The sequence below is a fragment of the Phalaenopsis equestris genome, unplaced genomic scaffold, assembly GCF_001263595.1.
Source record: "Phalaenopsis equestris unplaced genomic scaffold, ASM126359v1 Scaffold000002, whole genome shotgun sequence".
Taxonomy (NCBI): Eukaryota; Viridiplantae; Streptophyta; class Magnoliopsida; order Asparagales; family Orchidaceae; genus Phalaenopsis; species Phalaenopsis equestris.
This window is the reverse complement of record NW_018164444.1, coordinates 62,502,959-62,560,233: the sequence shown is the minus strand read 5'-3', so window position 1 is coordinate 62,560,233 and position 57,275 is coordinate 62,502,959. Positions and strand designations below refer to the sequence as shown.

Here is a 57,275-nt window from a genome sequence, read left to right as displayed (position 1 = left end):
AAGCAAGAAGAGGAATTAGATCAATATAAAGATTTTTATAAGGAAGATTTAAACTATGTTTGAGAAAGTTTTGAAGTTTTGGACACGACAAAAAATGATACATCTTTCTGTCCATCAATTGAAAAACATCCTGAGCTTGATTTGAAGTTGCTTCCTAAAAATTTGAAGTATGCCTTTTTAAGTAATTCCTCAGCATTTCCTATTATAATTTTCTCAAAATTAACTACTGAAGAAGAAATGAGTTTAATGAAAACTTTGAAGAGTTATAAGAAAGCCTTTGGATGGAAAATTGCTGATATAAAGAGAATCAGTCCTTCAATTTGTATGCATAAAATTCATATGGAAGAGAACTAGAAACCCAGGGCTGATCCTCAGAGGAAATTGAATCCTGTTATGAAGGAAGTTATTAAGAAAGAAATTTTAAAGTGTTTAGATGCTGGCATTATCTACCCTATTTCAGATAGTGCATGGGTTAGTCCAATTCTTTGTGTTCCTAAGAAAGGAGGATTCACTATGTTCCTAAGAAAGGAGGAAAGCATAATGAGTTAAATAAGCATAATGAGTTAAGACCACAAGACAAGTCATAGGATGGTGAATATGCATTGATTATACAAAATTAAATCTCGCCACAAGGAAAGATCATTTTTCATTATCCTTTCTAGATCAAATGATGGATAGACTAGCTGGGCATAAATACTTTTATTTTCCGGATGGATATACTGGTTATCACCAAATTTAAATAACTCTTAAGGATCAAGAAAACAATTTTTACCAGTCCTTATGGTACATTTGCTTTTAGAAGAATGCCCTTTAGTTTATGTAATGTTTGCTAAATTTCAAAGATGTATGATAGCTATTTTTTTGTGATTTAATTGAAAAAGGGTTTGAATTTTTTATGGATGATTTTTTAGTATTTGGAACTTCATTTGAGTCATGTTTAGAACATTTATCAAAATTTCTTAAGAACTATGAAGAAAGAAATTTGTTCGTTAACTAGGAAAATGCCAATTTTATGGTAGTAGGAAAAATTGATTTGGGACATCAAATTTTAGAAAATGATATGGAAGTAGACCCTGCAAAATTCAAGTGATTGTTAATTTACCTTACCCAACAAGTGTTAAGGAAATTAGGGATTTTTTAGGATATGTTGGATTCTACAGGCGGTATATTAAAGACTTTTCAAAAATTGCTAAGCCTCTATGTCATTTACTTGAAAAAGATTAATTTGTAATTTGATAAAAAGTGCCTAAAAGCTTTTGAATTATTAAATGAAAAATTAGTCACTGCACCAATTATTATTTCACTAGATTGGGAAAATCCTTTTGAATTAATTCCTTTTGAATTAATATGTGATGCAAGTGATTATGTATTGGAGTTATTTTAGGACAAAAGCATGATAAGATTTTAAAAGTTATTTACTATGCTAGCAAAACTCTTACAAAAAGTTTGTTAGCAAATAAGAAAATGAATGTCACCATATTAAGACATTAAATTAACAGCAGTATATGTTTTTGATAAATTTAGATCATACTTAATTGGAACTAAATGTATTGTGCATATTGATCATTCTGCTATTAAGTATTTAATGAAAAAGACGGATGCAAAACCAAGACTTATAAGATAAATTCTTCTTTTATAAGAATTTGACTTTATGATAGTAGATAGAAAGGGAGCTGAGAATCAAATTGTTGATTATATGTGCAGGCTTGAATTAGAAAAACCATTCTATTTTGAAAAAGAGATTAAAGAACATTTTCTAGATGTGGAATTGTTCAATATTAATGAGTGGCGTGCTCTATGGTATGCTAACATTGTGAATTTCATTGTTAGTGATATTATATCCTATGGAATGACATACGAACAGAAGAGGAAATTTATATCTGAAGTTAAGACTTATTTTTGGGATAACCCATTTTTATATAAACAAGGAAAGGATCTTATTATCCAAAAATGTCATAATTGTGATTTTGGGAAATAATTTAGTGTTGATAAAACTACATAAAAATTTTGTAATTTGGATTTTATTGGCTTACAATCTTTAGAGATGTTAATGTTTATATCAAAACTTGTGATTGATGTCAATGAGTAGGCAATATTTCTAGAAGAAATGCACCTCAATTATATATTAGAAGTTGAGATATTTGATTTTTGGTGATTAAATTTCATGGGACCAATTATACCATCTTTCAGAAATTTATATATATTGTTAGCAGTATATTATATATCCAAATGGATAGAAGTTGTTGCTTTAGCTAGATGTGATGCCCAAAATGTTGCAAAGTTTTTAAAAATAAATATATTTTGTATATTTAGGATGCTGAGAGCAATCATAACTGACAGGAAATATCATTTCAGAAATGCAATGATGGAGAAATTATTACAGAAATATCATATTAACCTTCAAATTGCTTCTGCTTATCATCCTCAAACAAGTGATTTGGTTGAATTATCCAATCGTGATATTAAAAGAATATTAAGAAAATCTGTGAATCTAACCAAAATGGATTGATCATTTAAACTTGACTATGCTTTGTGGGCTTATAGGACTGTATATAGAACTCCTATAGGAATGTCCCCATGCAGGCTAATTTTTGGGAAACTTGTCATTTACCAGGTGAACTTGAGCATAAAGCATATTGGGCTAATTAAGAATTTAATTACAATTTAAAGGATGTTGGTGAGAAAAGATTATTGCAATTAAATGAGCTTGAAGAGATAAGAAATGAATCTTATGAAAGTGCTTAGATTTACAAAGAAAATATGAAGATGTGGCATGATAGGAGGATTCTCACTAAAACTTTTGAGCCAGGACAACAAGTTTTGATTTATAATGCAAGGTTAAGATTATTTTCAAGCAAACTTAAGTCCAGGTGGATGGGCCTATTTCTTATGATGAAATTTGTTATGATGAAATTTTATCCTTATGGAGCTGTGGGTATCAAAGATCCTAACACTGATAAAATATTTAAAGTGAATGGTCACAAGCTGAAACCCTACTTTTTAGGTGACCAACTTAAATTGAATTATCTTAAGTTGTTGGGTCAACCAGAATAAACACTGGTTACATCGGGCTGACAACATAAAACCAAATGCTTTGTGGGAGGCAACCTATAGTTATCTTTGTGTTTGTTTTAAATATTATGTTGTTATGTTTTATTTAGAAAATTTTGGTAGTATTTTGAATATATAATTATTTAGTGATTTTTATAAGACCTTAAAAGATGACTTAGACATGTTAGAACGAGTATTTGGGCATTAAGTTGACCTCTGTTAAATTGAGCACTAGCGCTTAAGTGCCAACATCTGGCGCTTAAGCACGGTAGTTAAAAGCATGTGTGAATTTTGACTTTTAGAATTTTTAACTGTGATTTAGTTAGCTTTAACTTGGGATAATGGTTTTGAGATGTGCCCAGGAGTTATAGGGGACTAATGATAGGTCAGGATTCATTCCACCAAAAGGAGAGTGGAATTAGGTTCATTGTTAGTGTTTTTGTGTTTTGTGTTTGTTTGTTATTATTAAGTGTGTTTAATGTATTTTTACTGTTAAGATTGTCTAATGCTTGTGTTAGGTATTTTCTCATCCAAGATTATTTGGATTGAGAATCTATGTATTGAAAATCTATGTATTGAAAATATTATGTATTGAAAATATTTGTAATTGTTTGTGAATGAATATATGTGTTCATTTGTGTAAAATTTTTTGTTATTTAACATAAACCAGTTCATGAACTATTTAAAGTGTCAAATCAGTCCAAAAATCTCCATTTTTGCACCTTGACTTTTTCTCCTAATTCTAGATTTCATGATTTTTAGTTTAGGACACACCCTATTTTGAAGATTTCTTGGTGATTTGTAGAAAGAATTGCTAGATTTGATATCCTTGAGGTACGGTCTTCACTTCTATGTAAAAATTTTTTATTTTCACCATGTATTTTGAGTGCATTATAGATCTACCCGAAAATCACTATTCCTGGTGAAAATTTGAGAAAAATCTATGAAAAATACATAGATTTGGTAGTTTAAGCTTTTAGGAGTTAAGTTTTATGATTTATAGTTGAAGAGGAAATTTATTATAAATTTTATGTGATTTTTATATATGGCACCAAGGATGAAGTGGAGAAAGGGAAAAGCTCAATTTGATTCAAGCAAGTTTGTTAGTGCTAGAGCTCATGATCCATATATTAATGCACTATAATCAAAAAATTTAATTCCAGAACATTGTTTTAAGAGTCCGGGAGGAGCTGTAGAGGATTTGATTATTCGCCGCCAGTGGGAGCGATTTTGTTGACTGGAGAAAGAGGATTATGGAAAATTTTCAATGAAAGGAGAGTTAACTTTCCCACTTCAAAGTTAGAAGCCACTGCAAAAACATGGCACTATTTTATTTTTGCTCGTTTGCTGCCTACCAATCATCTTAGTGAAGTAACCCATGATCGTGCAACTTTGAACTATTGTAGTCAGTAGTTCAAGCCCATCAACATTGGAGCTTTGATTCATAGTGTTATTACCAGTTCTGTCGTTGATGCTACCACTATAGTTTTAGGATTTGCATCCTTGACCTTTTCATTATGTTAGCAGGCTGGAGTTAGATTTGATAACTGGGATGAGAAATTGCAGCCACTCAAGCCTATTGCTAGTGTGAATGTGAAGTCTTATTCACATAATTTGATTTTTGGCTGGAGAGGTGGATGTTCTAGTAGTTCAGCTGATTTGACATCTCGAGCTTCCACTTCACGTGCTTTTACATCATAAGGTCATACTTTTGGATCTGATTCTCAATCACAACTATTGCAGAGGATTTTGAACAATGTCATTTGCACCACTGAAAAGGTATTAAATTTAGAAAATTTTGTTGAGCATATAGATGGATATATGAGAAGACGTAGTGATTATGAGGAAGAATACAACTCATTTATGGAAAGCATCATGAGAGGTAACCAGGTGTAGTCTTCCCTCAATTTCCGAGATATCCATCATATGAGCCTACAACTACTTGGCATAGTGATGAGAGTGATGCTGAGGAAGATTATGATTAGACTGGTTCTATAGTTTAGTTTAGTTTAGTTTTTTTTATGAATTATTGTGAACTGATTGTGGTACAGTTATATGGTGCAGTTATATTTTACTTTTGTTATGTTTTGAGTTGTATTTGTTAAGACTGTTAGTTTTGTTTGTGTTTTGTTTTCCTAGACATCGTTGTGATGTATTTTTGTTTTAGTGGTAGTAATTTAGTTCTGATAATATCTCAACATTTTGAATTAGTGACAGTAATTTTGTTTTACTTTATGTGAATTTCCTAGTTAATATATCATTTTAAATTTAAATGTTCCCTATGGGATCGATATTTGTGGCTTAAATAGAAAGTTCTTTATTACTTAATAACGTCTATACTTGCGTAGAATCCCAACATAAGTTGCTTAAATTTCTTATTCATAAACTATCACATCAAGCTTTTGGCACCATTGCATAGCGGAGTCAACTTTATATATTTTGCACAACTATATTCTCGAGATCAAGCGCCCGTTCAATTTTTATAAGAAAAGAGTTAGATTTTCCAAGAGAGGGGGCCAGCCATCCACAAAACTTCTCAGTCCATTACCGCCACCACCGCCGTCGCCGCTCATCGCTATTGCCGCCCATCACCGATGCCACCGGCCACCGTTATTTTATTTTATTTATTTTATTTTGAGTGTTAGTTTGTATTGTGAGAGAATGAAGAGAATTCAAATGAACTTCAAGACATTTGATGGAAGAGAAAATTTAAGATAAGTGTTTATCTTCGTATCTACACTTGGTTTTAATTTAGATTTCTTGTTTATGTGATTATTTATACTTTTAAACTCATGTGTGGTTATGTTTTCTCCATATATTTTGAATAGTTTTCTTTATCTTTTTCCTTAAAATGATAAGTGATTAAATATTTAAAGGAAATGTGTGATATATTAGACTTCAATGTTGGAAGAAGTTGTGATGATTTGAAATCTTGCACTTCATTTACTTCTTGATTTGGTCAATTAAGGTGTTAATACCTGTTATGAGAACATGTAATATCTGAGATGGTATTGTCTTAGTCAACAAATGGTTGGAATCACATATTGATAATATGAATGAGAATGTAGTTCATGAGGTTAAGTGCAAATAAATAGGGAAATAAACTTTTCAAGGGTGTAGGGGAAATAAACTTTTCGCAAATAAATAGGGAAATAAACTTTTCAAGGGTGTAGAATTAGAGGACTTTAAAGTAACGGGCTAAATCCCCCAATTTGATTTATAGTTTTAGGTTTTGATATGAGTTGTTAGCCCCTAGGTAGAGGGAGAAGAGAGAACTCTAGAGTAAGAGCTAGTACCTTCCCTGCCTAGCCGGTCTTCAAGACTGTTCAAACTATAGATTAACCAATGTTCTTTATAGCATCTCTAGTAAGGGTAAAGAATATTATTGATCATATTTAGCATAACACATTTAGCATACTTCCACAACCACAACAAAATTTTTATATTTATCACTGCTTCATGATAAGAAAAAAGATAATTTATTTATATTCTCTTCATCTTGCAAGTATTTTAGTTAAGTTAATTAGTTTCTTACTTTATTTTAAAATTTTCAAAAATTATAAAAAGAATTGAACTTTTATTCCTAATTTAGCATCTTAAGTTTATGTAAGAATATATTGGTAAGTAAAATTTTGTTATCTAAATCTAGTTCTCCCTGTGGTTCGATATTCGGAACTTAATCAGAAAGTTTTATATTACTTGATAACGATATGTATACTTGCATAATATCTCATATTTAAAATTGTAACTGCATTCTTATTTGCTTCATAGTGAAAGAATTACCTTGCTTTTGCTTGAAACCAAGTTTTTGGCACCGTTGTAAATTAAGAATATCTATTGAGGAAATTAATCACATACATCGCTTTTTACATCTATCTATATAGAAAATCGGGATCAAGTTTTTGGCACCGTTGCCGATGATGGGTGGGAAAAATAAAATAGTAAATTGCAAAAATATTTTCAAAAGAAATTTTTAGAAAATAAAATTTTTAGTAAGTTTTATTTAAAATTTAAGATTTATTTTAGGAATATTGTAGTGACATTTCTATATAAAGTTTTTGTTTGTGTGTTTTTATTTTTCGTTTTATTTTATTTTATTTTATGTGTTTGATAGTAGTGTATGCATAGTTCAGGTTCCGCAGGACTTGTCCCTTACGATTCTGAATTTGAAAGAACTATTAGAAAATTTTAAAATTAAAAATTACTAAAAATTTTTAAGAAATGTCAGATCAAACTAATCAAAATATTGAAGAGTTTAGACATTTAAAAGATTATGCAAACCCTACGGTGGATGAACTCCATTGTAGTATTATGTAGTATTCAAAAACCCGCCGTAGTGGCTAATTAACTTGAGCTTAAACCTTTTATTATCCAAATGGTATCAAATAATCTGTTTGGGGTGCACCAACTAAAGATCCAAATTTACTTCTTGCCAATTTTATAGAGTTGTGTGCTACATTAAAACATGATGGTGTATCAGATGATGCTATAAGACTTAGATTATTTCCTTTCTCACTGAGGGATAAAGCTAAGATATGGTCACATTCGTTATCACCTAAATTTATCAGAGCTTGGAGTGACTTAGCGCAGCCCTTGTTAAATATTTTCCACCATAAAAAACTGCAAAACTTAAAAATGATATTACACCTTTTTGTTAGTTTCAAGGGGAATCTATTTATGAAGCATGTGAATGATTTAAAGAACTCTTAAGAAAGTGTCCAAAGTGTCCACACCATGCTATACCAGATTGGTTAATAATTCAAACCGTTTACAATGTATTAGCTAGATCACTTAGATCTATTATCAATATCGTTGTTGGTGGTTCATTGATGTTAAAACCATTTCAAGACGCTTATGCTTTAATTGAAGAGATGGCTACAAATAATTTTCAATGGCCTTCTAAAAGTGTAAATCTTAAGGAAGTAGCCAATATTCATGAAACTGATGCTTTTGTCATGCTAACAAATCAAGTTGATGCAATTTCAAGGAAGTTAGACCAATTTGGAATGAATTTTTCTCAACCAATTCCTATGATTGAAGAGAATTCATTAGGCCAAATGGTAGATTCTCAAGTATCATTAGAACTTTAAATGCCATAAATAATAAGAAGAATAACCCATATTTAAATTTTTATAACCCAGGTTAGAAGAACCATCCCAACTTTAACTGGAACAATACTTTGGGTGGTAATAATCAAGAATGGGGGAACAACCAAGTAAACCAATTGGGAAACTGGAACAATCAAGGGAATAATAATTATAGACCTACTTATCCTCCAGGTTTTAACAGTAATCCAAAATTTAAGGAGAAGAATTTGTCTATAGAAGAAGTGGTGTTATAAATGGAAAAACAGTTACAAAGTCAAGGAGCGAAAATTAAAAATATTGAGAATTCATTGGGAAAAATAGCAAATTCATTAAGTAATAAATCTCTAGGAACACTTCCTAGTAATACAGAAGTATATCCAAAAAATTAGAATAAAGAGCAAGTAAAAGCCGTTCCACTCAGAAGTTGAAGAGAATTGGAAGGGAGTTGAAAAAGAGACTGAAGTAGAGAGAGAAAGATTGAAGAACCAAAAGAGGGTGCCGGAAAGGTTTAGAAAGACATATATCTCCACTTAAAGTTGATTTAGAAAAACCACCACCTTTATTTCCTCAGAGGCTTCGACAAAAAAAATTGGATAAGCAATTTTTAAAATTTTAGGAAATTTTTAAGAAGCTTACAATTAATATTCCATTTGTTAAAGCTCTAGAATAAATGCCAAGCTATGTAAAGTTTATGAAGGATATTCTTAACAGGAAAAGGAAGTTTGAAGATAATGAGACAATTGCACTTAGTGAGGAGTGCGGTGCTATAATTCAGAAAAAGCTTCTTGAAAAGCTTAAAGATTCTTGTAGCTTTACAATTACATGTGCAATAGGAAACATATTTTATGGGAAAGTTTTATGTGATTTAGGAGAAAGCATCAACCTTATGCATATATCAATATTTAAAAGATTAGGATTAGGAGAAATAACCCTTATTACTGTAACTCTACAGTTAGTAGATCGTTCAATAACATATCCTAAAGGAGTTATAGACGATGTCCTAGTAAAAGTGTATCAATTTATTTTTCCTGTTGATTTTATTGTGCTGGATATGGAGGAAGATAAAGAGATACCTATCATTTTGGGGAGACCTTTCCTAGCCACAGGAAGAGCAATGTTAGATGTGCAAAAAGGAGAATTAACTATGTCCGTCAATGATTAAACTGTTACATTTAATATTTCCAAATCAATGAAATACCCTGTAAAAGGTAAAGATGATGAATGTTATAGAATGGATGTTATAAGATATTTAAGTGAATGTCATTTCAAAGTAACTTACGAAAAGAAATCTGAGATGAAAGAGTTGGAACACAAGCAAGAAGAGGAATTAAATCAATATGAAGATTTATATAAGAAAGACTCAAACTATGTTCGAGAAATTTTTGAAGTTTTGGACATAACAGAAAAAGATACATCTTTTTCTCCATCAATTGAAAAACCTCCTGAGCTTGAGTTGTAGCTACTTCCTGAACATTTGACATATGCCTTTTTAGGTGATTCCTCTACATTACCTGTCATAATTTCCTCAAAATTAACTATATAAGAGGAAGAAAGTTTGGTGAAAACTTTAAAGAGTTATAAGAAAGCTTTTAGATGGACAATTGCTGATATAAAAGGAATCAGTCCTTCAATTTGTATGTGTAGAATTCATATGGAAGAGAACTGCAAACCCATGGCTGATCCTCAAAGTAGATTGAATCCCATTATGAAAGAAGTTGTTAAGAAAGAAAATTTAAAGTGGTTAGATGCTGAAATTATATACCATATTTCAGATAGTGCATGGGTTGGTCCAATTCACAGCTTTCCTAATAAAGGAGGAGCGACTGTGACTATGAATGAACATAAAGAGTTAATACCAACAAGACAAGTCACGGGGTGGAAAATATGCAACAAATATGCATTGATAATAGAAATCTAAATCTCGCCATAAGGAAAGATCATTTTTCACTACCTTTTCTAGATCAAATGATGAATAGACTAGTTGGGAATAAATACTTTTGTTTTCTTGATGGATTTATTGGTTATCACCAAATACAAATAGCTCCTGAGGATCAAGAGAAAATAACTTTTACCAGTCCTTATGGTACATTTGCTTTTAGAAGAATTCCCTTTGGTTTATGTAATGCTCCTGCTACATGCTACATTTCAACACCTGCTACGTTTCAGCGGTGTAGGATGTCTATTTTTAGCAACCTAAATGTAAAAGGGATTTAAGTTTCTATGGATGATTTTTCAGTGTTTGGAACTTCATTTGAATCATGTTTAGAACATCTATAAAAAGTTATTAAAAACTGTGAAAAAACAAATTTAGTTCTTAATTGGGAAAAATGTCAATTTATAGTAGCAGGAGCAATAGTTTTGGGACATCAAATTTCAGAAAATGGTATGGAAGTAGACCATGCAAATAATCAAGTGATCACTAATTTACCTCTCCCAACAAGTGTGAAGGAAATTAAGAGTTATTTCGGACATGCTGAATTCTACAGGTGTTATATTAAAGACTTTTAAAAAATTACTAAGCCTCTATGCTATTTACTTAAAAAAGATGTAATTTTTATTTTTGATGAAGAGTGCCTAAAAGCTTTTGAATCATTAAAAGAAAAATTAGTCACTACACTAATTATTGTTTCACCAAATTGGGAAAAACCTTTTGAATTAATGTGCGATGCTAGTAATTATGTTATTGGAGCTGTTTTAGGACAGAAGCATGATAAGATTTTCAAGGTTATCTACTATGCTAGTAGAACTCTTAATGAAACTTAAATTAATTATACCACAACTGAAAAAGAGTTATTAGCAATAGTATATGCCTTTGATAAATTTAGATCATATTATATTACTTAATTGGAACTAAATGTATAGTGCATACAGATCATTCTGCTATTACGTATTTAATGAAAAAGAATGATGCTAAACCAAGATTGATAAGATATGTTCTTCTTTTGCAAGAATTTGACTTTGAAATAGTAGATAGAAAAGGAGTTGAGTATCAAATTGATGATCATTTCTCCATGCTTGAATTAGAAAAACCACTCTGTTTTGAGAAAGAAATTAATGAACATTTTCCAAATGAAGAATTGTTCAATGTTAATGAGTGGTGTGTTCCATAATATGCCGACATTGTGAACATCATTGTTAGTGATATTATATCATATTAAATGATATACCAACAGAAGAGGAAATTTGTATATGAAGCTAAGACTTATTTTTGGGATGACCCATTTTTTTATAAACAAGGAAATGATATTCTTATTCAAAGATGTGTGCCTTTAAAAGAAACTTATGAAATTATCAAAAAATGTCATAATTTTGATTTTAGGGGACACTTTGGTGTTAATAAAACAACATACAAAATTTTACAATCTGGATTTTTTTGGCATACAATCTTTAGAGATGTTAACACTTATATCAAAACATGTGATTGATGTCAACGAGTAGGCAATATTTCTAGGATGAATGAGATGCCCCTCAATTATGTGTTAGAAGCTGAGATATTTTTCAAAAATTTATATATATATTGTTAGTAGTAGACTATGTATCCAAATGGATAGAAGTTGTTGTTCTTCCTCGATGTGATGCTCAAAGTGTTGCACAATTTTTAAGAATGAATATATTTTATAGATTTGGGATGCAACTTCTATAAGATTCATTTAATGGAGACACATTTTTGAAGAGACACCAAGGAGCCCCTTGGATTTTTATAAGAAAAGACTTAGGGTCTGTTTGGGGCAGCTGCAGCTTATCCAGCTTCTGCTGATAAGCATCTTATCTTGATAATCTACTGATGGGCAGCTGATCCGGATAATCTGTCTGGTTGTTTGGTTAGTGTGTTTTGAGAACAACTGATTCTGGAGAAATGACCAATCTGCCCCTATTTTGGATAAGCTATTAAGCTGTTTGGTTTGTGTGTTTTGTAAACAGCTTATTTACAATTTTTTATTTTAATTAATATGTGTAGCAGAATAAGTTGTTTTATCAACAAAATTAAAGAACAAATTTTAAGACACGATAACACAAATAAGTAGAGCTACATTTATATAACTCAAACATATCTGAACACAAATAAGTAGGAATGGAAGCACTCAAACTAGATGTGGTGTTTTGAAATTTTGATATCGACGAACTTTGAACAACAGTGTCCAGTTCGGATATCATAGAAATATACTCTTTGTCGGCCCACCTGAAGAATTTGCAGTCCTCCTATCGTTACAAAGGTTGAGATGTGTCTTTCAAGTGATGTGCCAATTGATGTATTTTAATATGATTAATATTACTGTTTGAAAAAATCAATCTGTTCTCTGATTTTTTCTTTTAAATTATAGTGACTTCTACCAAAAAATAATTTCTTAATTTTAAATTGATTGACTTGTAAAACCAATTGGAACAACATAGCTTGCAGTGACCAAGCACCTTTCTTGCAGAAATAACATGGTTCAATAAATCTTAACCGCCACAGTTCCAAAAAATAACATAGTTCAATAAATTACACCACCAAAAAAAAATTAATTAATTTTATGTAAACTCAAAGGTATCAATACCATCACAGTTCCAATTTAAGTATGTAAAAAAGGAATTTTTGGTAAGAAAAATGATGGGGTAGCTGGATGGTCTCCTAAATATTAAAACATAATAGAACTAGGTCGAAAATGAAATTGAGACAGACTTGTGTTTTTCATATGTTATGCTCATAACATTACCCCTATGCATAAGAAATCAAGCGTCTGCAACTAAAATACCCAATTTTTTTTCACAAATGATACGTACATCAAACATAAATAACAACAAAAATCACCAGATCACAAAGTTGATATATTCAAGGAATATGGTCGACAAATTAGAAATAACCAATTTCTATCAACATTTAGAAACAAGCATTATCCCCAAAAATGAGAGAGAGAGCTCCCTGATTGTGGTCAGATATATTTCAGAACCTATAAATGAAATGGTCTTTAGATTTGTTCACCAGTTAAAGTATTGCTCAAATGAAAGATCAATCTCAAATGAAACCACAAAACAAGCATCGATGGAAAACATACAACAAATTCCTAATCAAAAGCAAACTAATTGAATAGAAATGCAAACCCTATACCTTTTCTTATGATTTACGCAAAGTTAAAATATACAGCAAAAATAAGAACAACAAAATGGCAATCAAATTTCAGTAATGAAAAGGCTTCTTCAACCTTACAAAGCTCCGACACATCTTGTCTACGAAACGAGGGCAGATGAAAGATACATAGAGATTGTAGTCAAAGTGAACATCAACATGTAAGAAAGGATAAATCAAATAGAAAAGGATCATCCTGGTCGTCCTTTAGGATTTCCTTCGCCAATTTATAATCCTAAACTCCATGTGATGGTGAGAGGCGAGGGCAAGAGGCGTCGAGCCAGGGAGGAGACGGGGGCACGGGAGGAAAAAACTTAAGAACGCTACTTCAATACGCGGGGCGCCGGGGGGATGACCCGGCGTATCCCGCGGCCGCGTCTATTAAAGAAATGAAAACTAAGTTTTTCATTAATTTATCCAAACACAATAAAAAAACGGACTGACGGCCTTTTCAAAACGCCGCCCGCAGTTATAAGCTGCCCCAAATGGGCCCTTAGATTTTCTAGGAGAGGGGGCCAGCCATCCATAAAAATTCACAGTTCATTGCCACCGTTGCCACCGACCACCTTTACTTTATTTTATTTTATTTTGAGCGTTAGTTTGTATTGTGAGAGAAGGAAGAGAATTCAAAGGAACTTCAATGCATTTGGTGGAGAGAATTTGAGATAAGTGTTTATCTTTGTGTATACACTTGGTTTTAATTTAGATTTCTTGTTTGTGTACATGATTTCTACTTTTAAACTCATGTGTAGTTGTGTTTCTCCATAATTATTTAAAGTTGTGTGAAGTATTAAACTTTAATGTTGGAAGAAGTTTTGATGATTCGAAACCTAGCACTTCATTTACTTTTTGATTTGGCCAATTAAGATGTTAATACCTGTTGTGAGAACATGTAAGATCTGAGATTGTATTGTCTCAGTTAACAAATGGTTGGAATCACATATTGATTTCATGAATGAGAATGTAGTTCATGGGGCTGAGTGCAAATAAATAGGGAAATAAACTTTTCAAGGGTGTAGAATTAGAGGACTTTAGAGTGACAGACTAAAGCCTCTTTGGTTTATATTTTCAGGATTTAAAACGAGATGTGAGCTCCCAGGTGGAAGGAGAAGAGGGAAATCTAGAGTGAGAGCTAGTATCTTCCTTGCCTAGTAGTTCTCAAGACTATTCAAACTATATATTAGTCAATGTTCTTTATAGCATCTCTAATAAGGGTAAATAATATTATAGCTCATATTTGTCACAACAAATTTTAACATACTTACACAACAAAATTTTTATATTTATCACTGATTCATGATAAAGAAAAAGATATTTTATTTATATTGCTTTCATCTTGTTTCATCTTGTATATTGCTTTCATCTTGCAAGTATTTTAGTTAAGTTAATTAGTTGCTTACTTTATTTTCAAATAATTAAAAATTATAAAAAGAAACAAACTTTCATTCCTAATTTAACATCTTAAGTTTAGCATGATTAAGGATATTTTAGATAGAAGTTGTGGAGGTTTGTTCCTATTTAAAATCTAGTTCTCCCTGTGGGTTTGATATTTAGGACTTAATCCGAAAGTCTTATATTACTTGATAACGATATATATACTTGCATAGTATCTCATATTTAAAATTAAAGCTACATTCTTATTTGCTTCATAGTGAAAGATTTACCTAGATTTTGCTTGGGATCAAGTTTTTGGCATCGTTGCAAATTAAGAATATCTATTAAGAAAATTAATCACATACATCGCATTTTACATCTATCTATATAGAAAATCGGGATCATCCGTGAGGGGAGGTGCTTAAGTAGCCATGGCCATGGTGGCCAGGAGAGCAATCAGAGGGTGGAAAGAGTTGTTGAAGTGGAGGGCTAAGCGGTGCAGTTCACCAATGGAGAAGTGTCACAATGGAGAGGTTTAAATTTGGGTCCAAAGGTTGGGGGGTCTTAGTTTGAAGCTTTCCAACAACTAGGCCGGCCATTTGCTGGTGGCTAGTTGGGTTAGGGGAGCCAGAAAAACTTAAAGGTGATGGCTTGGGGGCTTGGGAAGGCTGATGGAAAAAATTTCCTTTGGTTTAGCAATTTTTATGAAGAAATCCCCCAATTTGGGGGACCCTTGTCCATCGCTCACCTAGGGTGGGCTAAGATTATTTATTTAGCATCCTAGGAGGTTAACTAAGGCAGGAAAGGATTATGCATGGGCTAATTACAATGGGTTGAGCTAATTTGGGTCTTGGGCTCAAAATTAGGGTTTTGGCTTAGACTTGGGTTTTGTTTTGGCTAGAGTTTGGATTTGGGTCAATTGAAAGTTCAATTTGGTGTAGAATATTGATATGAGGAATTTGGGAATCAATTGAGTGAAAATTGAGAGGCTATGGGGTTTAATTTGGTGAGATTTGAAATTTTGGGCAAAGTTGGTGATTTTGGTTTGGGTTGGATTTGGGCTAGGCTTGAGCTTGGGTCTAGTACAATTGAAGGTTCAAATTAGTCTAGGGGAATGTCATGAAGAGTTTAGGATTCAAATTTGGAGAAATTGAATGGGTTAGGGAGTTCAATTTGGTGGAATTTTGAAACTAGGCCGATTTGGGGCATTTGAATTAGGCATAGGATTTGGAGTTGAAATTGGGTTAAATTGGGCTAGATTTTGGTTTCAATTGGCTTTAGACATGATGAAATTGGATTTGGATTTGAAATTGGAGAAGTTTGAAACAATTTGGTGGAAATTGGGGGTGATTTGGAGACTTTAGGCATTTAGGGGTAAAATTTGGATTTTGGTCAAAATTGGTCAATTTAGTCAAATTGGGCCCAATAGATGGGTAAGATTGGTTTTGAGGATGTTTGGAATAATTTGGGAGGTTTCGAGAATTTTTGGGCCATGAGGAGAAGTTTGGTAATTTTGGTGACATTAGGGGTATTTTGGGAATTTTGAAAATTTTAAGGTGTTTTGGGCAATTTGGGTGATTTTAAATGGTTTCGTATGACTTTTGGACAAAATTTGAGGATTTTGGAAACTTTTGAAAATTTAGGGTTTCATGGGCAATTTAGTAATTTTAGGAAAGTTTGTGGGAAAATAGCCAAAATTAGGAATTTGGGTAGAATAGGTTCAATTGAGAATACTAATCATAAAATTACCCTTATGGTGCCATAAGACCAAGGGAGATCCCATTTTGGATCCTCCATGTGTTGTTCTTAGCCAAACCCTAGCCTAGGGCTAAGGGTTTGGGGGACCATCCACATGAGTTTCTAAAAGAGTGGGGAACCAGGTTAAGCATGATTGGTTAAGGGTTATAGGTTGTGAGTGAAAGTTAGGCGTTCAAGTGTGTGTGTGTGTAAGACTGACCAAAACTACACCACTCAAGGCTAACCCAAAGGCCAGAAAGTCCTATGGGGACTCCTCTTGAGCTCCCCCATGCTTGGCTCCATCCTACTAAGTGCTAGAGGTTAGAACCAAACACGTAGAACTCCAAGAAAAGCAATGAGGTATTTAAAATTTCTAATGGGGTAGGGTTTCATTACTAGTCCTCTAAGATTGTTAAAAGGAAAGTCCTATGACTAGATCCTAGGCTTCTAAGGAAGGAAGACTAGACCTCAACAAAAAGTGAGGTCAACAACATTTAGTTTTAGATTTACTACAATAAAGCCTTTTAGACTCTAAAGTAGACCTCATAATTCAAGTTTTTCATGAACTCTTTCTCTAGTTTCATCTACAAAAAGGATATCATTAGCCAAAAGCATACACCAAGGTACATCCTTTTGTAAATGTCCAAGAAGAGCATCCATAACTAAAGTAAAAGGATATGGCCTTAAAATCGATCCTTGATGTTATCCAAATAAGATAGTAAAATATTTGGTCAACCCCTCTTTTATTCAAACACAATTAACAACTGTAATATAATTTTTTTTTTAATGACTTTCATATAAGTTATATCAACCTCAATCTTATTTAGAACTCTTCAAAGAACTTCTCTTGGAACCCTATCGTAAGTTTTTCTAAATCAATAAAAGTCACATGCAAATTCTCCTTACTCTATCCATACATCTCCATTAAGCCCGTCAATAAAATTATTGTTTCCATAATTGACTTGATCGACAAGAATCCAAACTATTTACGAGTGATCTTTGTATTATGTCTTAGCACACGTTCGATTACTCTCACCCATAATTTTAATGTATGACACATTAATTTTATTTCTTTATAATCTGCATACACTTATGCAACCCCTTTATTCTTAGCAATAAGTACAAAACTACTCTTCCTCCACTATTCGACATCTTATTAATTTTTAAAATAATATTAAAATTTTTAGTAAGCCAAATAATTTTCAAATCTCTTAAATATTTCAACACTTCTTTTGGGATACCATCAGGTTTTACTGATTTTCAACGATTGATTTTCTCTAAAGCCTTCTGAACTTCCTTTTTACCGAAGCAATGGTAAAAATAAAAAAATAATTATTATTATTAATAATATTAAAATCACCAAACTTCATTGAAAAATTTATCAAAATATCTGACCCACCTATGAAGAATATATAATAAAAATACTTTTTAATTTTCAACTTCAATACACTTTATTTAAATTTAATCTTATTTTCTCTCTTTGTTTTGTCAGTTTATACATATGTCTTTTACCAATTTTAGTATATAATATATTATAAAGATAATACAAATAAAGTTCTTAGCTCCACAAATAATTCTCTTAGAATCCCGACGGGTCACGTTATATTTTTCTCAATTATTTAAACTTTTACTTTTAAACCAATTTTTATAACAGCACTTCTTATATTTTATCTTTTCTTGCACATTATTATTACAACATCAACTATTTTTATTTATAATAACTTCTCTTTTGATTCTTCAAGTACATCTTTTGGTACTTGTTTAATAATCTCACATAAAATTAGCTTTTTTATGAACATTCCAAATATTTAAATCTTGAAGTTTGCTCCTAAAAATATTTTTATTTGTGTCGTTTAAGTGACTCATCTAATATGACAAAATTTCATTTTATTTTTTTTATCTTTTATCACTTCATCTTAAAATCCAAAACTAATAACCAATGTGAATATCTAAATTTTCACTTGAAATAACCTTATAATCTTTACATCCTCGACAACTTTTTCTCTCTTAAGAAAAGGATCAATTATTATTTTATTAGATCAAATCTTATAAGTAATAATATGAACATCCATTTTCTTAACTAAATTATTAACAATAACAAATCATAAGTCAAAGCAAAATCTAATATGACTTTGTTTCCTTTTTAATCACTCTAAAATCGTATTCACCATGAATATTTATAAAATATTATACCAACATGATATTTAAATCTCCTCCAATAATTTCTTGTAAAGATGTATCATTTGATTTAGTTCCTCCCGAACATTTCAAAATTTTTTTTTAACATATATATAAATCTATTTGAAAAGCATAAGCTCTTATAACATTAATAATCTTAATGTCAATATAATATTTAGGGCTATAACACTAATTCAATTACATTAGCTTTCAAATGCTTATTTATAATTACAATTACATCATTTCTAGTCGGACTTTCACCTAAATATCAAAGTTTAAAATCAAAAATATTAATATCTTTAATATTTTCTCTTGAATGCTTAAGATATATTTTTTTTAATAATAATATCTACTAATTATATTAGTTTACTTATGCGAATAAAACTTTTTATAAGTTACAATAATTTATTTTTCTAGATCAACCAAATGCGAAAGGCTTGAGTTTTTTTTTTTTTTGATTTACGCCTCAATTGAAAGTGTATTAAAACCATGTTCATGGCAACTCGCCCACATCAAACCTGCATTGCTGCAAGTCACCGTAACGAACATTGTCAACCCTACAGGCGAAATGTAACGGCGTTTGTTGGCCGGCTACATATGACATTTAAGAGAGGGAAATAACAGAGGGAGGCCATAAAAACGAAGACACTGTATTGTTTTTTATTCCAAAAGATACGGTCTCGAACCTCAACATCTGCACCTCTTTCTCTCCGACGATCTCCGCTTTTCTGGGGAGTTTTTCTGCCCTCGTAATGGCATCCGAAATCCTTACCGACAAGAACTCTGTCTTTAAGCAGCTCAGATCCAAGTCAGAAAACAAGGTAAATCTTTTGCTGTCGCATGTCCGATTTAATTTCCTTTCTCTCGATATCGATTAGGGCTCAAATGTGGCGGTTCTTCCTATCTTATTAATTCTGACCGCAATTTTCTGGTGTTTCTTTTCTTTTCAGATGTGCTTTGACTGCAACGCGAAGAATCCCACCTGGGCTTCCGTGACGTATGGGATCTTTCTCTGCATCGACTGCTCATCTGTCCATCGCAGCCTCGGCGTTCATGTTAGCTTCGTTAGGTTTGGATCTTGCGAATCCTTACAATTCTTTTTCCTTAAATTTGTAGGGCTTTATCTTGGTCGATTTTGCAGTTTTTGGTTTTTTCTAAGATTTTCCTTTTTTATTTCAACTTATTTAGTTCAATTTTGTATATCGGGTTGTTCAGTTCAACAAAAGCTAGCTGAAGTGGATTATTTGTGCGCATTTCTACATAGCTTATTGAACGAAAATCATTATTATCTAGAATTCTTGTATATATCATCTACTTAAGATCAGTTAAATTTTCTTGTAAAGACATGATTGCCGAAGCACCCCCACATTCTTATGCTTCTTGCTATCAACAAGGTTAGATTTAGAGTTGAACCGGAAAAATTCATATGTTAGCCCAATTATATGTTTAAACGTAAGTTGGAAGAGGAATTGTGGATTTCTACTTCAATATGGGTATATGATATGTTAATGAAAATGTAAGATAATTACTTGTTATAATAGGTTAGTAAGAGGAGTTAATCAGTTAAAAGTTAGTGGTAATGAATTAAAATTTCTTATATTCAATAAATATTTTTATCGAGAAGCAATTAGGAATGAATGAAAAATTGTGGTATGCCTTAAATCTATATTCACTTCTTTTTATCTTATCCACTCAATTTCTAAAATTTCCAGCGAACTCAAATCTGCTATTTATCAATAAATAATTGCTAGTATCCTTGAATTATAGTTTATCATAATCTTGTTATTCGGATTGTAACATTGGTGCTCTTGTTGCATGTCTCCTTGCAACTGTCTCTAATCCACAAGGTCCAATCACCATCACATCCAAGATCCTCTATATATGATTGCAAACTCTTATGCCAAATTCGTAATCCATGATTTTGTTTCTAAAGACATCACCTACATCATTCATAATTTAATATCTAATTCAAAATTGGTTTTTTTTTTCTTACGCATCTTCATGCGTGCAAATAATTGATCTCAGCAAGATCGTGCCTTTGTCCATATTCTTGCAATCTCCATCACGACCTAAATCTTTCCCAACCTTATCTATTTGCGAATTCAACGTCATTAGATATTGCCATCTCACCTTTCCAGAAACATCTTAAAATTGATGTAATGGCCAGCAATATCTTTCCCAAATCAGCCTGCCACCATCTTATACAACAATTTGAGTTCCAACTTCAATCTTTGGTTGTCCAATTCAAGGTTGTTCATCTCACAAATCACCATCTTGTCGCTCTTGACATCCCATCTTGACCTAGCCACCTCCATGAATGGCAGATATCTCTAACTTCACTCTCAGACCAATTACAGGTCACAATTTTTGTGGAGCTTTGTTTCTTGCTTTTTACTTATTGGCGACCATTCCAACTCATTATTCATTGATTTTACCATTCAACATTTCCTTTAATGCCTTCATTATTTTGCTTGATCCGCATTGTCAGCATAGCTGCATCTTTCAACTGACCATTCCAACTCATTATTCATTGATTTTACGATTCAACATTTCCTTTAATGCCTTCATTATTTTGTTTGATCCGCATTGTCAGCATAGCTGCATCTTTCAACAAACTCATATTGTTGATTTTGTTTGCATCCTTTGATGAAGATCATGCAAGATCTCCGATATCTGTCTCGGACTACTTCATCGACTGAAGAAACTCTTTTATGTCATTTCCCTTTAGACACCTCTCCAGGTTGTGCTTATTTTTCATAGTTCCTGTGTCACATAGAGATGCCATTGCCTTGAGCAGATACATTACTGGAAAATGTAAACTCATCATTCTTCCATATGTATCTTTCCAACCACTGCTTTATCATCGGCATCATAAATCTTTGTGAACCAGCCGCATCTATCTACATCCTTTTGATGCTAAATCCATTAACCTCAATCATTTCATAACCTCTCAAAGATTGCATAAATCACGCCCTTCACCTAATTGAAGACATTTCTAGATGAGGAATTATTACTTTTACATGGAAAATAAGAATTCATCGCATTCCAAGAAGCATCTATGAAAAACCCATGACCATCAACAACGCTTCCTCCGGTTCTGAGTATTGCATATTCTCCTCTGTCCACAATTCTCTTCAGGACTTGCTTGACCTCGAGGCAGGTTTTTTGAATGGATATGTAATGATTGTCATGAGATTATGAAATGATTAATTCTTATTTTTGGTTAATAAAAGTAGTTAATTTGTTAAAAGTTATTGGTTATTAATTAGCAATTGTTGGATTCTATTAATACTTTTATGAAGGAGGAGTTAGTTATGAATAAACTAATGAGGTCTGTCTCTCAAAATCTTTGTTCCCTTTTGTTTATCTCACCTGCAAAGGACTGGACACTAAAAGTTGGGGAGTTATTTTCTTCTTGAGTTTGAGCAATTCTTATTTTTTCCTTTGTTTAAAACAATTTGGTGTCCAGCATGCATTTGTTGGACGTGTGTGTATTCTTAGTTTGCGTTGTTGATAACCTGCCTAAATGCATGCTTTTTCTTGCTTGTTGAGGGTAAACATAGTCTTTGCTTGCGACCATTTGCTTGCGACCAAGATAGCCAACCCTTGGTTGAGCCAAAGACTTTAGCGGGTTGCAGCCCTCTTGCTCTCTTTGCTGCTATAAGATGAGCACTTATGAAGAAAATGACATGTTTGATGCAAAGAAGTGTTCATACTAAGATTTTTTTGTGACAATGTTAACATATCTTTGTTGAGGCTAATTGTGATGTTGTTACGTTATAAAACGAGCTGAGAATTATAATCTTAGAGATATAATATTTATATTCCTCGGAGGATCTCATTGAACTAAATTTTTATCACAATGTTGATAAAAAGTTCAAGTCATTAGGATGTACATTTAAAACATATCGTTAAAAAGATGCTTTGTGACCAGGATTATGAGCTAGAAAATTTAGACCATTGAATGACTAAAAGCAATAGTGTGGGCTCTATAGCAATTCATGGCATTTAGAAATTGTGAACCCTTCAGCATTCACGGGTATTATTGCAAATCATGGTTACTATAACAAAGGACAAAATGTTAGATATTTTAAATTTCCTATAGCAAGAAAATTCCAATTAATCCTCTTATTATTGTATCATTATCATATAGAAAAGATTGGGTTAGATCACCCCTATTCTAAGAACTTTTCTATTGGCTGTAAAAGTCTTTCGCACATCCAATGTGCAATCATAATTTGGTATTAAATCATTAGTTTCAACTTTTTAGAAAAAAAATGTTTTTATGGTTAAATTTGGTAATTTAAGATTATACTCATGGCGTTTCAATAAGCCTGAAGACTACAACTTTAAAAAGAAATTATAGAAAATTGAAGATTTTCTCAACCTGAAAGAGAAGTGGGTGGTTCGGTGGCCATGATGAAAAAAGAAGTGGCCACAATGATGGTTGCCTTTAAAGTTTTGGTTGCAATGGTAGCAACTCTACTACCATGTATCTCCAAATAGGAGAGCCAAATAATACAAGGCATCCTTTCAAAGAGAATCACTCACTAGAGAGTTGTTGCAAAAAATACAAAAAAATGTAAAGTTTTTTCTTCAAGGTAAAATCACAAATTTGGAGTTATCTACTAAAATAAAACAACTAAGTTTAGATAATGGATAAGTGTTTTGAGCTTCTTGACATATGTCATGATTTATAATTATCATAATGGAAAGAAAATCTTATTTGCCCGTTGAAAGTTGTCCTTATACGCTTTAGTTCTAGGGCATTCACAATAAAAAAATTATGATTTATCAGCTTTTTTTGACATGGTCAAGATTTGAAAGATAATTTAAAACTCATTTCTGTCCCAATTGACCCAGAAGAAATTTGATGGTAGAATTTAAGCAAAATAATGGTTAAAATGTATAAGCGCCTGATGGACTATAGAAAAAGTACTTATAAGTCATCAATAGAAAAAAGTACTTATAAGTTTTGTTGAATGAAAAATATGGTATTCATGATGTAGTAGGTATTTATGAAAACTTTGCTTAAAATTAAAGTTTATTCTAGTTGTTAGTGTCTTTGAAGCTAGCTGAGAAGTTATAGCACTTGAGAAAAAAAAAAACAATGAATTTCTATTGGATAAGAATCTCATATTGCAACTCTTAAGAAAGAGAAGATTGAAAGTTTAGCAATTGACAACTAATATAGTGGAACACTAAGTAGCTACTACAAAAAGTTAGGGCATAAGCATAAGAATTGTTTAAATTTAAATCTAAAAAAGAGGCCAAAATGGGAATGCAAGAAGGAAAAGATGAAACTATTACTTTCTACTTCAAAGTAAGAGAGACGGGGATTGATAAAGGTAGATATTGTATTTTCTTTGATATTGCATCCATATGCCAGCTAGGAAATTAAGAAAGAACAATTGCACATTAACTTTACGCAAAACTGACCATTTTCGATGCTATTTTAGATTGCAGTAGTCTAAAGAACCTCATGTTTGTAGCTTTGGTTGGTAGAATGGAGCTAGTCACTACTCAAAATTAAAATTCTTTGAGTTGGTTTCAAAAATGATTTATTTGTCGAGTCACTTGACTCTTACATTATTTTTTTGAAAAGCTTTTATTAAGGTTGTAAAAATCGGACTGAACATCGAATCGAAAGAAGTAAATGTTCAAGGTCAATGGTTCAACCGGAGTTGGACCGGATAACGTAATAAATATTTAAAGTATTTTAATTTAATTTGAATAATAGAATAATGATATATTAATATCATTTTTATGGATTCCACAAATAATATATTAATTTAAGAAAACACTTATAAATATTTTAAACAATATTAGAAATAAAAAATTTAAGACATGATATTCTCTTTTTTAATTTAAATATCTTATTTTTGGTCATCCGATCAAAATCAAGAGGCTAAAATTGAATAATATTTAAACCGACCGGTTCTTTAAAAACTGGACCGATTTAGCCCCTGTTCTGACTGGATCAATCTCGATTCTATGCAGAAACAATTTTGAGTTTGAAACAAACCAGTTGAATAACTGATTTACGGTTGAACTGGCCGGTCCTATCTGGTTTTTAAAACCATTGCTTTTATTGGTGACATGGCCTATGAAATTATAGTATTGGATGCATGACATGTAATTTTGGGTCTTCTACATTTGTGAGATAGTGTTGTTATCCTCTATAGAGCATGACAAGAATTTGTACCCATTAAGGAAGAAAGATGTATAAACTTTGTCGGCTATTGTTTCAACTTCATGGATGGAGAAGAGGAAAAAAAATGGTGAGTTATGAGCAGGACAAGAGCTTTCCTCTTGATAAAAGGCTTAATTAATTGTTATTATACAATTTTTCTAAAAGGATGAAACCTTACAACAAAATAAAGAACTCAATACTATAAAGCCAAGGAACTAGTCCAAGAGGCGAAAAGGAGTTTTTATTTATAGGAGTAAATGAATTGAACTGGGCAGCCATGGTGTAGGAGATCTTGCTGAAATAATTTTTTTGCATTACAATTATGGATTGGAAAGCTGAGTTTTCAGGTTCTTTCAGGACATCATCAATCAAATTCCTAATGACCAATATTGCAAGGTAAGAATTCTAGATGGTTGGATAGCACGAAGGACAACCAGATTTGGATAACTTTTGAATTTTGAACTTGTTTTGGTTAAGTTTGTAATTTGAGTTTGAACTTAATTTTTTTTTTTTTAATTTTGAGAAGTTAGTTTATGATGGATTCTGAATAGAAAAGTTTGGGATAAAGTTGATTCTTATTTTGTGGACTTAGTTTAAGCGAAAATAATGTTGAAATTACCTAAATCAATAACTATGAGCTGCTAAATATGGAACCTAGTGTACCATAAATTCATATGCAAAAAAGGAAAGCAATGAACCATAGATTCATAAGCTAAGATAAGAAGGATGAAGACGATTTGCTGCCAGCTGGAGGAATTGAATGGCTATAAGAGGCCACAAATTTGTATGTTGGACAAGTGAAAAAGAGCGCTGATGATAAATTCTTACAAGAAAAAAGTGCAAGTTGGGAAATGTAGATTGCTAGTATGCCTGTATTGTTTTTAAAATTTAAATTGTTATAATTGCTTCTTAAAAACATATAATTTTCAATTATTTTTTAGGCAATTATGTCCACAAATACCTCTTGAATGAATAAACAATTAAGTTTCCAAACTAATTCTTTTCTTACATGAGATTTGAGCGGGATTAGAACTCTATTTTCGACCTTTGGTTTTTCCTTCTATTCTCATTCTCTCTTTTTGATTTTCTTTTAATTTTTCTATTAAGATCTTATTATTATGCATGATGAATAGCAAATTATTTCTATCGAAGGAGAATTCTAGGGGTTACAAGTCCTTTATTGTTTCAGTGGAGTAAATTATCTAAAATAATACTAAATTATGAAGTCTTTTCTGAAAAAAAGTTGAAAACTCAGTCAATCATCCTCTAAATCCGAAAGACCCACTTTTGCACTTTGTGATGAATGAGATTCTATGATCATGTCATGATTATGGTTTATTATGATGCTAGAGATCAATGGCCTATTTTTTTTTTAATCGCAAAAGATGTTTGGGAAGCTATTGAATAGACATATACTTAAAGGCCAAAGATGTTGTAATCTATGAGATCATGAAGAAGCTCTCAACAACCAAATACGTTAATTTTTATATCATTAAATATTTCATTGGAATCAAGATTTATTGGTTAGAATGATATTATTATCAAAAAAGGCAAAGTGTCCAAATAGTCTCCTACTATTTAGATGGGGCTTTTTTAGTCCCATAGCTTATAGAAGTGTCAAATTAATCCCAGGCTTTTTAAATTGGGTTAAAACAACCACTATGAAGGACTGTTAGAGTCCCAATTTAATAAGTCTGGGGACCAATTTCACACTTTTATAAACTTTGGGGACTAATGTGGCTCTTTTATATAGTTAAGGGACAATTTTAGCACTTTGCTCTTACCAAAAATCTCAAGTTGATGTTGTTCTAAAATAACATGGAGAAAGAGAAAGATTTTCTGAGTTTTTTTTTTTTGTAGAATTCAGTAGAATTCAAAGCTGAATTTGAAAAGCTGAATTTGACTAAATTTGTGTTCAAAATGTAGACAAAGAAAACATAACATTCTTAAATGCGATTTTTTTCATGTATGAGTTGAATAAAGAAGGATGGTATTGGACACAAATAACTTTGAAGTGTTAGCCATGGCAACCCGTTAAATTTAGTGTAAATAATTTATTGGCATTGCATCTTCTCAAAATGAAGGACATAAATGTCACTCCAAGGGTGATTTATGATGCAACTACTCCAAGAAAATGGTGATATCACAGAAGAATACTGGAAATTCCATGGAATGTCCCAAGGTCATGGTGGTTACAGAGAAAGCGAATCAAATTACAAAGCTTATCTCATTGAGCTAGGAGGGCTTAATGCAAAGGAAATCATCATTTTAAAGAAATTTCTCTAAGTTAAAAAAAAACCTTACAGGTCATTCTTTTTAGCTGAAAATGATAAAATTTTCTTTTAGGGGAAATTACATAGAGACCACCTTAAACTTGCTATTTACAAATCAAGCACCCTCTTTTATTCATTTTTCAAATTCTCACTCAAATATCAAAATTCATGGTAGAACCCCACCCAATCCATGTTTTTCACTTTTATAAAACTCTGAATATTTTTTATCGTGGCACAAGTAAATACATTGGTTCGACGGTTCGACAAATTCACCTGGGCGGTTAATTTGTAAATATCAATGTTTAGGGTGGTTTGTATGTAATTATCCCTTTTTTTTAATGCTTCAAATGGATTTCCAACAATTTGAATAATAGTTCAACAGTCAACGATCATATGACAAATTATGTCAACACTTTCTACACTTGATGGATACTTAATCACTAGTGGGTGATGGATACTTAATCACTAGTGGGTCACTAGTGGGTGATGGATACATACTTAACCACTATCGCAAGATAAGGAAATATTCTTATTTCTTCTAAATTCACCGTAAATATGCTATATGCTCCTAACTTTTTAGTAACTTTTTACCCAATTATAAAATCATCAAATGTCGTAATTGCAATGCGACATTTTTACTGATTATTATGTATTTTAGGACCTAACTATGAGAAAGATGATTGGGTAAGCTGGACAAAGTTATAATTTAACTACTCAAAGAAAAGAATCATTTATCCCACTTCCTTACATCTATTTTAAATGAAAAATAAATTCATTTGTGATCATCATTATAGGCTTGGAAATATATCTTTTAAAATACTTAAATATAGATTTTATTCTTTAGTTATAGATGTTAACATTTGAAAACTTTCTTCATGAGACTTATGAGATTGCTAAACATCATAGAATTTCTTGTTCTAAAAATGAATAATGACCAATTAACCGCTTTTAAATAAATCTAACTTAATGTTTGGAGACCTTAAAGAATTCGTCAAATCTGGATTTATAGGATTTATAATATTTATTGATGATTTTAAAGGGCATAAGTTTATATTATGTAACAAGAATATGATGTCATTTATATTTTTTCATGTTGTATTTCTATGATAAAAAAAATCAAATTGGAGATACATAAAAAATTAAGATATTTCAATTTTAAAATTATGTTTAAGGAGAAGCTATCCCAACCTCTTCATATTTAATTAATAGAATACTCTTTGGCTTTAAAAATCTGCCGTCTTATCAAATTTTTTCCTACAAATATTTATTTTTTTAAAAATTCCTCCATAAATATTTTGTTGTTTTATAATTACATACTTAAACAACAAAGGTTAACTTTGTTTCTAGAGTGCTTAAGTGTATTTTTACAAGGTATTCACCTATGAAAAAGGATAAATACCATCATCCGAACACCAAAATATTCTTCACTTCAAAAGATGCTATAATGAAAAATGGATTTTCTTTATTTTTATAAGAATTTTTTTTATAAGGGGGAAATAATCAAAGAGAAGAAAATTTTGATGAATTTAATATCTTCTCCCTTTACCTCCCTTTTATAATAACATAAGAACAAACAATTTGATCTTGTCACTTCATCAATTGAGGTCTATACAAAAAAATGTCCCATCCAAAATATCTAATAGGCTTAAAGTCTCAAAACCTTCATCATTCAACTCCCATAATCATAAGCAACCGATTTTCACACATCCTCCTCTACACCCCCAACTCATTACGCATCATTTCAAAAATTTTCTCTTATGCATAATGGCTTTTTTTACAAATATTAGCTTTGACACTATTAATAATTGGCAAACATTGTTTTTTTGTTTTTGAAATTAGAAAACAAGAATTAGGAATATGCCATGAGAAAGACATGAATGCCTAGGAAGAAAATCATGCTTAGGTGATATTTGAGTTGCTAAAAAGAAAATTATTTGTATGATACAAATGGGCGCTTTCTCATTAAAGTATAAAGCTGATGGAAGCTTGAAAAAATATAAGCATGGCCAGTAGCAAAGAATATACTTTAATCATAACAACTAGAATAACAATAAATTTTTTCTTTTATTGCCACCAAAATGAATACTATTTGTATCTTAATCTCTCATCATGCTAACTTTAGATTATCCATGTATCACAGGATGTCAAATATCGTTTTTTATTTGGAGATGCAAATGAAGTCCATATGGATCTTCCATTAAAATTCAACTGCTTTTTCACATGAAACTAGTGCAAATTAAAAAAACGGCACTGTACTTAAAAAATCCTTAAGATCATGGTTTGGCAAGATTTATAAAAGCTATTTATGGAATGGAGATTGAAATAAAGTCAACAAAATCACACTCTTATGAAGTATTTCACTAAAGGATTAATGCCAATTTTTATTGTATATATTGATGATATTACTGTTACAGGTGATAATAATAAGGAAAATTAAATTGAAATCAAAGGACTCATCAAAGCTCAAGTACTTTACGGGCAAATAGTTAGTTCAATTAAAAAAGAAATTTTTTCTCTCATAAAAGTATGTTATAGACTATTTTTCAAAAATAAAAATTTCTAATTACAAATCATGCAAAGGTTTAACTGAGCTAGGTTGAAAACATGGTTAATTTTCACTCTGTTTATGCTAACAGTGCCATATTTATCATAAACTAATTGATTATTACTTTAAATTTTATAAAGTTGGTAGAAATATAAACTCAAATTTGAAAAGGAATTTTTTATAAAAATATTGACGGTCTATTAATTGAAAGTTATATTGATGCTAATTAAGTGAGATCATCAGTGGATAGGAGATCCACTTTAGGATATGGTACAATACTAGGTGGAAGTCTTATAACTTAGTGGAATAAGAAAACAGTCCTGAGGTCAAGTGTTGAATTTTAATTCAAATCAATCGCTTAAGATATATGTGAATTCCTATGGATTAAAATTATATCAATAGATTAAAGATGAAACGAGAAGTTAATAAGAGGATATATTGAGTATGTTATCAGCATTGCTTTTAATCTTCTACAATGTGATTGATGCAAATATGTGGAGGTGGATAGGCATTCATTAAAACAAAATGAAATTTTGGTTAATTTGCACTTCTTGCCTGCTAATGAGAGTTCAACTCTGATATTTTTACCAAAGGATTTTACAATCCTGTATTCAAAGCATGTAAGCTACTTAAAGTCAATAGTAATGGGCGGATAAATAAGGAGGGTAATGTACCATGGATTCACATGCAAATCAGGAAATAAATGAGACATGAGTTCTTGTGCTAAGTTAGGAAGAATAAAGGCAACATATTTGCTCTCTAATTGGCAGCATTGAATTGATGTCAGGGGCTGCAAATTTCCATGCTAAATAAGGAAAGAAGATTGGCATGGATTGAGTTGTAGATGGAAAAAGTGGAAGGTGGAAAAGGGCGGTTTTCTAGCATATCCATAATAGCAATTTTAAGTATTTAGTTGTTTTAATTGCTTCTTAGAAATTGTATAGTTTTCAATTTTTTTCTAAGCACATTTCTGTATAAATATCCATTGAATATGTCATGTTCCAAACCAATTTTTTTTCCACATGTATAGTTAAATTTAAATTCATTCAAATTCATTCCTACCTTTTCCTATCTATAAATAGGCTATCTTTTACATATAATAAGTTATTCAAGCCCACTCAAAAGTTTGCCTATCCTACCTTTTCCTATCAAACCTTTTCCTCTTTGCCTGGGCACTGTAGCAACTGAAAGTCCCTTTTCCTCTTTGCCTGGGCACTGTAGCAACTGAAGAAGCTATAACAACCATCTGTATTGTAGCAAACCATCTATAAAAAATAATTAGTATTAGGCAAAAATCGGATGAGTTTCCTATAACAAGAAAAATCAGCAAATCATTATATTGTGGACTCATTTTCTCGCTAAATTGTTTGATTTGAATCACCATTATCTTAAAAAATCCATATCGCTTCCAAATGCCTTCCATGCATATACTTCCATATCCTTATTAGCTTTTTTTTTTTAAATTTAACTGATGCCAATAGTATTTGTTAATTTCACTTTCAATATATGAATTAGAAACTTAATGTTATTGCATTTCTTATTCAAAGTCTCTTTGAGTCATTGATTTTGCTTTTACTTTTTATTGTGAATATTCGATTGAGACTTATGTGCTGACTTGCCATAATCATCATCATCATTATTTGCCTTATCCATATTTTCTGGGATTTGATTTATGAATTCTTAATTCCTATTTGCCCTCATGCATGTACTGTTAAACTTATTTCTCTTTTTTTATTTGAACAACTTTTGTTCTTCCTCCTTTTTTATCGCAATCTTAGCACTTTAATTTTATTTATGCATTTTTTTTTTTGTATCTTCTTCATTGTTATGCAGGCACCTATATATAATTTTCACTACTTTTCTTATATATAACTATGTGATATTTTCATTTCCTAAAGTTTTTTATCTTTATTACAATTTTTTATGCTATTTTGAAATCAAATATAGCTTTTCTCTATGTATTCCTGTCTTCTGTTCCATACCCACCATGAAATAATCATGGCCAATCCTACAAAAAGTAATATGTCAATCTAAATTATCAAGTTCATGTTTTAGCTGATCATGCAGCTCATCTCAATCTTTTTTCAAACTCGCTTTTAATCCAACTCGATAGATGAGCGTAAGCTCTAATTATATTTATAATGCTAATTGAACTGTAATCACACTATAACTAGCTCTACACCTCAAAAATTTTATCATTTGAACTTTACCTTAAACAATCCCTACTCCATTCCTATTGTTTACCCTTTAACATGCATTATATTATGACTTTCCCCATTATCTTTAGATTTATTTCCTTTTTCCTTAGTTTTTGTAAGTTAGCATTTTGATTCTGCTTGTAATCATTTTGCTCACTAATTCTTTTACCCACCTATTCAAGTTCTTAATTTTCATGGAGCAAATCCAATCTTTATGATGGTTTTGAAATTTATTAAATATCTTGGATTACTGCCATTCCTATATGGATTTGAAGTACTGACTTTACTTATAGATGGTTTTTGAGGCTTCTATTTCTATTTGTTCCTTTATTTGGTTTAAATTAATTTTCCATTCACTTGATTCCAATCTTGATAACAAATTTGATGTGAACAAATTATTTTTAAAAGATTGAAATGATCGACAGGTCAACAAATTTGGATTCGTGGAGCCCCGAGCATCTGAAAAGGATGATTTTTGGTGGTAATAATCGTGCTCATGTTTTCTTCAAGCAACATGGATGGACAGATGGTGGGAAAATTGAGGCAAAGTATACATCTAGAGCTGCAGAGTTATACCAGCAGTTGCTTTCAAAAGAAGTTGCCAAAAGTTCTGCTGACGATACCAGCTCACCATCATCTCCTATTACATCCCAAGCACCACATGCTGGTGATGTCTTCCCTGATCTCAATTTTTTAGAATCAGAAAGCAAGGAAAAAACTACTGAAAAGCATGAGATTGCTGATACAGTTCATTCTCCTAAAGCTTCTACTCATTCAGCAGTTATTAAGAAACCCATCGGCTTAAAGAAAGGAGGCAAATCTGGGGGCCTTGGTGTTCGAAAGCTTACCACAAAGGTGAATGCTATGTATCAAAATAATTCTTATGAAATGTACTTCAATCAATTGTCAAGTCACCTGAGCCTAACAGGTTGAATTTTATAGTCATAGTTGATCCGTGTTGCATCTCCCTTGAAAATTGCTTTTTTTTTTTGCTATTAGTGCACTAGGCTAATATAATATTTTTATTAGACAGTTGCATGATCTTGTTCTGTGGTCTAAAAGCTGATTTTGTTTGTTTTCTTTTTCCATTACGAGCGAGCCTTTCTAATTTAGCTGTTATAGCAGCAGCTTTAGAAGCAATGATTACAGACATTCTGTGATTCAGCTTTTGGACAAAGTTGGATGCACTCTAGAAGGTTGAATTTTGTAGACATCATGCTCATATGTTTTTGTTATTTGCATCCCCGATTTAACAAGAAGTTGCGAGAGAAATGAGTCTCTCAGACTTTCAAGACTTTCTATGGGGCCGCTAAGATAATAAAGAATTCAATGGAATATTTACATGATGCTTGTTTACTGGACTAAATATCATATCATGTTGATTGTCATTTTCTATTACAAATTTTTTTTCTGTTTTCGCAGTTATATCTGCAAATTTAAAAGCAATCTTTAACATTCTTGTATGGAGCAGTTTTACTCTAGATTAAGCCATGCCACCCTCTTAACCTCAGCTCGCTCGTTCGCTCCCTCTTTCTCTCTTTTTCACAACCATCCTCTTTTATGAAGAAACGTAAGGATAATGCCATATTCTCATTAACGTGCGTTGTCATTGTGCAGCAAAATGAAAGCCTTTATGATCAGAAACCTGAAGAACCAGCACCAGTTCTAACTTCCTCGATCAGTTCAGCCCCAACAGTTGGCCTATCCTTTTCTTCTCGTTTTGAGTATGCGGATAGCTCATCTGCTGAGAGTAGTTCTGGAGGAACTCAAGTAATGAGCCATGTCTCTCCTCCTAAAACTTCAAGCTTCTTTTTAGACTTTGGAATGGACAGCGGATCTCAGAAGAAGTCAAGTTCTATTTCATCAAAAGTTCAGGTGAAATATTGAATATTACTTTAACGAGTTAATGTTTTTGAAAATTTCCCGTGAATTTTCCATTAAATTGTTGTCTGTCGTAATTGACTTGTTTCATCGCAGTGCTTGCTGATTTCTGGTTTTAGTCATCTTTTATCTTTACTAGATCAGAAGAAAATAGTTTAAACGCCCATAGGTTAAGAATACCACTTATTTACACCTGAAAAGTTGAATATTTTGATAATTGCCTTCTTATGTTTGATATGAAGGTCAGGAATTACATTTAAACTTTTGTTCTTGTGGAATGCTATCATCTCTTGATTAAAGTGAAGGGAAATGCTCTGTTATCTTTTCTTCATGTGATGTGTATTAATCCTTTAAGGTTCATGAGGCTTTGTTGATGTGGGATTTTTGTTTTCCCTTGAGATGATAGGGACTATGCAAACCATAAATCATTTTGAAATTACAAAAAAGTTATTATAGATTTTTGTGATTGACTTTATTGTATGTTATTTTATTTTGATTGGTGGGGGGATTTAAATGATATGGTTACTATTGCAGTTTGTTTTTCTTTGTCACTTTGGTAGACTCGAAAGCAATTTTTGAGAGAAAAAGAGCGGCTGGGAATGTTCACGCAGATGAGAAATGTGAGGTGTATTTGAATGCTTGAGAAATGTGGGGTGTTTTTGAAAGGAATAACTTAAAACCTCTTAGTATGTGTTGATCTACAGGAACTTGAAAGTGCTAATGGAATCTCTTTTCACATGTTTTATTTGGGGTCTGTTTGGGGCAGCTGCAGCTTATCAATAAGCTGTTGATAAGCAATTGCCCCAGAAAGTTGTTGCGCTGTATGATATAAAGGAATAAAAAATAATTTTAATAATAGAAGGAACTGAAAATAAAAATGAGTTGTATAACATAAACAATGATCGTCCAATCAACCTCCAACAATGGGGTTCGTAATCCACTCTCAATACAAACATTTCCAAGGCACCGTCGTCACCCTGGGTGTAACATTCTTGTGATTTCACTTCTAGCTGTAATATAGATTGTCCTATGTGATATTCAATTGCTTCTATTGGGACCTGTAAAAGATCTTCGTCAGCCATGCTGAAGTCTACATCAGTTCAAGAATGATGTCGTCCAATGTAATTGTGCAGAGTCATTGTAGCAACTAAAATCTGTACCTGCTTCGAAAATGGATACGTCGGCACATTACACGGTATGATCCATTTTTTCTTCCCCACCAAATTTTATTTCAATTACGTTGCGTAAGGAGTGTCTTTCATTAAACATTTTATTTCTATCCCGTATAATATCGGCGGAACTTTCAAAATCGGGAATGTGATATTTGGTATCTGAAAATAGCTTCAGATATCTTCTTTGTAAGGGATATCCAACATCGACCAAATAATATTTATTTGACCTAAATACAAAAAATATTATTGAATTTAAAAACAAAGAAATACGATTATTATTTGAACAAACTTGGTGGTGGGTGAGGAAATCCAGAACTCGGAGAAAGTCGTTTACGGAGGTGTCATGTGAAGTCCCAGGCTCACTTGTGTGTGCATCCACTAGACTTGTAATTTTGTTTTTGATAGCTTCTTTTCTCTTTTTCTCCACCCGAGAACGCTTTGATCTGCATGTGGACTCTAGTTCATTTTGATTTGGGCATGGGCCTTCAGCGGAGCCAGTTTACCTGTTCGGCTTCCAACTTCTCTGGTATGTTAGCAAAAGTATGCTCACTTACGCTGAAGGCATGAGTGTCTGTTGCTACAACCCCATCGAACATATGATCCAACTTCTCTTCTAACTCAGGGTCAATTTCACAATATTTGAATTTCTTGGTGGTCGACACTACCTGCAATATGCGGGAAAGTTGATTACTTTAAACAGTTCAGTAAGAGACATTACTAGAAAAGAGTCTTTCGTGTAATCAAAATTAAATAATGAAAATTGTTACCTCCAATTTTTCTGTTCATCATTCTTTCGAGGAATCAATAGTCCGTTTGATTTGATCTCAACCGAAGTTCGTGAATCCCCATTTTAATTTCTTCCATAATTTCCAGTTCTTCTTCAAATGATCTCACTTGTTCTTAAATTGCAATCTATCATACTCTCTTTCTGTCATGTTCTTGAATTTCATCATAATATTCGGCTACCTTGTTAAAATAGGTGTTGGACTTATTTCCCAACTTAACCTCCTTAAGACAGAGGTCGCAAAACATGAGTTTGCCTTTCTTATCCCATGTGGCTGATGAACCGTCTTCTTTAGACTTAACTAGTGCTTTACTAGCACAAACAAACAAAAAAAAAACATTAATATTTGACAACAACCACAATATAATAATTAGCCACCTCAACTAGTCAAATGACAACCCGCAACCAACTTTGGGATATCAATGCACATCTACCACTGCCAACAGAGAGCCACCACAAGCCAGAGCCACCACCCCAACCCACAACAAACCACACCACGACCACAACCACAGCACCCCACTATTAACTTTAACCCTCAACCAACTATACCATACCATAACCACACAACCACAGTACCCCACCATTATTTTTAACCCAAAACCAACTATGGGATGTCAATGCACAGCCACCACAGCCAACAGAGAGTCGCCACAAGCCAAAGCCATCACGCCAACCCACACCAAACCATACCACAACCACACAACCAAAGCACCCCACCATTGCCTTTAACCCACAACGAATTATTGGATATTAATGCACAATCATCAGAGCCCACGAAGAGCCACCACAACCCAGAGCCACCACCCCAACCCACAACAAACCACACAACCACAACACCCCACTATTGCCTTTAACCCACAACCAACTACCACCACCCCAACCCACAAGTATCTCACAACCACATAACCACACAACTCAACGACCCACAACATAAGCCAGAGCCACCACACAATCACAACAACCCATCCAATTATCTTCCTTATTTGGAGATCATGATGCACACATTGATAAGAATAGATATTTATCGAGTTCTTTTGAGCTCATCTAACATACCATAATTTTGGTAACATATCATTCATATGGAAGAGATGGCACCCACAAAACAACCACCATAACCTATAGTAGCCAAATCATTATCTCTAGCAGCTTAAAACTAGCAAAATAGGCTCTGAATTTACCACACCACAGTCGAATATGCACTGAATTCACACAACTACGCCAACCCACAACTGAGCCACCACAGAACACCCCAACCCACATAACACTCCTCCAACCCACAACACAACACAAGCCATAGCAACCACCCCATCCCACGACAGAGCCACCACCCCAAAACCAAGGGCCATCACATCACAGCCACATATGCACTGAATTCACACAACCACAAGTCACAGTGGAGCCAACACACAACTACTACAACACACCCAACCACCAAAAACCAGAGCCACATCACATCGCAACACTTCCCCAACCCACATCATAACACTTCAACCCACATCACAGCACAAGCCATAGCCATCATCCCAATCTACAGCAATCACCCCAACTTATAGCAACCACCCCAACCCACAACCAACTACCACCACCTCTTACCCACAAGTATCACACAACCACACAACTCACAACACAAGTCAGTGCCACCACATAACCACAACACCCCAACCCACATCACGACACAACCACATATGCACGACCAACCACCAAAACCCAGGGCCACCACACCACAACCACATATGTATTGAATTCACACAACCACCACAACCCACGACAGAGCCACCACACAACTACCACAACACTCCTAACCACCAAAACCCAAAGCCACATCACAACACAACACCCCAACCCACATCAAAACCCTCCAACCCACATCACACCCACTACCACCAACCCAATTTACAGCTCACTACCACCACCTCTACCCACAAGTACTACACAACTACACAACACACATCACAAGCCAGAGCCACCACACAACCACAACACCCTAATCCACATTACACCACAACCACATATGCACAACAAACCACCTCACCACAACCACATATGCATTGAATTCACACAACCACTACAACCCACGACAGAGCCACCACACAATTACCACATCACACCCAACCATCAAAACCCATAGCCACATCACACCCAACCATCAAAACCCATAGCCACATCACCACACAACACAACCCGCAACAATCACCCCAACTCAGCCAATTACCACCGCCCCTACCCACAAGTACCACACAACCACACAACCCACAACACAAGCCATACTCACCACACAACCACAACACCCTAACCCACATCACAACACAACCACATATGCACAACCAACCACCAAAACCCAGGGCCACCACACCACAGCCACATCTGTATTGAATTCATAGAACCACCACAATCTACGGTAAAGCCACACGCAACTACCACAACACACCCAAACACCAAAAACCTAGAGCCACATCACAACACAACACCCCAACCCACAACTCACTACCACCAACCCAACCCACAACTCACTACCACCAACCCAACCCACAAGTACCACACAAACACACAACCCACAGCACAAGCTAGAGCCACCACACAACCACAACACCCCAACCCATGTCACACCACAGTCACATATGCACAGCCAACCACCAAACCACCCAGGGCCACCACACCACAATCACATTTGCACTGAATTCACAGAACTAATGCAACCAGCGATAGAGTCACAACTCCAACTCATAGCCATCACAAGCCACCCACATATATGTCCTGAATTCACACAACCACCACAACCCACAACAAAGCCACTACTTTTCAGCCATCAACCCAACCCAATACTAACCACACCACAACCAGACAATCACAACACAAACACCTGCCCACAACACAAGTTAGAGCCACCATACAGTCCAACTACCAGCACCCCAACCCACAACCAATCACCATCACCCCAACACAATACCACCACACAACCACACAACCCACGACACAACCAGAGCCACAATACAACCACAACACTCCAACCATCAAAACCCATAGCCACCACAGCCCACAGCAGAGCCACCATAGTGCCACACACAACCACCACATCCCATAACAGAGCCACCGCAGCCAACAACCACCTTACCACAAGCACGACCACCACAGTATCCGCACTAAAGGGCATCACCCTGAGAACGACCACCACAGTATCCACACTAAAGGGCATCACCCTGAGAAAGAAATTCTACACTAACGCAAATCTGCAAAGAGAACTACCATTCGAAAAATCAATCGAAAACTAGTAAGAGAAAATTCAATTTAAAACTAGCAAGAGAAGTACCAATCACAAGATTATAATGCCAAAGACAAGTTCAAAGAGAATACCGTGGAGAGGATTGGTCGCGAGAGAGCAGAGGGAAAGTCGGTTGCGAGAGTGCTCGGAGGGAGAAGCCAAAGTTGTAGCAAGAGATGAGGGGAAAATCGGTTGCAAGAGAGGGCTCGGGGACGAGAGAAGAGGGTAGGGTAGTAAAAATAAGCAGCGGAATATAATAGGAAACGTACCCGTGGCCCGCGTTCTGCGGAAATTATTTGAAACAACATCAAAACGTGATAACCAAACGAAAAAAAAGAAAAGTGCAGCTTGGGACTGCACCGCGCTGGATACACGGCCCTAAACGCACCACCCTTACTGTCATTTATGAAGCACCAATATGAGGCACCAAATTAGCACAAAACTAACATGGCACACAAGAGACACATGGATGATGTAATTTTTTGAATACCCAGAAGTTATGTATAGAAGTATAATTTTGCTAGTTTTTAAATACATTAAAATCCATGTAATAACTGAGAATAATGTGATTATTTTCACTAGCATAGTTCTTTCAAACGGTTATGCCAATGCTTATGTATTAATTATAAAGTTTTGGTTGTGTGAAAAAAGAACGGAAGACATTGTTTGGTGTTGTTCGGCTCCTTTTAGAAAACTAATATATCATGATTCTTATTTGTGCAAAGAATGCATGATGAGAAGCTTTATATAACAATTAATACGTGTGACACTTCCACAAACTGGAAACAAACTTGCACAGCTATTCTCGTCTTTTTGAGATTTGCTAAAGTTGTATTTTATTAAACAGCATGGAAATAAAACAATATAAAGTTACGTGTATTGAGTTCCAGAAGTGAATGTGATAACAAGTAATAGCTGGAGGGAAGGAATAACTGAGTTGGGAGATAGTAATGTAGGTGGCCAGGCGAGAAAGATAGAGGTAATGGGCAACAGATGATCTTTCATGGTGAAAGGGAGAGAAATAAGGGTGCAGTCTTGTTGGTAGGGGAACGTTGAGAGGTGACTGATCTATTGAGCAAGGGAGGACCTACAAAGGCAGTGATAGATGGCTAGAGAGACATGAAGATTCAAAAGGCTGCAATAGAGAGGAATAGAGCTTAACATTTTTGCTGCAGAATTAAAAAAGCAATTATTTATGAGATCATGAGGGCATTGAAACACGACACAGTTAGATCGGATAGGAGAAATTCTGCCACTATTGAATCAGGCATTTTGATGGGTGAATTAGAATATAAAGATGAATCTGACATGAGTATGGTCCTTCTGACAAAACAAGTTTGAGGATGCATCCATGCCAGCTGTTTTTGTTGCCAATTTTGCCTTTAAAGATAGATGAAAATCTTAAAATCTCATTGCCATGTTTTATGGCTTGAGTACATATAAGTGCTATTAAATTAGAGCCTTAATGGTATTTATTAAGTTCCACTGACATCAAGATTTCTGATTCCAAATATTTAAAGAAAGCGTTGATGGAATTCCTCGGAGCTCTATTTCTCTCTCACAATAAAACTTTTGAAGAGTTGACGTTTATTTTTACGGTTCTTTTTATATGTTTTATGGAACCTATAAGCTGCTCAAACTGGCACTCACCTTTAATAACCGAATGTAATATGTAAGTGTTATCAACTTTTTTTTTTATTTTTATTTGTGCAAAGAAATGTTTTTGATAAACTGCAATGATAATTGATAACAATTAAAATGTAAAAACATGACTTTTTTCAATTGATTTCTAAGGTTTGTTGTTATTAAAGTGCTTTCAATGCTACTCAGGGAAATGATGTTTGTTCATTTATGTATGGGAAACAGAATTCATTCGTAATGCACTTTTTAAAATTATATTTCATTTTTCTGTTCTAGCCTAGATTTATACACCCTTGAATTCAATTCTTTATTGGTGGTGAGAACATATCCCTATCGCATTACCTCAATTCTATATTTAATCGCAATACTTTGTAGGCTACAAAACTAAAAATTTTCTAATATAAATAGGAAGATCTACATACATACCAACCATTGTGTATTTACTTATCTAACACCTAAAGTTTGATAGTTACATTTAACTTTACAATGCTAGAGAGATGTATTCGACTTTTAAAAATGGCCTGATAATGATATTTTTCATGTGATCTTAAAGATTTGAGTGTTATGCATGTAAATGTCCAAGTTTAGGTGGTATATAAATTTAAATGATGCAAATAATTATGAGAATCAAAGATTATGTGAATTTAGATACATGATAGTTTTATTCTTTGTAAATCAAATAATGGTGATTTGCGGTAGATTACTGCTTTCTTTCGTTAAGATGCATATAGCAGGTTTCCAATCTACATGCATTGATATTGCTACAACCCATGTGTAAACATTACTGATGCAATTTGGGCTTTTGTTTTCTTTTTTATTTTGTTATTTTTATGTCTTTAAATATTTGCTTTATAGTAGTATTTTCAACATGATTGTGTGACATGAGATTTGGAATGTGCTGTTATTGCACACAGTTTACTTTTTTTACCCTGTTTCAGCCTGTTGGCATTGTGCGGTTGGATATTGATCCCGCTTGGAATATTATTTTAGTTTCTATCACTAATTGATGTGCTTCTTTCACCTGTTTTAACAATGCTATTTAGGATCAGGAAAGCAATGAAGCAAGACAGAAGTTCTCAAATGCAAAATCCATCTCATCAGCGCAATTCTTTGGCGACCAGAACAAAGCTAATGAACCAGACACACAAGCCTCCTTGCAAAAGTTCTCTGTAAGAATTATATTCCTCCAAATAATAATGTTTTACATTGAATGGACCGACGTGCCCAAGTGTAGAAGATGCGTTGTTTCTTTCATGAATTTATTTTGGATATGTGATTACTTTATTGAAACTTTCTTGAGAGCGCATTCTTCTTTTCTGGAACTGCTTAATAAAATGAGTTTTTATTCATTCTTTTGCCTTATTCTTTATGCTTGTATGCATGTAATCAAATGATATGATTTTTATGACATCCTAATTTATCAATTTTTTTTTTTGCAGAACTCAGCTGCCATATCCAGTTCTGATCTTTTCGGCCATAAGACAAATGACTCTGGGCTTGATTTGAATGCAGCAGATCTTATCAATCGTCTCTCTTTCCAGGTATTTCTGTTAACATTTGCTTTATTTATGCTCAACGTAGTCAGTGCATCACTTAGGGATAAATATTTGCTCTTAATAATTGATAACATATTAATGTTAACAAAATTTCCTAGTGACTCGATGCATAATTGAAAACTATGCCGAGAAGGGAGTTTTGGGTTGTGGAAGAGGCTTATCACTAGTGCTTGCTGCGTGAATATATAGTAAATCTGGAAAGGGTTGGGATGAGTTTGATTTTAGTCATTAACGATGCTTTTCACACTAAAATATACGAATGATGCTTCCTTAGAATGTATAAATTTGTGATCTGCAGCCGTATGTTTTCTTTCTGTAGTTTTCCTAAATGCTGAAGTGTTCTGAACTTTTCTTTTACTTATGAATTGATAAAATGCTATGCTTGATATATTGGATAGCATCATTGCCTGTATTTATCTGAATACTTGGATTAGTTTCTTCCTTGCACTTGCCTTTAATTAGACAAGGCCACTTGTTTATGAATTAGCGCTGAACTGAATTGTTTTTTCAGATGCGAGTACATGATTTTGTTTAATTTTGTGCTGATTGAAGAAATGCATTTATCAATCGTCTTCACTCATCATCGGTTTTATTCTGAAGGCTTCACAGGACATATCATCCCTAAAGAATGTTGCCGAGGAGACTAGTAAGAAACTGTCAGCCTTTGCTTCCAACTTCTTCAGCGATCTCCAAGATAGAATCCTTTGAGTGACCTAATGATGATTTCCTTTCATTGCGTCGGAAGGCATGCAACACAAATATCCTGTAATTGTCATCTCCACCTCTTGGTAGACATCAAGGTTGCCCTTTAAATTTTGTATTAAGAGCCATTTCGGATCTTTAGTATTGAATCATTAAAAAGCATAAAGATATAATATATATAATTACATTATTGATGGCGTGGAATATGTTCATTCATGAAGTTGTCTCCTATCCTGTTTGTATTATTTTGATCATTCTCAAATGTAACAGCTTGACCTGTTTTTTTTTTTTTTTGTGCAACTAGGATGAAATTATTGATGAAACAAAATATTACATTTTTGCCGAACATTTTGAAACTTTGCTATGTGTTATATGAAACACAAGTCAAAGCTAATCTCATATGATGCAAGATATTGTTTGAAATGTCAAATGTTGTTTTTCATCAGATTTTTATTAGTCCTGAATTAATTTAACATGCATTTCTTTCAAGTTTCTTCCAATATTATGTCCAAAACCCATCTTAGCGTAATACATTGATTGCTTTGAGCAAAATTGATGTTTTTAAAAATGATGAAATTTATTGATCTCATCATTTGGTTCGGATATGGTTGAAAGTCAACTTGAATTTAGAAGTCCAAAAATATCTCAAATGAGATGATTCAAGGATGCAAGGAATATGGTATGGAAAATTTGACTTTTTATGCTTTCCAGTATTTGAAAATAGAGAAGAATGATTGTATTTGTTGGTTGGTTTCTTGAAAGAGGTTATCTTTGATGGATGGTATTCTTTTATATATTGAAGTCCATTCTTATAAAATTTGTTTGAATTTTTTCTAATGTTGGTTCAAATTAAGGTTTGATTTTTTGGGCGAAGGTGCCAAAATTCGCACATGGTTGAGTTGGGTGGAAGATACTTTCATCAGCAGCAGAAGGCTGGGTTTGTGATATGTTTTTTGGGGAGCTTAGGATTTATGACACCAACGGGACATGAAGTCGCTAGGAAGTATTAAGAGATGGTGGTATGTGAAGGACAATGGGAGCATTTTAAGGCAATTAATGGGAGATGTGTGTGAAAGGGTATAGGATTTCATGATGATTGCATAGAGGGAAATAATCGGAGTGATATGTGAAGGAAAAATGGTTTTCGTGATGGCTGCTCATAGAGAGCATTGACAATAGAGGTAAAATGATGGAAACGAGAACTTTCTTATGTGTGCTTTAAGGCGGACATCAATAGGGGCAACAACATGCAATGGAGAAGAAGATTTTACTATAGGAGTTAGATAAGGCAACGATGAGAGCAACAGCATATGAAGAAGAATAGACAAGGAAACCTTAGTTTGATTAAGGTTTAAATCATACTCAAATAAATGTTTGAATTGTTTCTTATTCAGTTATGAAACAACATAAAAAAAAAGTTTGAAATTGGTTCAAATAAAGGTTTGAATTTGATTCAGCATGAGCAAATTGTTTACGACAGACCTCAAAAAGCATTTCGTAGATGCAAGGTTGGTTTTTTTTTTTTTTTTTTTTTTTGTTTTTTTTTTGGTGAAATAAAATTAAGATATATTTAACTAGGGGAAAAAAAAAACAAATGATATGTTTGTCAAACTTTGAGTATTATCATACATATAAAGTCAAATTTCCTTGAGATAGCTGGGCTTGAATAACATTTTTTAAGTGATTTTTGAAGTAAAGAAATAAATTCCTTTGAATTATTTGTGAAGAAAATAAGCATGTAAGTTTCAAATTGTTATATAGTGACCAACATCATCAATGAGAATTTAGAATGTGATTCAATGATCTCTATAGGTACGAAACAATGATCGAATTGAAATTTAAATATCCGGGCTTGAACAAGGATATGTATCCCTCATCCCTAATAAGACAAATTTTAAGGGAAACTATAAAAGCATTATGCCAAATCAACCCCAAATCTGAGAGCCACATTTAACCTTTAATCTGATTTGAGTAAAGCAACACCTAAGCTATTTTCCTTCACAATATATTACTTTTTGTCTTTCAATATTGTACATGAAATTACATGTGAGACGTAGAAAGCGATATTTCATCATCAATGTATTAAGGTTAAGTTTAAATCATATATATCAAATTTACAACCTAGCAAATAGCATGTTAAAAACAAATGAATATTAAAATCCATTAACATTTGCTCACTCATAGAAAAATCTAAAAGCAAGTTATTGACCCATAATTTCATTTGCTTAATAGAATAAAACGTGGTTTAAGATATTGTAATCATAATTTAATTGATTTTGGGATGGGTGTGATATGATAAATGAATCAACTTTTGTAATATAGTCATCCCAAAATAAATAAATAAATAAATAAAATCAACGCGGCCAAATTCATGCTAGAAATTCATCACAAGTGCAATTTTCTCCCTAGACAAATCTTATGCTCATTAAGGAAGATTTATAACCTGGCATGCTCTATTAGTACTGCCTCATTGTGTCATAAGATAATGAACAAATACATCTATAAGCATCAAATTTTCGACATAGAATTTGATTATAGTATACTAATAAAAAATAAGTAAATAAAAGATTAAATTACTTGAATATTTACAAGTAGGTTTTGTTGGTCATTAGGCATCCATTTGATAATGTCACTCCACTTTGGTTGATATAATTTTTGAAATTATTGCCAATGTGTTATATGAATCCTACAAACATAAAATTTATGCTTTCATGCTCAAATTTTTTAGGAGTCAACTAATGTAGATGGTAAAGATCTTAAAAATTATTACATATATCTTAGGATCATGCCTCACCTACATCATATTCATTAGCACCTTACAAAATTTGAGATGCATAAAAAAAGGTTAAAATTGTATTAGTCAGAATAAGGATAAGATTATCTCAATATTTTGAGTAAAATTCTTAAGCTCAAATGACATATGTACTGGTATTATATGACTATTAATAAAATCCAATAGACTTTACAAGAATGTGCTCAAATTTCTTGCAAGGAAGAGTAAAGATTGGACCAATATTTAAAAGTTTTTATATTTCTCTATCCATAAAAGTTCAATTATTCATTTCAAATTTTCTTGTCATGTTCATGCCATTGACCATTCCTTTCAACTTACACTCATCAAATCAATTTTGGAGGAGTTCAAATAATAAAAGAGCTGACTTTTGGCCAAATATTTGTTGAATTTAAGAAATTTTATTGTGAATGTGATTTATATTTTAGTATAAACAAAAAATTTCACATATACATAGGTAAAAAAAAAGATGCACACTTAAAGACAATTTTTACATAGAAATTTTTTAGTGGAACACTATAAGATTTAATGGAGTAAACAAATCTATTTTTTTTTTAACTTTGAAATTACAAAGGTACACCATTAATCGTTATTTAAAAAGGTGGATGTATAATGTATGTCTTTATTTTTCCAAAAGATATATATGAAAATGATAGTAGAAGTTTTTTAAGGACAATAATTTAACAAAGTATGGCATGCCTTTGTTCATGGTGTTAGCGAATGATGGAAACATGATTTTGGAGTTAGATGTAGAACTATTGTGGATATTAAGTGTTTTTGTTTTGTAGATGTATGATATTATGGACTAGCATATGCTCTTGAAAGAATCATATAGGCTGGTCAATAGTAGTCATCATAAGATGACCAAAACCGTACTTACGCTTATTTTTAATATCCTTAATTATGTCAGAAAATATATCTCAATTTATATCTAGCGGCTATTGTGAACACTTGCAATGATTTATGAATTATATTATAGATTTTCACACTAGCGGTACTACACAATTATACATATCGTTTCAAGTAATGTAGGATTTTCTTTAAAAACCCCAACATTGATCCAACGAGAAATGCAGTAACTCTTAAAATCAGCTTACAAAAATTTTATTCAAATTGCAAATTAAAAACATAAAAGATTTAAAATGATATGTTTACTAAAAATTACTGCTAAAAGAGCTCAAAAAAAGAGTAACAACAAAATATAACAACTAGTTTGAATATAATGGAAAAACATTTCCTCTTGCAAAGAGATTTTAACCTATGTAGGATTCAAATGATTTAAGACAAAATTGAGGTATTGTGAAAAATAGAAGCATACCTTATTATTTACCCCCTCCCAATGCTTTCAAAGAACCTTAGCTAATTTAAGGTCGATTCATTAACATCTCGACTCAACGTCAATGTTATCTAGCCTCTCACGTCTATATGCCCCTAGCCTATGCTATCATAATGACTGAATCCCAGCGTCAGGGTACTAAACCTTAAGCTAAACTGATAAGAATATAGCCTGTCACTCTAGATTTAACCAATGCTACGCCCATCAAAACTTATCTCCCTATTTATTGCACTCTCCCATAGGTGATCGCAATGGCTCTGCCTAGAATGAAGTGCAATATTTACTAGTTAGGTGAAATCATAGCCCTCCTAGATCATTATGTTTCTCAACCGATTTTAACCTCACAAGTGGTTAGTTTGCAAAGTAAATGAAAATTTGGTGAAAATATCATCACAATTTTTAAGAGTAAAAAGAAATCTTTAAATCATTCTCATCCCACAAGATTAAGTCCCATATGCAAGACGAGAGAAAGGGAACTACTCAGAATTCATGGAGATTAAACAAAAACAAAATATTTGCATTGAAATCCAAGACTTACAATAAAAACTCAAACACAAATACAAAGTACCTTATTTTTTCTCCCTAAGCAAACTTCTGGAGTTTCCTCTTAGAAATCTCCAAACTTCTTCACACTAAAACACACTCACACTTACACTTGAACACAAAATATGAAGAATTTAACTCACTGTTGCTACTTAATTGAAGTTTTGAGACTCCAAAAGGTCTCTAGATTCGGCCAAATCCTTCTCATTAAATAGAAAATAACCAAGTGTTGCTTCTAAACCCCTCCAAATCTTGGTCAAATTTGATGTATCTTCTAGAAAGGTAGTTACTAGCCATATAGCGCCAGTTTGGGGTGCTATAGCGCCCTTCAAGCTCGATAGTGGAGCTATGGCGCTATAACACCACATAAAAATCATCATTTTTACTCTATTTTTTTCTCATTTTCTCTAAACATCCATTTGAAACCAAAAACATGCAAAATATCTTCCTTTAAAGTGCAATATCATCAAACTTATTAGAATCAAAAGTTACATTTCCTTGTCTCTCTTCATTTTAGGAGCCACGTGTAATCTAAAAATTTTCAAGATAAATTCCAAAAATCACAAATTCAACTTCGAAGAGCCCCTTAAAAACAAAATCTAAACATAAATAATCATTTAACCATGGATTTCACACTATTTTCATAAAATCTTCTAATTTTCGGCGTAATCCACAATGTGGATGAAATCCATTAAAAAATCAAAATATTTTAAACCTAGGGTGAAGATCTTACCTAGAGATGAAGAAATTCCAAGTTTGGAAGCCTATCTCCAAGCACTTCAAGCACAATTTGAAGCCCTAGGGGAGAAGAATGCAAAAAAAATGGAGGAGGGTAAAAATGGTGAAATAAGTGGGTCCAGGCATTTAAAATGACTCATGGGTAAGTTCAATGCTATAGGACCGGGCAGTGGCACTATAGTGTCGGGCAGTGGCGCTATAGCACCCTTCTTAGCCTGATGAACAGTTTTATAGTGCCCAGAAGTGGTGCTATAGCGACGTTCATACTCATTCAGATTTTAAAATTTTTTTATATTTGAAAAGGAAATAGAAAATCTAGGATGCAGAAAGACTTGTTTTTCAAATTTTAACGTGGCCAATTTTTTACTTTTTGAGTTCGTCGCCAATCTAAAATTTCAAATTCACAAACTTTAATTTGAATAAATAAGACCATTTTTTCACAACACAACATAACCTTTTATTTTATTAATAATAAGTTCAATACAACATCACAAACACAAACATATCATTAGATGTTCATACAAAAAGTTAATATAAACAACACTAAGTCTTAAAACGAATACGATAGGCACACCACACATAAATGCACATCCTAAAACAGAAATTTCTATATAAAAACAACCTTTAGAACCATTCCTGATCCGTGGCGATATTCTCCATTCCACTCACCAAAAAATTTTAGTCGTAGCAATGCTAGAAAGGAGCACAAAGAAATTCCTTAGCAAACTTATCGTCAATCCATTTGTTGGTTCCATACATAGTCACTTGACTCTCTTGGAAGCATGCTAAACTATTGAATTGCAGTTTCAACTGCCAATCCATATGCTCATAATGGTGGGACAACTTGTTAACCTTTGAATGCAGAAGAGAAATCTTACCTTCAATCTTCTCAAATTTTTCCATGAGGTGCTCCAAAATTACTGTGAGATATCCACTAAAATATGCTTGAGCATCCTTATGCAACAACTTCTTCTCTTCAAATCTCCCATTGTCATTGCTCTCCATGATCTCTCAAATAAAATTTACACTCTCAAATCTCTTTATAATACTTAGGAATGTCGTTGGGATACTTCAAATCCCATCCCAGGCGTTTTTATATAGAGGAAAAAGAAGAGAAACACATTTTTTGGAGGTTTTGAGGAGTTATTCGAATTGTGGCGTTATAGCACCAGATCTGGTGCAATAGGGCCAAACCAACATTCTCAATTTTCAAATTTCTTTCTTCCACTCTTCAAGTCCTTTAATATAATGATGTTTTGTGACAACAAAATTGTATAAGACTCACAATCACTATATAGAACTCAACACAACAATAATTGAAATCCAAATCACACCGATAACTACGGGTTGTCTCCCACAAAATGCTTAGTTTAACGTGTTCAGCCCAACATAACCATATTTTTACTTAAGTCTGACCCAACATTGTGATCTCTTCAAATGCAGGACCCTCTTCACTCATGTAAGATTTTAATCTGTGTCCATTTACCTTAATCACTCTCCCATTTTTTGGATCTTCAATATCAACTGCTCCATATGGGCATACTTTTACAACAATAAATGGTCTTGCCCACCTAGATTTATGTTTTCCTGGAAATAATTTCAATCTTGAATTATAAAGCAATACTTCTTACCCAGCCTCAAAATGCTTTTTAGAATTTTCTAATCATGCCTAATTTTTTTTCTCTTTATAAATTTTGGTATTCTCATAAGCTTCATTTCTCAATTCATCAAGCTCACTTAATTGCAGTAATCGCCTATCCCCAACGTCTTTCAAATTATAATTTAACTCCTTAATTACCAAGTACGCTTTATGTTCCAACTCAACTTGCTAGTGACATACTTTTCCATATATGAGCCTTCATGGTGTCATTTCTATAGGTGTTTTATAAGCAGTCATATAGGCCCATAAAGCATTATCAAGTATAGCAGACCAATCAGTCCTATTAGGATTTACCCTTTTTTTATAATAATCTTTTAATTTCTCAATTGGATACTTCTGCTAAACTAATGGTCTAAGGATAATAAGTTGTGGCAATTAGATGTTTAATCCCAAATTTTTGAGTTAATGTTTCTATCATTTCATATCTGAAATGACTTTCCCTATCCGTAATGATAACTCGTGGTATTCCAAATCTTGTGAAAATATTACTTCTTAAAAATTTTGCTATGTTTTGAGCATCATAGAGAGGTAAAACAACTACTTCAATCCACTTAGAAACTTAATCCACACAAATATAAATTTTTCCAAAAGATTTTACAAATGGTCTGATGAAACCTAATCCTTAAACATCTAAGATTTCATCCCCAAGAGTAAAATTAAAGGGTATTTCATCTCTTCTAGAAATATTGCCTACTCTCTGACATCAATTATATATTTTTATATAGTTGTTAACATCCCTAAATAAAGAAGTCTAAAAAAATCTAGATTGTAAAATCTTAAATGTAGTTTTATCCTCTCCAAAATGTCCCCCAAAATCTGATTTATGACATTTTTGAATAATTTCTTGAGTTTCTTCTAATGGTACACATCTTTGAATAATCAAGTCCTTGCATTGTTTATACAAATAAGAGTCATCCCAAAAGTATGATTTTGAATCATAAATGAACTTTTTAATTTGATGACTATCTAGTCCGTAAGGTAAAATATTACTAACCAAGTAGTTCAGTATATCAACATACCAAAGAATTTGTCATTCATTAATCCCATATAATTGTTTATCTAGAAAATTCTTATTAATTTCCTCATTTAAATCTTTCTTATTTTCATGCTCAAGCCTTGATAGATGATCAGATATTTGATTATCAGTACCCTTCCTATCCACAACTTGAAAATCAAATTCTTGCATTAGAAGGACCCATCTAATTAATTGTGGTTTCGCATCCTTCTTCATCATTAAATACTTAATAACAGAATGATCAATATGAGCAATCCATTTAGTTCCAATAAGATAAGATCTGAATTTATCAAAACAAACTCTATATATAATAATTCCTTATCAGTGGTATAGTAATTAATTTGAGCCTCATTCAGGGTTATACTAGCATAGTATATCACCTTGAACATTTTGTCATATCTTTGTCTTAAAACATCCCCTACAACATAATTATTAGCATCACACATTAATTCAAAAAAAAGTTTTGTCCAGTCAGGTGAAACAATAATAGGTGCAGTGATTAATTTTTCTTTTAATAAATTAAAGGCATTTAGGCACTCTTCATCTAAATTGAAGTTGGCATCTTTTTCTAAAAGTAGGCATAAAGGCTTGAAAATTTTTGAAAAATCTTTAATATAACATCTGTAGAAACCAGCATGTCCTAAAAAAATTCTTATTCACTTCACATTAGTAGGTGGTGGTAATTCAGTAAAAACTTGAATTATTGTTGGATCAACTTCCATGCCTTTCTCAGAAATTTTATGCCCTAACACTAATCCTCTTGCAACCATAAATTGACATTTTTCCTAGTTGAGAACAAAGGTTTTTTTCTTAACAGCACTTCAGAACACTTGCTAAATGATCTAAATAAAAATTTAAAGAAATCCCAATGACTGAGAAATAATCCATAAATATTTTAATTCCTTTCTCAATTACATTACAAAAAATTGACATCATACATCTTTGAAAAGAAAAATAACGGTGTCCTGCTAGTCTATCCAACATTTGATCTAGAAAAGGAAAAGAAAAATGGTCTTTTCTAGTGAAGGCATTTAATTTTCTATAATCAATCCAGATTCACCATCCTGTAACTTGTTTTATCAGATTTAATTCATTCCTTTCATTTTCAACCACAGTCACTCCTCCTTTTTTAGGAACACAATGAATTTTAGGAACACAATGAATGGAACACAATGAATAGGACTAACCCAAGAACTATTTGAAATTGGATAAATAATCCCAACATCCAACCTCTTTAAAATTTCTTTAATAACTACATCTTTTATTGTAGGATTCAATCTCCTTTGAGGATCAACCCTAGGCTTATGGTTATCTTCCACCAAAATTCAGTGCATACAGATTGAAGGACTGATTTCTTTAAGATCAGCTAATGTCCATCCAAAGGCATTTTATGATTCTTTAATATTTCTAAAAATTTTACTTCTTGTTCATTAGTCAAATATGAGGATATAATAATAGGTAATGTAGATGAGTTCCCCAAAAATGCTTACTTTTAATGAGTAGGTAGAAATTTCATCTCAAGTTCAGAAGGTTTTTCTTAGAAAAAATTAGAGGTATACTATTTTCTGTAGTATCTAAAATTTCATAATCTTCCTGAACATAATTTGAATCCTCAATAATCATCTCATTTGATTCATCTTCAGAATCTCCTTTAGTCTCAGCTTCTTGTTCTTCTTCTAAAATGATTTTATCTTTTTGATCCAATATGACTTCACATCTATTTTAAAAATCATTAACAATCATATCATCAATAATATCCATTGTATAACATTTTTCATCAAGATACTTCATTATTCTAAGTACATTAAATGTAACTTCCTGATCATTCACTTTCATTATTAGTTTTCATTTTTGGACATCTATCATGGCTCGTCCGGTAGCAAGGAAAGGTCTACCCAAATAATAGGAATTTCCTTATCTTCTTCCATCCTCCTTATCTAATACAATAAAATGAATAGGGAAGATAAATTTATCAACTTTAACTAGTAAATCTTCTATAACCCCTTTAGGATAAGTGATAGATCAATCAATTATATCAAGACTTACAGCAGTGGGAGAAATATCTCCTAAGCTTAACCTTTTGAATATAGATAAGAGTCATAAGGTTAATGCTCGCTCCTAAATCACATAATGTTTTTCCATAAAATTTCTCTCCAATTGCACAAGGTGGTAAAGCTGTCAGGATCTTTGAGTTTTCAAGGAAGCTTTTTCTAAATTATTCCACTACATTCTTCACTAAGTCCAACAGTCTCATTATCTACAAACTTTCATTTTTATTTAAAACCACTTTAAAAAATTTAGCATAACTTGGCATCTGTTCCAAAACCTCAGCAAAAGAGATATTAATTGCAAGCTTCTTGAATATTTCAAAAATTTTTTAAAAATGTTGATCCAATTTTCATTGTTTAAGTATTTAAGGAAAAGGTGATGGGTGTCTTTCTCAATTAATTTTAGTTGGAGATTTAGGTGTTTCTGTTTCCTTTGGAATAATCTCTTAAGGTCTCTCAATTTCTTCAACTTCTCTCTAACCTTCAATTTCTTTTTGAACTCCAACATTTAATTCCTTTTCACTCCTTAGTTGGACCACTTTAATTTACTCTAGCTCTTTACTTTTTTTCTTTATGATTGATCCCTTCATTATTATGAAGTGCTCCTTGAGGCCTATTGCTAAGTTTGTTAGCAATTTATCCCAATTGATTCTCCATATTTCTAATAGCAGCACTTTGACTTTGTAAATGATTATCCATTTGCAACATTAGTTCTTCCGTAGACAACTTCTTCACCCTAACTTTTTGATTAAATCCAAGAGGATAAGTAGGTTTAAAGTTAGCACCACCCTAGTTGTTCCAATTTTCCAATGGGTTAACTTGAGCACTACCCCATTGTTAACTTTCACCACTAAGATTGTTGTTCTAATTGAAATTAAAATAGTTTTTCCAACTTAGGTTGTAATAAATTAAATATGGGTTATTGGGTCTGTTGATAGCTTTTATAATTTCCATTGAAGTATGAGAATCAATCATTTGTCCTAATAAATTTTCTTCAATCATTTGGGGTGTTGGAGAAAAATCCATTCCAATTTGGTCTATCTTCTTAGATAATGCAATAACTTGACATGCAATCATGGAAATAACATTGTTATCATGAATATTGGCTGCTTTCTTAAGATTTAACCTAGCAAAAAGTCATTGAAAATTATTTATAGCCATTTATTCAATTAATGAATAAGCTTCGTCAAAGGGTTTAAATATTAATGAACCTCTGACAACAGCATCTATAATAAATCTATGGGATCCTACTAACCCATTATAAAAAGTTTGAATGATCAATTAGTCTGGTAAAGCATGATGTGGATACTTTCTAAGGAGTTCCTTAAATCTTTTTCATTCAAGCTTTTCAAGCTTCATATATAGATTCTCCTTCATACTGAGTAAAAGAAGTAAAATCATTTTTGAGCTTCGTAGTTTTTTAAGGTGGAAATTACGTAGCAAAATTTTTTTGAGCTAAATCTCTCTAATTTCTAATAGATCTAGGTGCTAACAAATTTAACCACATCTTAGCTTTATTACTTAATGAAAAAGGAAAAATTATAAATCTGACAACATCATTTGATATGCCAACATATTTAAATGTAGCACAGTTCTAAAAACTAGCTAAATGTGAATTGGGATCCTCATATGGTATTCCCCCAAACTGATTATTTTGTACCATTTATATAATCAAAGGTTTAAGTTCAAATGAGTTTTAAGTTCAAATGAGTTAGCTTTTACAGCAGGAGTTTGAATACTTAAATGGATTTCATCTATTGTAGGGTTTGCATAATCCCTTAAAGGTTTTTGTAAATTATGATGTTCATTTTCAGCAGTTTTAATTTCAATATTATTTTGTGATGTGTTTTTCATTTCTTGAGAATTATGAAGTCTTTCTTGTTTTTGTATTTTTCTAATACTTCGTTCCAATTCAAAATCATAAGACACTAAATTTTTAATCCAAAACTACACATAAATGATGTGAAAATTGCAGAAAAAAAATAACACACCAAAAATGAAAATAGATATTTTATCAATTTTTAATTTTTAATTTTTTTTAATTTTGGTTTTTCAAATATTTATTATTTTTTTGTTTTAAAAATTACAATTCAAATAAATTGTAAGTTAAAAATTTTCGTCGCACTCCCCGGCAACCGCGCAAAAAACTTGACCCAACCCGCACTTACACGTATTTTTAATCTCCTTAATTATGTCAGAAAATATATCTCAATTTATATCTAGTGACCAGTGTGAACACTTGCAATGATTTATGAATTATATTATAGACTTTCATACTAGGGGTACTACGCAAGTATACGTTCATTTCAAGTAATATAAGATTTTCATTAAAAAACCAATATCAATGCCACGAGGAATGCATCAACACTTAAAATCAACTTACAAAAATTTTATTCAAATTGAAAATTAAAAAGATAAAAGATTTCAAATAATATGCTTACTAAAAATTACTACTAAAAGAGCTTAAAAAGAGAGTAACAACTAAATATAACAGCTTAAAAGAATATAACAACGAGTTTGGATATTATGGAAAAACCTTTCCTCTTGCAAAGTGATTTTAATCTATGTAGGATTTAAATGATTTAAGACAAAATTGAGGTATTGTGAAAAATAGAAGCATACCTTATTCCTTACCTGCTCCCGGTGCTTGCAAAGAACATTAGCTAACTTAAGGCTGATTCCCTAAGGTCTCGACTCCACATCAGTGCTATCTAGCCTCTCACTTCTAGAAGCCCCTAGCCTATGCCATCATAATTACCGAATCCCAGCATTAGGGTATTAAACCTTAAGCAAAAACTAATAAGAATCTAGCCTGTCACTGTAGATTCTAACCAATTATATGCCCATTAAAACTTATCTCCCTATTTATTTGCACTCCCCCTTAGGTGATCGCAATGGCTCTACCGAGAATGAAGTGTGATATTCACTATTTGGGTGAAATCATAGTCTTTCTAGGTCATTATGTTTCTCAACGGATTTTAACCTCACAATGGCCAATTTGCAAAGTAAATGAAAATTTGGTGAAAATTCCATAATAATTTTTAAGAATAAAAAGAAATCTTTAAATCATTCTCATCGAACAAAATTAAGTCCCAAATGCAAGAAGAAAGAAAGGGAACTACTCAGAATTCATGAAAATTAAAAAAAAAATAAAACATTTGCATTAAAATTCAAGCCTTACAATAAAAACTCAAACACAAATACAGAGTACCTCATGTCTTCTTCCCAAGCAAACTTCTGGCATTTCCTCTAAGCAATCTCCAAACTTCTTCACATTAAAACACACTAACACTTACACTTGAACACAAAATATGAAAAACCTAACTCACTATTGCCGCCCAATTAAAGTTTTAACTCACTATTGCCGCCCAATTAAAGTTTTGAGTCTCCAAAAGGTCTCTAAGTTTGGCCAAATCCTTCTTATAAATAGAAAATAAAAAATAACCAAGGGTTGCTTTAAACACTCCTCCAAAATTTGACCAAATTCGATGTATCTTCTATAAAGGTAGTTACTGGCACTTTAGTGCCAGTTTGGGGTGCTATAGCTCCCTTTTTTCTTGATTGTGGCATTATGGCATGATCCTTAGATACTGCTAATATGCACAGTACAACAATAATTAAGATTATATTTCACTTATATTTCCTTACTTTGCAACAAAACCAAAAACTTGATTCTGAAGAAAAATAAGAATTTACATTTAATTTATATATATTGGGATACTACGCAAGTATACATATTGTTATTAAGTAATATAAGACTTCTTGATTAAGACCTGAATATCGAAACCAGAGGGAGATTACACAATATGCACTATTGAATAGTAAACTTTCTATTTTTAATAAAAAGATAATTATTTAAACTAAAGATGATTTTTTGCAGTAAAGAAAATTTAAATATTTTTGATATTTTTAATATTTTGGCAGTAAAGAAAATTTAAATATTTTTTATATTTTTAATATTTTGATAGAACAATTACAATTTAAAAAGATCTTTCTTCTTATGAAAATATCTTTCTTCTTATTATGAATCAGTAATAAGTGTAAGAATTCTATTATGGAAGTATGAAAATTGTGTTGTGACAAATAGAAGCAATAATATTCTTTACCCTTAGTTGAGATGCTGTAAAGAATATTGACTAATTTAAAGATTGAATAGTTTTGAAGACCGGCCAAACAGGGAAGATACTAGCTCTCACTCTAGAGTTCCTTTGATTTCCTCCACCTGGGGGCTAACATCTCGTATCATAACCTAAAACAGTAAACCAAGTTGGGGGCTTTAACCTGTCACTTTAAAGTCCTCTAACTCTACAGCCTTCAATGAATATTTTCCTATTTATTTGCACTCAATCATATGAACTACATTCTCATTCATACAACCTCATGTGATTCTTTTCAATTTTTGACTG

The 57,275-nt window shown here is 32.5% G+C and overlaps 1 protein-coding gene across 1 annotated transcript; it reads left to right on the top strand.

The window, feature by feature from the left end:
* Nucleotides 1–19,036: 19,036 nt before the first annotated feature.
* Nucleotides 19,037–43,014, top strand: LOC110031175 (probable ADP-ribosylation factor GTPase-activating protein AGD9). Its single transcript, XM_020734257.1, has 7 exons — nucleotides 19,037–19,355; nucleotides 19,485–19,603; nucleotides 32,169–32,598; nucleotides 33,361–33,618; nucleotides 41,524–41,649; nucleotides 41,920–42,021; nucleotides 42,637–43,014. The coding sequence occupies exons 1-7, from the start codon at nucleotides 19,287–19,289 to the stop codon at nucleotides 42,742–42,744; spliced, it is 1,212 nt and encodes a 403-aa protein (XP_020589916.1). The 5' UTR covers nucleotides 19,037–19,286; the 3' UTR covers nucleotides 42,745–43,014.
* The last annotated feature ends 14,261 nt before the right edge of the window (nucleotides 43,015–57,275 follow it).

Coding starts and splice junctions, on each gene's coding strand:
- LOC110031175 (XM_020734257.1), top strand. CDS start 19,287: ATGGCATCCGAAATCCTTACCGACAAGAACTCTGTCTTTAAGCAGCTC. Junction 32,599..33,360: donor TTCGAAAGCTTACCACAAAG/GTGAATGCTATG, acceptor GTCATTGTGCAG/CAAAATGAAAGCCTTTATGA. Junction 42,022..42,636: donor TCAATCGTCTCTCTTTCCAG/GTATTTCTGTTA, acceptor TTTATTCTGAAG/GCTTCACAGGACATATCATC.